Source organism: Bombina bombina, chromosome 5 (genome assembly GCF_027579735.1).
Source record: "Bombina bombina isolate aBomBom1 chromosome 5, aBomBom1.pri, whole genome shotgun sequence".
NCBI lineage: Eukaryota > Metazoa > Chordata > Amphibia > Anura > Bombinatoridae > Bombina > Bombina bombina.
This window is the reverse complement of record NC_069503.1, coordinates 1,137,655,607-1,137,727,695: the sequence shown is the minus strand read 5'-3', so window position 1 is coordinate 1,137,727,695 and position 72,089 is coordinate 1,137,655,607.

The following is a 72,089-nucleotide window of genomic DNA, read 5'->3' as shown; positions in this document are numbered from 1 at the left end:
AAACTTGCCTGTTGCAGATTTTATGTTTTTAATTATATAAACAATAAATTTCATTTTTACTTTATCATTGTGTGTATATATATTTTCGAAAAGGAGTATACAGATACTGGTGTGTGTAATTGACCTGCACATCCAAACTATTAGTATTATTTATATTTAAACTTTGGGAATAGCAAGCTAAGTTGCGCCACCTTATATTACGTTTAGTCTTTAGACCGCTGCTTCATAACTGCTGTTTCTGGCGAGTCTGAAAAGTCGCCAAAAACACGGGCCCTCAAGCTCCATAAGGAGTTTGATAAATGGGCCTCATGATGTTGTTTGCAGGCATTTTTTTGCAGCAGTTCAAAAAATATGTTGTGCTTTTGAAAATGGATGTGCGTCAATACCTTTTTGTTTGTGTAATTACTGGGTCATATTGGCAGCACTCAAAGGCGTAACTAGAAACCACAGGGCCCAGGTGCAAGAATCTAAGAAGGGCCCCCCCACCAAAAAAATTTTGAATTTTATACATATCTTTTTTTTTTCTTTTTTCAACATTTAACACAGAAACAAAAAATTGTGAATCAGATTACATGTCTGCCAAACGGGGTACCCTGTGCCCACAGTCTGTGAGATGGTCTGACCCCTTATTACTGTATATAGTGACTGTTTAGCCCACCAGTACTGTGTATAGTGACTTAGTGACACAGTCTGTAATCTGCCAGTGAGATGGCTGGCCTGACCCTACCCGTCCAGTACTTTATAGAGTGACCACAGTAGTGTGTGACATGGTCTAACCCCCCCGTACTGTATATAGTGACTGTTTAGCCCACCAGTACTGTGTATAGTGACTTAGTGACACAGTCTGTAATCTGCCGGTGAGATGGCTGGACTGACCCTACCCGCCCAGTACTTTATAGAGTGACCACAGTAGTGTGTGACATGGTCTAACCCCCCCGTACTGTATATAGTGACTGTTTAGCCCACCAGTACTGTATATAGTGACTTAGTGACACAGTCTGTAATCTGCCGGTGAGATGGCTGGCCTGACCCTACCCGCCCAGTACTTTATAGAGTGACCACAGTAGTGTGTGACATGGTCTAACCCCCCCATACTGTATATAGTGACTGTTTAGCCCACCAGTACTGTATATAGTGACTTAGTGACACAGTCTGTAATCTGCCGGTGAGATTGCTGGCCTGACCCTACCCGCCCAGTACTTTATAGAGTGACCACAGTAGTGTGTGACATGGTCTAACCCCCCCCCCGTACTGTATATAGTGACTGTTTAGCCCACCAGTACTGTATATAGTGACTTAGTGACACAGTCTGTAATCTGCCGGTGAGATGGCTGGCCTGACCCTACCCGCCCAGTACTTTATAGAGTGACCACAGTAGTGTGTGACATGGTCTAACCCCCCCGTACTGTATATAGTGACTGTTTAGCCCACCAGTACTGTATATAGTGACTTAGTGACACAGTCTGTAATCTGCCGGTGAGATGGCTGGACTGACCCTACCCGCCCAGTACTTTATAGAGTGACCACAGTAGTGTGTGACATGGTCTAACCCCCCCGTACTGTATATAGTGACTTAGTGACACAGTCTGTAATCTGCCGGTGAGATGGCTGGACTGACCCTACCCGCCCAGTACTTTATAGAGTGACCACAGTAGTCTGTGACATGGTCCAGCCCCCCTGTACTGTATATAGTGGCACAGTATAGTGATGAAAGCAAATTATACTATTTTGTTTGTTGTTATAAACCTGTGACAGAGATATGAGTAGGTAAGGGAATCGGTTCCACAGATATTCAGAAGCAGCCTTATCTTAGAATACATGTGACCTTGCAATGTACAGTGTGAAGCAAATCTCTACATCAATTGCTGTAATAGTATAACAAAACACACCATAATAAGGTCTGTAGGGATATCTAGATATTTTAATACTGTTTTCACAGCTAATACTTGGTTTTGTTCTGTCAATGTATACTTCTGTGCTGATATCTTTATGAATAAATATTGCAGATCAAAGTTAATATTCATTATATTATTATTTATAAATGGTTCTGTAATGACAGCGTTAAGAATGTCTAGTCCAGTAGTATCCCTGTACTACAGGGAGTGCAGAATTATTAGGCAAGTTGTATTTTTGAGGATTAATTTTATTATTGAACAACAACCATGTTCTCAATGAACCCAAAAAACTCATTAATATCAAAGCTGAATAGTTTTGGAAGTAGTTTTTAGTTTGTTTTTAGTTATAGCTATTTTAAGGGGGATATCTGTGTGTGCAGGTGACTATTACTGTGCATAATTATTAGGCAACTTAACAAAAAACAAATATATACCCATTTCAATTATTTATTTTTACCAGTGAAACCAATATAACATCTCAACATTCACAAATATACATTTCTGACATTCAAAAACAAAACAAAAACAAATCAGTGACCAATATAGCCACCTTTCTTTGCAAGGACACTCAAAAGCCTGCCATCCATGGATTCTGTCAGTGTTTTGATCTGTTCACCATCAACATTGCGTGCAGCAGCAACCACAGCCTCCCAGACACTGTTCAGAGAGGTGTACTGTTTTCCCTCCTTGTAAATCTCACATTTGATGATGGACCACAGGTTCTCAATGGGGTTCAGATCAGGTGAACAAGGAGGCCATGTCATTAGATTTTCTTCTTTTATACCCTTTCTTGCCAGCCACGCTGTGGAGTACTTGGACGCGTGTGATGGAGCATTGTCCTGCATGAAAATCATGTTTTTCTTGAAGGATGCAGACTTCTTCCTGTACCACTGCTTGAAGAAGGTGTCTTCCAGAAACTGGCAGTAGGACTGGGAGTTGAGCTTGACTCCATCCTCAACCCGAAAAGGCCCCACAAGCTCATCTTTGATGATACCAGCCCAAACCAGTACTCCACCTCCACCTTGCTGGCGTCTGAGTCGGACTGGAGCTCTCTGCCCTTTACCAATCCAGCCACGGGCCCAGCCATCTGGCCCATCAAGACTCACTCTCATTTCATCAGTCCATAAAACCTTAGAAAAATCAGTCTTGAGATATTTCTTGGCCCAGTCTTGACGTTTCAGATTGTGTGTCTTGTTCAGTGGTGGTCATCTTTCAGCCTTTCTTACCTTGGCCATGTCTCTGAGTATTGCACACCTTGTGCTTTTGGGCACTCCAGTGATGTTGCAGCTCTGAAATATGGCCAAACTGGTGGCAAGTGGCATCTTGGCAGCTGCACGCTTGACTTTTCTCAGTTCATGGGCAGTTATTTTGCGCCTTGGTTTTTCCACACGCTTCTTGCGACGCTGTTGACTATTTTGAATGAAACGCTTGATTGTTCGATGATCACGCTTCAGAAGCTTTGCAATTTTAAGAGTGCTGCATCCCTCTGCAAGATATCTCACTATTTTTGACTTTTCTGAGCCTGTCAAGTCCTTCTTTTGACCCATTTTGCCAAAGGAAAGGAAGTTGCCTAATAATTATGCACACCTGATATAGGGTGTTGATGTCATTAGACCACACCCCTTCTCATTACAGAGATGCACATCACCTAATATGCTTAATTGGTAGTAGGCTTTCGAGCCTATACAGCTTGGAGTAAGACAACATGCAGAAAGAAGATGATGTGGTCAAAATACTCATTTGCCTAATAATTCTGCACTCCCTGTATTATAAATATTAAAGGACATAATGATAATGGACTATCAATAAACAGTGCTGAGATACCAAGCCCACCTAAATAATACCATTACCCACTGTTTATATCAATTCAGCATAATGTATACATGAATATATTAAATGTGCCACTAATTTTAAACTTACTACATATATCATACTCAGCAATTTTAATACATGGTGGCCTATCTATCAAGCTCCGAAAGGAGCTTGACGGCCAGTGTTTCTGGCGGACCTGTTCCGCACTGTCGGATCAGCTCCGCGAGACATTTCGTAAATAGAGGCCATAGTAATAACATAATACTTTGGTAATGTACTGAATCAGGTACTGAGTCAATGTTAATGTTGGATTATCATACAGTAATCCCCATTAATGTTGTCATATTTAATACCATGTTGACATGCAGGAACATGACAATTAATTTACTAGTGACTAGTGTTACTATTATTGCCCATTGGCAAGTGCTTGCTCTGTACTTTGCATTTGTCAGGATGCCTGTGCTAAGATCATAATGTTTACTGTAGTGTAAGCCCATTGGTTTATAATGTTTACTGTAGTGTAAGCCCATTGGTTTATAATGTTTACTGTAGTGTAAGCCCATTGGTTTATAATGTTTACTGTAGTGTAAGCCCATTGGTTTATACTGTTTACTGTAGTGTAAGCCCATTGGTTTATACTGTTTACTGTAGTGTAAGCCCATTGGTTTATAATGTTTACTGTAGTGTAAGCCCATTGGTTTATAATGTTTACTGCAGTGTAAGCCCATTGGTTTATAATGTTTACTGTAGTGTAAGCCCATTGGTTTATAATGTTTACTGTAGTGTAAGCCCATTGGTTTATAATGTTTACTGCAGTGTAAGCCCATTGGTTTATAATGTTTACTGTAGTGTAAGCCCATTGGTTTATAATGTTTACTGTAGTGTAAGCCCATTGGTTTATAATGTTTACTGCAGTGTAAGCCCATTGGTTTATAATGTTTACTGTAGTGTAAGCCCATTGGTTTATAATGTTTACTGTAGTGTAAGCCCATTGGTTTATAATGTTTACTGCAGTGTAAGCCCATTGGTTTATAATGTTTACTGTAGTGTAAGCCCATTGGTTTATAATGTTTACTGTAGTGTAAGCCCATTGGTTTATAATGTTTACTGTAGTGTAAGCCCATTGGTTTATAATGTTTACTGCAGTGTAAGCCCATTGGTTTATAATGTTTACTGTAGTGTAAGCCCATTGGTTTATAATGTTTACTGTAGTGTAAGCCCATTGGTTTATAATGTTTACTGTAGTGTAAGCCCATTGGTTTATAATGTTTACTGTAGTGTAAGCCCATTGGTTTATACTGTTTACTGTAGTGTAAGCCCATTGGTTTATACTGTTTACTGTAGTGTAAGCCCATTGGTTTATACTGTTTACTGTAGTGTAAGCCCATTGGTTTATAATGTTTACTGTAGTGTAAGCCCATTGGTTTATAATGTTTACTGTAGTGTAAGCCCATTGGTTTATACTGTTTACTGTAGTGTAAGCCCATTGGTTTATACTGTTTACTGTAGTGTAAGCCCATTGGTTTATACTGTTTACTGTAGTGTAAGCCCATTGGTTTATAATGTTTACTGTAGTGTAAGCCCATTGGTTTATAATGTTTATTGTAGTGTAAGCCCATTGGTTTATAATGTTTTGCAAAGCACTGAAACTCTCTGGCACGTACTCCTAAGTCTGTAACGGGACACTCAGTACAGTACCATTACCAAAGTTGTATTGATTAAATCAACAGGGAAAAGAAATCAGTTTTGCACAGTCCATCCATTCACACTATGTTAAAGTTTCTTTATTCAGTCGGTCTCGGTCAGGTCAGGAAACAACATGATAGCCATAAAAATGTTATGTGTGTGACACACATAGGATTTTTTTTTTTTTTTTTTTGAGAATCAGGTATCTTCCCACCCTATCCCTAATGATAGAAGTGACTTTAAAAGGGATATTTTTATTAATCATTATACAGACTCCGTTGTCCTTAGTGGTGTTAGATGCAAAGTATGCTATACCAAATTTATTGAATGAGGACAAAGGGGCCTATCTATCAAGCTTCGAATGGAGCTTGATGCCCCGTGTTTCTGGCGAGCCTGCAGGCTCGCTAGAAACAGCAGTTATGGAGCAGCGATCACAAAGACTGCTGCTACATAACCCTGTCCGCCTGCTCTGAGCAGGCGGACAGTATTCGCAACACTTCAACCCGATCGGGTTGATTGACACCTCCCTGCTGGCGGCCGATTGGCCGCGAGTCTGCAGGGGGCGGCGTTGCACCAGCAGCTCTTGTGAGCTGCTGGTGAAATGCTGAATACGGAGAGCGTATTGCTCTCCGCATTCAGCAAGGTCTTGCGGACCTGATCCGCACTGTCGGATCAGGTCCGCAAGACCTTTGTTAAATAGGGGCCTTAGGCTCATGGCCTTTCTTAAAATGGGTCTCTTGGAGCATCACTATGTCATATTTAAGTCTCTTATAATCCCTGAACGCTAAGGATCTTTTTCTGGGGGATGTTAAACCTCTTAACATTATGAGAGAGGATTTTGATTTTATTCATATTTGTCAACATTGTAGAATATTGGTTTATAGGCTATTATTGTTAGCTTGATACATGTGTAGTCATATTTTTGGGCATACATAGATATTGCTGGAAAAAAGACATAAGACATTATAAATTCAGAAAACTTAACAGTAAAATTATAAACCAAACAAGAACTGAAAACATTTTTAACACAAAGTGTATTACTAAAACTATACACCATGATTGGGGGGTAAACGGTGTCGTATTGTGCTCTAGTTATCTAAGTAAACGATACATAAAGGGCTATGGAGGAGCCTCTTTAAAGATAAGAAAGGTGAGTCTAGGGTTCAGGATTAGTGACAAACTTGGAAGGGGCATCGGTAAACAAGCTTTGGATATATCGGATGTCCCGAGATCATATCCGATCATAAGCAATAACATAGCCCCTTCATTCTCAACCCCGTCATTCTATTGATATAAACATAACAAATATAGAGAGAATCACCCAAAAAAGACAAAACAATACAAACAGGAAAACTGGGCCACATGTCAATCCCTGAATCTCACCCATTATTCAAGTCCATGCCTGTTCTGTGCAAAGTGCAACATAAGGGCCTTCAGTGATAGCCATGGATTGTCCCAGTCCTAGAATAATGATATTCAAACCCAGTTGTGGACAAAAATAGGTATTAATCATGGTGCAATTAAGGACACTTCGGTGGAGAGGGTTCTGTCTTCCTTCTTTTCAATTGTGATTTGATCCATTGTGAGCGTTGCTCTCTAGGGAGATCTTTATTTACCTCTCTTTGGAGGGGAGAAATCTCCAAAACGTTGTCCGCAGGGGGAACTATAGCTATGTTCAGCTTCTTCGACAGAGTGTCTAAGTCCTGAAAACTCTTGTAAATGTGTTGTGAGCCATTGTGAGAGACAATTAGGCTAAATGGGTATCCCCAACGGTACCTGATATTATTTTCTTGCAGCGCCTTGATGATAAATTTAACCTCCCTCCTTTTTTGTATAGTTTGCGGACAAAGGTCCTGATAAATTTGTAAGTTATGATCCTTGAAGGTGATGCTACGCCTTGACCTTGCCGCTTGCCATAACTCTTCTTTAGTAGTATAGCGTAAAAACTTCATAATTACATCTCGTGGGGGGGCCAGAGGTTTACAGGGGGGTCTAAGCGCTCTATGGATCCGCTCAATATTTTCCGGTTGTAGTGGTGGTGATCTGGGAAGCAGGAAACTGAACAAATCTTTGACATATAGTGTCAATTGGTCTTGCTGAACTTCTTCTGGAATTCATCTAATCCTGAGGTTATTACGCCTTCCACGATTGTCCAGATCTTCAATTTTCTCTTGTAGGGATTGCACAATTGAGTCCTGTATTGATATCTGGGTGGTATTTGAACTGACTAAATTATTAAGAGCCTCCTGACCTTCCTCAAGATATTCGAGTCTAGAGCCCATCTCATTCAAGTCTTTTTTAAGGTCCCGCATTTCTTCCTTTATAAAGGACTTTAAAGACTCAAGGTCAGATTTGGAGGGGAGATCTGCAATCTGTGATTGTAGTGCCTGCAGAGAATTATGTTGCAAATGTGCGGACTCCATCTGTGTCTCTGATGTAAGCTTGTCCTGGTGTTGAAAAAGCTCTGTGGGTGTTGGATCTGATGAGTGAAAAAAGGCAGAAACTGAGGGTGTAGCTGTTACACTTTTGTTGTTCTTATCTGCCTTAGGGCCCTTACGCTGAGACATATTAGCAGTCCCCAATATGTATGTGGAGGAGCGTTCAGGCTTCTGATGACCTTAATTTGGGAAGTGTCTGTGTGCTTTTCAAAGCCAAAACCAGCTCATAGGAATCCTCTTCGGTTGGGGAGTAGAAATTAGCAGAATTAATCTCCTTATATGTTTTATCTGTCCCTTGCTTCAGAATCCCCTCCTGCTTTCAACAAGAGTCCAGCCTAAATATTGGACAGTGTTTCTAATAGTAACGTTATGTTTACCTTTTAGCCTCTAGGCCCGCATCTCACAGTAGGAAGGTGAAAGCTTAGGTTGCCACTCAGGCTATTATACTTAAAGCAGTAACCGGTTTTGAGGAAAGTATGTAATTCTGTGCCTAACGATGTTGGGTATTTAATTTTAGTACCCCTCTCATTCATCCACCCTTCTGCCTAACAACAACTCCCCTCACAGTTATATTATAGGCCCCAGGCTCCGGTTATCATGTGTGGTCTTAGCTGGTATTTCTGGTCGTCTGAGATCGGCACCTCTAATCTTCTCTCTACTCCAGTGTGAGATAGCCGAAGGCTACCCTCCAGGATAAGCAGTTCTCCCGTTTTCCTCAGACTCTGTAGTTACACCGCTGTGTCACACAAAGTAAGAAAGTGGCTTCATCCAGCCTCTTGTGATCCTACTATCCTCCGGTCAACCCGGTATGTTATAAAGCAGGGTGCTGACCACTGTAAAACAGCTATCGAGTCCGACTGGCACAGAGGAAGGAATTGATTGTATTATGGGAGCTTCCTCCGATGAGCTAATATGGCGGCCAGAGCTCCGGGTGAGTCTAAGAGGTAGGCAATTTACTAGTCCTCCAACTGTGTGTTATCACTTTTGCCGTGTTCCTAGACTTGCACCGAATGTTAGGGATCCAAGACAGGTATTTTAAGGCTTCCCCCTGCCCATTAAATTATAGATGAGCTACGACAGCTACGGAGCATTACTGAAACACTGCCATGTCCCAGCACGGCTTGGCTCTGCCCTGACACACATTAAACTTTTATGGTTTTTATGTTGTTTCTTGACCTGACCGACTGAGTAAATAAACTAACATAAGCATAAGGGAGGGGCCCCCCCTCGGCAACAGCCAACATTTCTTTAAGCAATTGTCTGTGCCGTGCGTGTGATGACTACCTAGTATACAGAGTGGCAGGCGCAGCTGAGACAGACTGAAACTTAAGCAAACTCACTACTCAGTCTCAAAGACATGAATGACCTGATCATCTGCCTTGGCCCGTGCCGACTCGTGTCACTGTCTGTCTGACTGACATAACATTCTTTTATCTAGCCTCTCTGCCGGCCCCCCTAAGCTTTATGATAATCGTCAGTCACAAAGTGAGACTGAGTCTGAATGTGTGTGAGACTGAGTCTGACTGTGTGCTCACCGTCACTCCGACACTTGTTGTTTCTAGCCGCAGTTGTTCATCCCGGGTCCTTGTTCAACTCAGCTGCTGCCTCTGTCTGCGCCCGCACGCACCGCTCACCAACTGACTACATGTGCAGATTCAGCAGACTACACGTGCATTCAGTCAGTCAGGAGCGGAGGAGGAGGCGCAAGAGTCAGACTATATGGTGTAGGGCCGCCCATAGTCAGGAAATTAATGAGAGAAAAAAAAAGTTGACATTTTTTATTTTGGAAACTGGCCCCATCAGGCCCCATCAGGCCCCCTTAAGGGGGATCTCCCGCCGGGGCCGGTCGCAAATCGTGACCGCTACACCTACGGAAGTTACGCCCCTGGCAGCACTCCCAAATATGTGTATAGATACTTTTTTGTAAGGTGTGCTAAAAAAACTAATTTTGTATTTGTATTTAAACATAATTAGGGAGACTGACCATCTCCAATTGGTTAAAGCACCCCACCCAAGATCAGGTGTGCTCATGACAGTGTAATAGAGTTGTGAATATTAAGCCAGGGAGTCTCATTCTATTATGGAGAGTAAAAGCAGGAATGATTCAGCCCTCTGTGGCAAAAGGACGGTAGTGTTAGGACCAGTCTATATTGGGGCACTTTGTAAGTGGTGACTGGCTAAGCAAAATATGGCCACATTGTGTGACTAATATCCCAATTTTTTTTTTTTTTTTCAAAAGTGTTTTTATTAAGGCAAACAAACAATTATAACAATCAAGGAATGAAGGGTAACATCTCCATAACAATAATACAGATCAATAGTCTCATACAGTAATACATCATTAAGCAAGACGTTAATTGAGACAAAGTATCAACCTTCATCTATGCCTCTTTTTGTAATGATTAAACACTCTGGCGTCTTCAATATAATAGAGATCCGCTCATGGGATCTGGTGACTGGGGCCAATCTGAAGACATCTTCCGAGAATTCGAAAAGCCCGAATATAATAAACAAAGGAAAATTTCCTGTATTAGGGCCCTAAATTACATACAATTACCTAAATTTAAAAAAAAAAAAACACTAAATTACACAAAATAAAAAAATAAATTATCAGATATTTAAACTAATTACACCTACTCCAATAGCCCTATCAAAATAAAAAAGCCCCCCCCCCAAAATAAAAAAAAAACCCTAGCCTAAACTAAACTTCCAATAGCCTTAAAAGGGCCTTTTGCGGGGTATTGCCCCAAAGAAATCAGCTCTTTTACCTGTTAATTTTTTTTACAAACAACCCCACAACAGTAAAACCCACCACCCGCACAACCAACCCCCCAAATAAAATCCTAATTAAAAAAACCTAAGCTCCCCATTGCCCTGAAAAGGGCATTTGGATGGGCATTGCCCTTAAAAGGGCATTTAGCTCTTTTTCAACTGCCCAAACCCTAATCTAAAAATAAAACCCACCCAATAAACCCTTAAAAAAACCTAACACTACTGTTCCAATCAGCCAATAGAATGCAAGCTCAATCCTATTGGCTGATTGGATCAGCCAATAGGATTGGAGCTCAATCCTATTGGCTGATTGCATCAGCTAATAAGTTTTTTTCACCTCTAATTCCGATTGGCTGATAGAATTCTTTCAGCCAATCGGAATTCAAGGAACGCCATCTTGGATGACGACATTTAAAGGAACCTTCATTCGTCGTTAGCCGTCAACAGAAGAGGATGCTCCGCGCCAGATGTCTTGAAGATGGAGTCGCTCCGCGTCGGAAGGATGAAGATAGAATATGCCGTCTGGATGAAGACTTCTGCCCGGCTTCATTGAGGACTTCTTGCCGCTTGGATGAAGACTTCTCCCGGCTTCGTTGAGGATGGATGTCCGGTCTGTAAGTGGATCTTCGGGGGTTAGTGTTAGCTTTTTTTAAGGGTTTATTGGGTGGCTTTTATATTTATATTAGGGTTTGGGCAGTTGAAAAGAGCTAAATGCCCTTTTAAGGGCAATGCCCATTCAAATGCCATTTTCAGGGCAATGGGGAGCTTAGGTTTTTTTAGTTAGGATTTTATTTGGGGGGTTGGTTGTGTGGGTGGTGGGTTTTACTGTTGTGGGGTTGTTTGTAAAAAATTTGAACAGGTAAAAGAGCTGATTTCTTTAGGGCAATGCCCCGCAAAAGGCCCTTTTAAGGGCTATTGGCAGTTTAGTGTAGGCTAGGGTTTTTTTTTTATTTTGGGGGGGCTTTTTTTATTTTGATAGGGCTATTAGATTAGGTGTAATTAGTTTAAATATCTGATAATTTCTTTTTTTATTTTGTGCAATTTAGTGTTTGTTTTTTTGTAATTTAATTAATTGTACTTAATTTAGGTAATTTATTTAATTGTAGTGTAAGGTTAGGTGTTAGTGTAAGACAGGTTAGGTTTTATTTTACAGGTAAATTTGTATTTATTTTAGCTAGGTAGTTAGTAAATAGTTAATAACTATTTACTAACTAGTCTACCTAGTTAAAATAAATACAAAGTTGCCTGTAAAATAAAAATAAACCCTAAGCTAGCTACAATGTAACTATTAGTTATATTGTAGCAAGCTTAGGGTTTATTTTATAGGTATTTAGTTTTAAATAGGAATAATTTAGGCAATGATAGTAGGTTTTATTTATTTTAATTATATTTAAGTTAGGGGGTGTTAGGATTAGGGTTAGACATAGGTTTAGGGGTTAATAAATGTAGTATAGTGGCGGCGACGTTGGGGGCAGCAGATTAGGGGTTAATAAATGTAGGTAGGTGGCGGCGATGTTAGGGGTGGCAGATTAGGGGTTAATAATATTTAACTAGTGTTTGTGATGCGGGAGTGTGGCGTTTAGGGGTTAATATGTTTATTATAGTGGTGGCGATGTCGGGAGCGGCAGATTGGGGTTAATTAATTTATTATAGTGTTTGCGATGCTGGAGTGCAGCGGTTTAGGGGTTAATAGGTAGTTTATGGGTGTTAGTGTACTTTTTAACACTTTAGTTATGAGTTTTATGTTACAGCTTTGTAGCGTAAAACTCATAACTACTGACTTTAGATTGCGTTACGAATCTTGTGGGATAGGCTGTACCGCTCACTTTTTGGCCTCCCGGAAAAAGCTTGTAATATCGGCGCTATGGAAGTCCCATTGAGAAAAGACTTTACGCAAATTGCGTAAAGTAATTTGCGGTACGGCCAAAAAAGTGTGTGGTGCCCCTAAACCTGCAAGACTCGTAATACCAGCGGTAGTGAAAAAGCAACGTTATGAGCCTTAATGCTGCTTTTTCACCGTACCGCAGTTTACTTCTTAAACTGATTTTACATTTTTACAACAAAAATATTGCACTTCTCCAAATGAAACTATAACGTGGCTCAAAATTTGAAGTCCTAAGCTACTAGCCAGGCCAAAATGTTACTCACCACTGATCCCACCCATCACCTGCCCACACCCACACCTGCCCACACCACACCCACACCTGCCCACACCTTCCCACAACTATACCTGCCAACACCACACCACCTGCCCACACCACACCCACACCTGCCAACACCACACAAACACCTGCCCACACCTTCCCACAACTATACCTGCCAACACCACACTCACACCTGCCCACACCACACCCACACCTGCCCACACCACACCCCCACCTGCCCACACCACACCCACATCTGCCCACATCACACCCACACCTGACCACACCACACCTGCCCACACCTGCCAACACCACACACACACCTGCCCACACCACACCTGCCCACACCACACCCACACCTGCCAACACCACACCCACACCTGCCCACATCACACCCACACCTGCCCACACCACACCCACATCTGCCAACACCACACCCACACCTGCCCACATCACACCCACACCTGCCCACATCACACCCACACCTGCCCACACCACACCCACACCTGCCCACACCACACCCACACCTGCCCACATCACACCCACACCTGCCCACATCACACCCACACCTGCCCACACCACATGCACACCTGCCAACACCACACCCACACCTGCCCACATCACATCCACACCTGCCCACATCACATCCACACCTGCCCACATCACACCCACACCCTCTTTCCATATGTTTAGCCATTGTGAAACACCTTATTGTGCAGTCACTTTTATTTTTCATTTTAAACCATAACAATATATGTCCTTTTAATACAGTTATTAAGCTGGCTATTTGGCACACTGTATAGACAGCATTTATTTACCTCTCACATGATGCAAGTTGTGTAAGCCAGGGCAGGTTCAATCTACTGCAACAGGGACATGAAAAAATGGGTTTGGTGTCCAGTTTGCTTTTTTTAATTTTGCATGGTTTGTCACCTGGACAACTAAACATTGGTGGCCTTTAGCTTGATAAAGGGGACAATCAATTTTAATAGCTGACTTTGCCTGGGAAATTGCCACCTATACTGATCTTGTCAATACTACAGTATTTGCAGTGGGGGTAGAGGAAAAAGTGTCCCTGCAGTTACTTTGAATACAAAAAAATCATCAGCTGCTTGCCTGAAAACATTATCCCTTTAATGAAGTTATCTGCTAAAAATACATTGTTCTATGGGTAAATGGCATTTCTTATTTCTCCCCAAATATTCATTTAAATGAATGTTTTAAGCACATTCCCCTACTTTGTAACCTGAGTAGGATATCTGCTCGCCATAGTTCATTTTCTACTTGCCAATGGCTAGTGGGCGAGTGAAAGTTTTGAGCCCTGCTATAGACAACTCTATATTATACAAATCTGTATCCCAGGAAATAAAAAGCTTTAGTCTGACAAGTTATCTCCCTGTGAGCACAAAAGCTAAACACGGTAACAATAAGCAGATTAACTTACCTCCTGCTTTAGGTGCACAACACTGAGCCAAAGTCAGGAGCCCAAACACGGCCACGAGCACAAGGAGATTCATTCTGATCAAGGAGGCAAAACATAATAAATATTAATAATGATAGTATGATACAGTCTGCCAGTTTATACCAACAGAGAGTTTAAAACATAATAAAGAGCTGACTTAAAGGGATATGAAACCCAAATTTTTTCTGGCATGATTCAGACAGAGCAGCAATTTTAAGCAAATTTCTAATTTATTCCTATTATCAATTTTTCTTTGTTCTCTTGGTATCTTTTTGGGAAAAGTAGGAATGTAAGCTTAGGAGTCGACTCATTTTTGGTTCGGCACTCTGGGTAGCGCTTTCGGATTGGTGGCTACATTTAGCCGGAAATGCAAGCAGTGGTGATTTTTTTTTTAAAATAATGTTAGAGCATTGTATTATTGCACTATTGCTTGTATATAATTATACATTAATTGGGGTTTTTCCGTAGAAAAACATTAGATATATTTTTTTCTAAAGGTTTGTAAAAGACTCCTATGTGTTTAACCCTAGCAACAGTTACAACCAGCTCCAGAGCAGCAATGCACTACTGGTAGCTACCTGAGCACATTGGGTGAGCCAATGACAAGAGGCATATGTGTGTAGCCTTCAATCACCAGCTAGGTCCTGGCAGTGCATTACTACTCCCGATCCTTCCTAGGTATCCTCTTAAACAAAATCAATTTGATAAAATAACTTAATTGAAGAGTTATTTTAAACTGAAGGCTCTGTCTGAATGATCAAAGCTTAATTCTGACTTTAATATTCCTTTAAAGGGACAGTATACACCCATTTTCATTTAACTGCATGTAATAGACACTACTATAAAGAATTATATGCACAGATACTCTTTATACCACACGTTACCTTCCGCAAGTAACTTGCCAAATACTGCAGCACCCTTCCCCATATTGGGCTAGATTACAAGTGGAGCACTAATTTAAAGGGACAGTCCAGTCAAAATTAAACTTTTATGATTCGGATAGAGCAGCAATTTTAAGTAACTTTCTAATTTACTTCTATTATCATTTTTTCTTCGTTATCTTGCTATCTTTATTTGAAAAAGCTGGAATGTAAGCTTAGGAGCCAGCCCATTTTTGGTTCAGCACCCTGGATAGCGCTTGCTGATTAGTGGCTACATTTAGACACCAATCAGCGAGCGCTACCCAGGAGCTGAATCCAAAACGGGCTGGCTTCTAAATTTACATGCTTCCTTTTTCAAATAAAGATACAAAAAGAACGAAGAAAAATTGATAATAGGAGAAAATTAGAAAGTTGCTTAAAATTGCTGCTGTATCTGAATCATAAAAGTTTAATTTTGACCAGACTATCGCTTTAACGTATGAAGTTACGCTGTGCATATTTAATACGATTTATTCCAGAGTAATTTACATACAAATTTTACATTTTTGATAAAATACAATTTTCGGTGAAGAATTTTGTTACTATTTTTTTCTGCATCTTTTTGTGTGAATGATTCAGTTGTTCATTTTGTGTAATAAAGCTGTAGTGTGTGTTAAAGGGACAGTGTATGTAACATTTTCTCCCCTTTAATGTGTTTCCAATGATCCATTTTACCTACCTATCGGCTAGATTACGAGTTTTTCGTTTTGAGCTGTGCGGTGCTAACAAGCAGTTTTCTTTCACCGCTCACTTACAGACAGCGTTGGTATTACGAGTTTTTACAAACCCGTCGTTAAAAGACAAGAAGTGAGCGTTAAGAGCAAAATTTTGCTCATTACCGCACTCCAATACGCTCATGCATGATTTCCCCATAGGAATCAACGGGGAGAGCCGGCTGAAAAAAAGCAGCGTTTAGCTCCTAACGCAGCCCCATTGATTACTATGGGGAAATAAAATTTATGTCTACACCTAACACCCTAACATGAACCCGAGTCTAAACACCCCTAATCTTACACTTATTAACCCCTAATCTGCCGCCCCCGACATCGCCGACACCTGCTTTTTTTATTAACCCCTAATCTGCCATTCCGGCCGCCGCCACCTACATTATACTTATGAACCCCTAATCTGCTGCCCCCAACATCACCGACACCTACATTATATTTATTAACCCCTAATCTGCCGCCCCAAATGTCGACGCAACCTACCTACACTTAGTAACCCCTAATCTGCTGCCCCCAACGTCGCCGCCACTATAATAAACATATTAACCCCTAAACCTGTCTAACCCTAACCCCCCTAACTTAAATATAATTTAAATAAATCTAAATAAAATTACTATAATTAACTAAATATATTCCTATTTAAAACTAAATACCTATAAAATAAACCCTAAGCTAGCTACAATATAACTAATATTTACATTGTAAGTAGCTTAGGGTTTATTTTACAGGCAAGTTTGTATTTATTTTAACTAGGTACAATAGTTACTAAATAGTTATTAACTATTTAATAAACTACCTAGCTAAAATAAATACAAAGTTACCTGTAAAATAAAACCTAACCTAAGTTACAATAACACCTAACACTACACTATAATTAAATTAATTCCCTAAATTAAATACAATTAAATACAATTAAATAAAATTAGCTAAAGTACAAAAAAACCCCACTAAATTACAGAAAATAATAAAAAATCAGCTCTTTTACCTGTAAAAACAATTACAAATCCCCCCAACATTAAAACCCACCACCCACACAACCAACCCTACTCTAAAATCCACCCAATACCCCCTTAAAAAAACTAACACTAACCCCTTGAAGATCACCTTACCGGGAGAAGTCTTCATCCAACCATGCCAAAGTCCTCAACGAATCCGGCAGAAGTGGTCCTCCAGACGGGCAGAAGTCTTCATCCAGACGGCATCTTCTATCTTCATCCATCCGGCGCGGGTCCATCTTCAAGACATCCGATGCGGAGCATCCTCTTCATTCAACGGCGACTGAAGAATGAAGGTACCTTTAAGTGACGTCATCCAAGATGGCGTCCCTTCAATTCAGATTGGCTGATAGAATTCTATCAGTCAATCGGAATTAAGATAGAAAAAATACTATTGGCTGATGCAATCAGCCAATAGGATTGAGCTGACATTCTATTGGCTGATTGGAACAGCCAATAGAATGCCAGCTCAATCCTATTGGCTAATTGGATCAGCCAATAGGATTGAAGTTCAATCCTATTGGCTGATTGCAGCAGCCAATAGGATTTTTCCTACCTTAATTCCGATTGGCTGATAGAATTCTATCAGCCAATCGGAATCTAAGGGATGCCATCTTGGATGACGTCACTTAAAGGAACCTTCATTCTTCAGTCGCCGTGGAAAGAAGAGGATGCTCCGCGTCGGATGTCTTGAAGATGGACCCGCTCCGCACCGTCTGGATGAAGACTTCTGTCCGTCTGGAGGACCACTTGTGCCGGGTCCATTGAGGACTTCGGCCCGGTTGGATGAAGACTTCTCCCGGTAAGGTGATCTTCAAGGGGTTAGTGTTAGGTTTTTTTAAGGGGGTATTGGGTGGGTTTTAGTGTAGGGTTGGTTGTGTGGGTGGTGGGTTTTAATGTTGGGGGGGATTTGTAATTTTTTTTACAGGTAAAAGAACCAGTTGTGAGGGGAGAGATGTTTTTATCTGAAATAGCTGGTTTTGCTAATCAATAGCAGCTGATAATGTTTGCTGTATGACTAGGAACAGTCTGGATAGGACATATGAAGAATTCATTACCTGAGTCCCTCATTAAAGGGATATGAAAGCCTACATTTCTCTTTCATGATTCAGATAGGGCAGCAATTTTAAACAGCGTTCTAATTTACAGGGATGTACGCTTAGGAGCGTGCATGTGTCTTGAGCACTATAAGGCAGCAGTTTTACAATAACATTATCCATTTGTAAGATCACTAGATGGCAGCAGTTTTTCCTGCCATTTCATTCTCCAGATGCTACCTAGGTATCTCTTCAACAAAGAATATTATGTGAACAAGGCAAATGTGATAATAGAAGTAAATTGTAAACTTTTTAAAAATGATCTGCTCGGTCTGAATCACAAAAGAACATTTTTGGGTTTCATATCCCTTTAATTCTGAGCTCTCTGTGCACTCCTGTACCACTGCCCATAAAGCACTCTTGGAATAATCAATGCTGAACAGGCCAGAGAACCTCATTGGTTACACACTGTCACATGGCTATTTAAGATAAGACATGATTGGATACTAGTTGTGTTGCTCTACAGGTCCTATTCCACACTATAATGAAGGATAAGCAATAAGAAATTGTCTGTATTAGCTCAGCATGTGAAATAGCAACAAAATATATGCAAACACGTTCTTAATAAATTATTCTCTAAGAAAAAGCAGCTTTATTTATTTAAAGGGACACTGAACACAAAATTTTTCTTTCGGGATTCAGATAAAGCATGAAATTTTAAGCAACTTTCTAAATTACTCCTATTATCAAATTTACTTTATTCTCTTGTTATCTTTATTTGAAATGCAAGATTGTAAGTTTAGATGCCGGCCCATTTTTGTGAACAACCTGGGTTGCCCTTGCTGATTGGTGGATAAATTAATCCACCAATAAAAAAGTGCTGTCCAGAGTTCTGAACCAAAAAATAGCTTAGATGCCATATTTTTCAAATAAAGATAGCTAGAGAATGAAGAAAAATTGATAATAGGAGTAAATTAGAAAGTTGCTTAAAAATGCATGCTCTATCTGAATCACAAAAGAAAAAATGTGGGTTCAGTGTCCCTTTAAATAAATCATATGTATCCACTGCATGAAACTTTAATAATTAACATAGAGCATGCAATAATAACAAAAATCTTCCTGGCTCCACCGCATGATTGAGACTCATTTGACTACACAGTGCAGTGTGCACTACACCGTGACCACTGTGAAACAGCATATGCCTTTCTCCCTTCAATATATCTTAATTAGGCATTAAAATACTTAAACGGATTAGTCACTAAATACTTGTACATTTACTGTTTGTCTATCTGTCATACATGCAAAGAATAAATATTTATTGCTGAATCTATACAACTATGTGACTTAAAGCACAACTAAAAATATGTTGTATGCATTTAATACATTCAGAAACAATACAAGTATATACTTTATTATGATTGTATCATGTGACTTTATCCCCTAGGATACAATTCCTAAACCTATCATAACTACTGTTGTATTTTTTAAGTACTTTTAAAGGCCAGTTTGTATATTCATTACATATTTATCCAAGCAGATATTTTGCTTAAATAACTGTCAATCACCAAAGAAGATGTTTAAGGTTAAACAACCTACTGACAAACTATCATACAGTGAAGGATATTTTTTTATGATATAAACACTTTAATCATCTGACTTGCAAAATAATGTTTTAATATATATATATATATATATGTGTGTGTGTGTGTGTGACCAGAGTGAATGCAAGCCATGATGAACATCTACTTAAAAAGACATTATTTTTTTTTGTTTTTTAACCCTGCCCCAAAAATATTATGGCCTTAAACCTGGGGGAGGGGGGGGCAGCAGAATTTTGAGTGCCTAGGGCAGCACAAAACCTAAATACGCCCCTGCTGCTGACCCTCTGAGCATGGTGTGTGAACCCTGGTGCACATGCCTTCACAGTATATGTGCGTATGCCGCTGAAAAACACTAATCATTTTTGCTAATGAAATATATTGCAAAACTTATTCTATTTAAAATTGCAGTGCACCCATGCACATTTCAATATATCCACTGGCATTTAAAATTCTAACTAGACAGAAAAACTGCCAATATTACAAAAAACGTGTATACTAGCATTTAAAGGGACCCATCACCAATAATAGCAAATAACAAAATGTATTACTTTGCTCCATTCTTGCAGAGTGTTTATACTGTACACACATATTATAGTTATGAAACACTGGTCCCATCATTCAGCACTAAAAAAACCTTGTACCTATAACTATAAATACATAAAAATGAAAACTCTTTATAGAATTAAATAATTTGCGTGCAGTCCATCTACCAATGTGTCAACTCAGATATGGACCAACATGAAGGTGATATTTGGTATCATGGCAGGTAAATAAAGCCTTTTGTTATTCTGTGGGGTCTAATAAAAGTTACAAAACCCTAAGTGAACACAAATTAAGCACTTACTTGTGGGTGATCTGATGATGCTGTAAGTTCTGCAGTCTAACCTGTATTTATATCTCCGCTTATTGTTAGACCAGCTCTATTGATTTATGCTTTCTAACAGGACTAATAAGATTTTAATCAAGACAGGAATCTACCCTGACCAGTTCCAAGAAATTTCATGAATACAAAATCCTTGAATACAAATGTATATTTATTTTAAAAAAACATACGCAATGATTAATTGTGACAAGAATGACTAAAATATAACTAAAATAAATAACACTAGAAATAACAAAGTGACATGAAACCCATTTTAAACTTTCCTATTTACTTTAATAATCAAATTTACTTAAATGTTTTGGTATCCTTTGTTGAATAAGCAGAAATGCACTGACTGGGAGGTAGCTGAACACGTTTAGTGAGACAATGACAAAGGCGTATGTGCAGGGCCGGACTGAGAATACAAAGCAGCCCTGGAAATATATGAAGACCAGCCCAATTTTCCGTTGAGTCGGTAGATTGCATATGCCCCATTTTTCTCAAAGGGGATTACTGGGATACTCCTTCCCCAATATTTTTTTCAGAATTAAATTATATTACTTTGTATTAAATAAAAAGTACCAGCTTTATGTTATTTAGGCACACTACAACCCAAATGCCTCCATTAATCACCCCTTTCCAGCCCCAGCTGCTGCAGCCCACCGGGAAACCTCCTGGTATCCTGGTAGGCCAATCCGGCCCTACGTATGTGTGCAGCTACCAATCAGCAGATAGCTTCCATTAATGCATTCTCCTGAGGATACCTAGATATACTATTAAACAAGCTAAATGGAAACATTAAAATTACGTTTTTTCTGTATCGTGAAAGTTTAATTTTGACTCTATTGTTCTTTTAAAATGGGAAATTTACAGTACAATACAACAAGTTTAATTAATTCATTGAGAAAAGTGCTTCCGAGATCTATGGAATCTACTACTATTTATTGTTTTATGAATTTGGATGAATGCAATAAAATGACAAATGTTGCGTATTCTAAAGGCAACGGCCACTTAGCAAATAAGCTAAGGAACAAATGATGGTGCAAAAAAATATATATATTTATTTATTATGTGGTTAAAATTGTTCCTCTTAAGGCAGTGAAGGGGTTACTGCAGGCAGGAAAGGTTTCATATTTACACAAGTCAATAACTATATCCAGCTATGTCATTGTCAGCTGATTGATTCCTTTTCATTCACCTCATTTTCTACATAAAGATGGTGAAAAAAAGGGACAAGAAATTACCGGCTAGATTTAGAGGCTCCTAACGCTGTTTTTTACCGCCCTCTGGTATTTGGAGTCAGTCAGGAAAGGGTCTAACGCTCACTTTACAGCCGTGACTTTTCCATACCGCAGATCCCCCTACGCCATTTGCGTATCCTATCTTTTCAATGGGATCTTTCTAACGCCGGTATTTAGAGTCTTGGCTGAAGTGAGCGTTAGAAATCTAACGACAAAACTCCAGCCGCAGAAAAAAACCAGGAGTTAAGAGCTTTCTGGGCTAACGCCGGTTTATAAAGCTCTTAACTACTGTGCTCTAAAGTACACTAACACCCATAAACTACCTATTTACCCCTAAACCGAGGTCCCCCCACATCGCCGCCACTCTATTAAATTTTTTAACCCCTAATCTGCCGCTCCGTACACCGCCACCAGCTAAATTATCCCTATGTACCCCTAATCTGCTGCCCCTAATACCGCCGACACCTATATTATATTTATTAACCCCTAATCTGCCCCCCCCCAACGTCGCCGCCACCTACCTACACTTATTAACCCCTAATCTGCCGAGCGGACCGCACCGCTACTATAATAAAGTTATTAACCCCTAATCCGCCTCACTCCCACCTCAATGACCCTATAATAAATAGTATTAACCCCTAATCTGCCCTCCCTAACATCGCCGACACCTAACTTCAAGCATTAACCCCTAATCTGCCGACCGGAGCTCACCGCTACTATAATAATTTTTTTAACCCCTAAAGCTAATTCTAACCCTAACCCTAACACCCCCCTAAATTAAATATAATTTAAATCTAACGAAATAAATTAACTCTTATTAAATAAATTATTCCTATTTAAAGCTAAATACTTACCTGTAAAATAAATCCTAATATAGCAGCTTTTGATATAATATAGATTTTGTATGCACCTTAACAAGACTATTTTTTTACTGCATCTTTTTGTGTGAATGATTCAGTTGTTCATTTTGTGTAATAATGCTGTAGTGTGTGTTAAAGGGACAGTGTACTGTAACATTTTCTCCCCTTTAATGTGTTTCCAATGATCCATTTTACCTACCTGAGTGTATTAAATTGTTTGCACATTGCGCCTTTACTTTTATTTTGTGATTTAGAACCTGTTGCTTTTGCCCAGTAATACCATCACCTATGCTGAGCATATGAATACTGCTGTATAAGCTCTACAAACAGGAGAGAGAAGCAGGCTGTGCATTTACCTCCCAGTTGTGAGGGGAGATTAGCTGGTTTTGCTAATCAATAGCAGCTGATAATGTTTGCTGTATAACTAGGAACAGTCTGGATAGGACATATGAAGAAGTCATTACCTGAGTCCCTCATTAAAGGGATATGAAAGCCTACGTTTCTCTTTCATGATTCAGATAGGGCAGCAGTTTTAAACAGCTTTCTAATTTACAGGGATGTACGCTTAGGAGCGTGCATGTGTCTTGAGCACTATAAGGCAGCAGTTTTGCAATAACATTATCCATTTGTAAGACCACTAGATGGCAGCACTTTGTCCTGTCATTTCATTATCCAGATGCTACCTAGGTATCTCTTCAACAAAGAATATTATGTGAACAAGGCAAATGGGATAATAGAAGTAAATTGCAAACTTTTTAAAAATGATCTGCTCGGTCTGAATCACAAAAGAACATTTTTGGGTTTCATATCCCTTTAATTTTGAGCTCTCTGTGCACTCCTGTACCACTGCCCATAAAGCACACTTGGAATAACCAATGCTGAACAGGCCAGAGAACCTCATTGGTTACACACTGTCACATGGCTATTTAAGATAAGACATGATTGGATACTAGCTGTGTTACTCTACAGGTCCTATCCCACACTATAATGAAGGATAAGCAATAAGAAATTGTCTGTATTGCGCACGTTTTCCATTGTAGTAGCTCAGCATGTGAAATAGCAAAAATATATGCAAACACGTTCTTAGTAAATTATTCTCTAAGAAAAAGCAGCTTTATTTATTTAAAGGGTCACTGAATCCAAATTTTTTCTTTTGTGATTCAGATAAAGCATGAAATTTTAAGCAACTTTCTAAATTACTCCTATTATCAAATTTACTTTATTCTCTTGTTATCTTTATTTGAAATGTAAGAATGTAAGTTTAGATGCCAGCCCATTTTTGTGAACAACCTGGGTTGTCCTTGCTGATTGGTGGATAAATTAATCCACCAATAAAAAAATGATGACCAGAGTCCTGAACCAAAAAAATAGCTTAGATGCCATATTTTTCAAATAAAGATAGCAAGAGAACGAAGAAAAATTGATAATAGGAGTAATAGTAAATTAGAAAGTTGCTTAAAAATGCATGCTCTATCTGAACCACGAAAGACAAAATGTGGGTACAGTGTCCCTTTAAATAAATCATATGTATCAACTGCATGAAACTTTAATAATTAACATAGAGCATGCAATAATAACAAAAATCCAATTTAATTCCATTGCCAGATTTATTTTGTTCTCTTGAAATACTTTTATGAAAAGCAAAGATTCCACAGCTCATATTCATATTCAAGTCTGTTAATGGCTAAGGGCTATCACATGATACAGGGGACAGGGAGCGGAACCGTTGATATTAGGTTAGCATTATTTTTTTGTTGTGCATTTGTTGATTATAAATGTACAATGAGATCTGAGGACAGGTTTAAAAACCAGTGGTTTAGATTAATATATTTATATAGTACATAATGCACAATGGATTAAAGAGGCTTAATGTTTATATTGGTACCTATGTAATTATTTTTGTTTTATATTTGCTGTTTTTTCCACTTTTGTTATTATTTGTATTGTCTTAAAAATTCATAAAAAAATAAAAATAAAAAACAAAGGACATTAAAGGTATTTAAAGGTTAAAATTGAAATGTGCATGAATGCATTTTAATATTAAATAGAAGGATTTTTGTATTCTTCTTCCATTACTAGTTACTGTTTCAGCGGCATACACACGTATGCTACATGTTACTAGAGCATAAGGATACAAACACCATGCCTGCTGAGACAAAGCACTGCTGACCCTCTGAGCATGGTGTGTGAACCCTGGTGCACATGCCTTCCCAGCATATGTGCGTATGCCGCTGAAAAACACTAATCATTTTTGCTAATGAAATATATTGCAAAATTTATTCTATTTAAAATTGCAGTGCACCCATGCACCTTTCAATATATCCACTGGCATTTAAAATTCTAACTAGACAGAAAAACTGCCCATATTACAAAAAACGTGTATACTAGCATTTAAAGGGACCCATCACCAATAATAGCAAATAACAAAATGTATTACTTTGCTCCATTCTTGCAGAGTGTTTATACTGTACACACATATTATAGTTATGAAACACTGGTCCCATCATTCAGCACTAAAAAAACCTTGTACCTATAACTATAAATACATAAAAATGAAAAATCTTTATAGAATAAAATAATTTGCGTGCAGCAGTGACGTGCAGTGAGGTCAGAGGCAGGTGAGGCACTGGCTAGGATATGCCTTCATTCTTTAGATATCCTTTGTTGAAAAAATAGCAATGTACATGGGTGAGCCAATCACATGAGGTATCTATTGTGCAGCCACCTATCAGCAGCTACTGAGCATATTTAGATATGATTTTCAACAAAGGATATCAAGAGAATGAAGGAAATTAGATATTAGATGTAAATTGGACAGAAGGGGTGGGAGAGACAGGGAGAGAGAAATAGATAGAGAGACAGAGGGGGAGAGAGAGACAAAGAGACAGAGGGGAGAGAGAGAGAGACAAAGAGAGACAGAGGGTAGAGAGACAGACAAAGAGACCATGGGGGAGAATGAGACACATAAGGATAGAGACAGAGGGGGTGGGAGAGACAGGGAGAGAGAGATGGATAGAGAGAGAGAGAGAGAGAGAGAGAGACAGAAAAAGAGAGAGAGAAGAGAGAGAGACACAGAGGGGGAGAGAGAAAGAGAGACACAGAGGAGAGAGAGACAGAGGGGGAGGGAGAAAGGGAGAGACAGAGGGGGAGGGAGAGAGACAGAGGGGGAGGGAGAGAGAGTCAGAGGAGAGAGAGAGAGACAGAGGGGAGAGAGAGAGACAGAGGGGAGAGAGAGAGAGACAGAGGGGGGAGAGAGAGAGACAGAGGGGGGAGAGAGAGAGACAGAGGAGAGAGAGAGAGACAGAGGGGAGAGAGAGACAGAGGGGGGAGAGAGAGAGACAGAGAGGAGAGAGAGGGGAGAGAGGGAGAGAGAGAGAGAGGGGGAGGGATAGGGATAGAGAGACAGAGGGGAGAGAGATAGACAGGGGGAGAGATAGAGAGAGAGGGAAAGACAGAGGGGGAGAGATAGAGAGACAGGGGGAGAGAGAGAGAGAGACAGGGGGGAGAGAGAGAGAGAGAGAGAGAGAGAGAGAGAGAGAGAGAGAGGGGAGAGAGAGAGGAGAGAGAGAGAGAGAGAGACAGAGGGGAGAGAGGGGGAGAGGGAGAAAGAGAGAGACAGAGGGGAGAGAGAGAGACAGGGGGGAGAGATAGAGAGAGAGAAAGACAGAGGGGGAGAGATAGAGAGACGGGGGGGAGAGAGAAAGAGAGAGAGACAGGGGGGAGAGAGAGAGAGAGAGGGGAGAGAGAGAGGAGAGAGAGAGGGGAGAGAGAGAGAGAGAGAGAGAGAGAGAGACAGAGGGGAGAGAGGGGGAGAGGGAGAAAGAGAGACACAGAGGGGAGAGAGAGAGACAGAGGGGAGAAATAGAGAGAGAAGAGAGAGACAGAGGGGAGAGAGAGACAGAGGGGGAGAGAGAGAAAAAGAGACACAGAGGGGAGAGAGAGAGACAGACAGATGGGAGAGAGAGAGAAAGAGGGGGAGGGAGAAAGGGAGAGGAGGAGGGGGAGGGAGAAAGGGAGAGACAGGGGAGGGAGAAAGAGAGAGACAGAGGGGAGAGAGAGAGACAGAGGGGAGAGAAAGAGAGACAGAGGAGAGAGAGAGAGGGGAGAGAGAGAGAGACAGATGGGAGAAAGAGACAGAGGGGATGGAGAAAGGGAGAGACAGAAGGGAGAGAGACAGAGGGGAGAGAGAGAGAGACAGATGGGGCTGCTCATTAAAATATATTTCTTATTTTAATATATTTATTAATAGTAAAAGTTACACTACTGAGTCAGTAGTGTAACTTTTACTATTAATAAATATATTAAAATAAGAAATATATTTTAATGAGCAGCCATTTTGTGATTTTGTGCTTATTTGCTTAATAAATGTAACTTACAACACTGACCAGGTCATACACAAAATACATTTATTAAGCAAATAAGCACAAAATCACAAAATGGCTGCTCATTAAAATATATTTCTTATTTTAATATATTTATTAATAGTAAAAGTTACACTACTGACTCAGTAGTGTAACTTTTACTATTAATAAATATATTAAAATAAGAAATATATTTTAATGAGCAGCCATTTTGTGATTTTGTGCTTATTTGCTTAATAAATGTAACTTACAACACTGACCAGGTCATAAACAAAATACATTTATTAAGCAAATAAGCACAGCACTAAATCACAAGATGGCTGCTCATTAAAATATATTTATTAAGCTGCCAAAGTTGGGAAGTGAAACAACATAGATAGCATAGCCAGCAACTTGAAAGTTTTGCTTAATAAATGTATTTTGTGTATGACCTGATCAGTGTTGTAAGTACTTACAACACTGACCGGGTCATACACAAAATACATTTACTAATTAAGCAAATAAGAGGATCAGACTGCGTCACAACACAAGTGTTCCTAGTTGAAAACACACACAGGCACTTCAAATTTTAGCAGAGGGGGGGCAGGCACCCACCACTACCCGGTCCAGTATATTTTTAACTTACAGTACTCTGTACAACTTACAAGTTATACAACGTTAACCCCAAGCCTCACAATAAAAAATATACATAATTACAGGCTGTACTACTGATCATCACACTATCACACACGGCATGGCTGTCATTCTTGATGACTTACTTGTGTGAGTGTGACAGTGTGACCCGGACTGTGTGCACTTCGGCTCCTTCCTTCAGGTGAGTGCGGTGACAGGCTGAGCTGAGCCGACAGGTCCTCACGGTCAGGCAGGGGCAGCAGCTGCGATATGCGGTGTCTGTGCGAGTCTCACTCAGACTCTGTAGAGATCGGGCAGCCTCCTCCTCCACTAGTCGCTACTTGGCTCAGAGGTGTCAAGCAGGAATAAGTGGCACTGTGACTGGCTGTTGTTCCCGCCGCCGCCGCGCTGCTCTTTCCTTGCGCATGCGCAGAAACTCAGTCTCAGTGCACTACTTGTAAGGCTAAGCAGGGCCAGGGAGGGAGTCAATCAACACCGGTGTTGATTGGATGAGCCGGTCTCCCAGGGAACAGTCGAGGCCTCATGAGAGATGCCTCATATAGTAATTTTCTCTGCCGCGCTGCTCCTGCAAATCACCACCGGGTGATGCTGCAGAGCAGCTAGATATAAAAACACACTACAAATATTGCGCAATAGAGAAACACCAGAACCCAGTGCCTCTCTATTGCGCAATATTAGTTTGACATGTCAAAAAAAAAAATGTTTACTTTTTTTTTTTTTTAATAAAACTCTCTATTTGTTTTTATTTTGGCCCAAATGGCAGGTGCGGCACTGCCTCACCTGCCTCCAATGAGTGCACGTCACTGGCGTGCAGTCCATCCACCAATGTGTCAACTCAGATATGGACCAACATGAAGGTGATATTTGGTATCATGGCAGGTAAATAAAGCCCTTTGTTATTCTGTGGGGTCTAATAAAAGTTTCAAAACCCTAAGCCCTAGATTTGGAGTTTTGTCGGTAACGACCCGAAAAACTAACGCCGGCTTTTTTCTGGCCGCACTATAAAAATAACTCTGGTATCGAGAGTCCACATAAAGGCTGCGTTAGGCTCCAAAAAAGGAGCGTAGAGCATTTTTAACGCAGCTTCAACTCTCGATACCAGAGTTGCTTACGGACGCGGCCAGCCTCAAAAACATGCTCGTGCACGATTCCCCCATAGGAAACAATGGGGCTGTTTGAGCTGAAAAAAAACCTAACACCTGCAAAAAAGCCGCGTTCAGCTCCTAACGCAGCCCCATTGTTTGCTATGCGGTAACCCTTCCTACGTCTGCACTTAACACTCTAACATGTACCCTGAGTCTAAACACCCCTAACCTTACACTTATTAACCCCTAATCTGCCGCCCCCGCTATCGCTGACCCCTGCATATTATTATTAGCCCCTAATCTGCCGCTCCGTAAACCGCCGCTACTTACATTATCCCTATGTACCCCTAATCTGCTGCCCCTAACACCGCCGACCCCTATATTATATTTATTAACCCCTAATCTGCCCCCCACAACGTCGCCTCCACCTGCCTACACTTATTAACCCCTAATCTGCCGACCGGACCTGAGCGCTACTATAATAAAGTTATTAACCCCTAATCCGCCTCACTAACCCTATCATAAATAGTATTAACCCCTAATCTGCCCTCCCTAACATCGCCGACACCTAACTTCAATTATTAACCCCTAATCTGCCGACCGGACCTCACCACTACTCTAATAAATGTATTAACCCCTAAAGCTAAGTCTAACCCTAACACTAACACCCCCCTAAGTTAAATATAATTTAAATCTAACGAAATTAATTAACTCTTATTAAATAAATTATTCCAATTTAAAGCTATATACTTACCTGTAAAATAAATCCTAATATAGCTACAATATAAATTATAATTATATTATAGCTATTTTAGGATTTATATTTATTTTACAGGTAACTTTGTATTTATTTTAACCAGGTACAATAGCTATTAAATAGTTAAGAACTATTTAATAGCTAAAATAGTTAAAATAATTACAAATTTACCTGTAAAAGAAATCCTAACCTAAGTTACAAATAAACCTAACACTAGACTATCAATAAAATAATTAAATAAACTACCTACAATTACCTACAATTAACCTAACACTACACTATCAATAAATTAATTAAATACAATTGCTACAAATAAATACAATTAAATAAACTAGCTAAAGTACAAAAAATAAAAAAGAACTAAGTTACAAAAAATAAAAAAATATTTACAAACATAAGAAAAATATTACAACAATTTTAAACTAATTACACCTACTCTAAGCCCCCTAATAAAATAACAAAGCCCCCCAAAATAAAAAAATGCCCTACCCTATTCTAAATTACTAAAGTTCAAAGCTCTTTTACCTTACCAGCCCTGAACAGGGCCCTTTGCGGGGCATGCCCCAAGAAATTCAGCTCTTTTGTCTGTAAAAAAAAACATACAATACCCCCCCAACATTACAACCCACCACCCACATACCCCTAATCTAACCCAAACCCCCCTTAAATAAACCTAACACTAAGCCCCTGAAGATCATCCTACCTTGTCTTCACCATACCAGGTTCACCGATCGGTCCAGAAGAGCTCCTCCGATGTCCTGATCCAAGCCCAAGCGGGGGGCTGAAGAGGTCCATGATCCGGCTGAAGTCTTCATCCAAGCGGGCCAGAAGAGGTCTTCCATCCGATTGAAGTCTTCATCCAAGCGGCATCCATCCGGAGCGAAGCGGCAGCATCCTGAAGACCTCCACCGCGGAACATCCATCCTGGCCGACGACTGAACGACGAATGACAGTTCCTTTAAATGACGTCATCCAAGATGGCGTCCCTCGAATTCCGATTGGCTGATAGGATTCTATCAGCCAATCGGAATTAAGGTAGGAATATTCTGATTGGCTGATGGAATCAGCCAATCAGAATCAAGTTCAATCAGATTGGCTGATCCAATCAGCCAATCAGATTGAGCTTGCATTCTATTGGCTGATCGGAACAGTCAATAGAATGCGAGCTCAATCTGATTGGCTGATCGGATCAGCCAATCGGATTGAACTTGATTCTGATTGGCTGATTCCATCAGCCAATCAGAATATTCCTACCTTAATTCCGATTGGCTGATAGAATCCTATCAGCCAATCGGAATTTGAGGGACGCCATCTTGGATGACGTCATTTAAAGGAACCGTCATTCGTCGTTCAGTCGTCAGCCAGGATGGATGTTCCGCGGTGGAGGTCTTCAGGATGCTGCCGCTTCGCTCCGGATGGATGCCGCTTGGATGAAGACTTCAATCGGATGGAAGACCTCTTCTGGCCCGCTTGGATGAAGACTTCAGCCGGATCATGGACCTCTTCAGCCCCCCGCTTGGGCTTGGATCAGGAGCTCTTCTGGACCGATCGGTGAACCTGGTATGGTGAAGACAAGGTAGGATGATCTTCAGGGGCTTAGTGTTAGGTTTATTTAAGGGGGGTTTGGGTTAGATTAGGGGTATGTGGGTGGTGGGTTGTAATGTTGGGGGGGTATTGTATGTTTTTTTTTACAGGCAAAAGAGCTGAATTTCTTGGGGCATGCCCCGCAAAGGGCCCTGTTCAGGGCTGGTAAGGTAAAAGAGCTTTGAACTTTAGTAATTTAGAATAGGGTAGGGCATTTTTTTATTTTGGGGGGCTTTGTTATTTTATTAGGGGGCTTAGAGTAGGTGTAATTAGTTTAAAATTGTTGTAATATTTTTCTTATGTTTGTAAATATTTTTTTATTTTTTGTAACTTAGTTCTTTTTTATTTTTTGTACTTTAGCTAGTTTATTTAATTGTATTTATTTGTAGCAATTGTATTTAATTAATTTATTGATAGTGTAGTGTTAGGTTAATTGTAGGTAATTGTAGGTAGTTTATTTAATTAATTTATTGATAGTCTAGTGTTAGGTTTATTTGTAACTTAGGTTAGGATTTCTTTTACAGGTAAATTTGTAATTATTTTAACTATTTTAGCTATTAAATAGTTCTTAACTATTTAATAGCTATTGTACCTGGTTAAAATAAATACAAAGTTACCTGTAAAATAAATATAAATCCTAAAATAGCTATAATATAATTATAATTTATATTGTAGCTATATTAGGATTTATTTTACAGGTAAGTATTTAGCTTTAAATTGGAATAATTTATTTAATAATAGTTAATTAATTTCGTTAGATTTAAATTATATTTAATTTAGGGGGGTGTTAGTATTAGGGTTAGACTTAGCTTTAGGGGTTAATACATTTATTAGAATAGCGGCGAGATTCGGTCCGCAGATTAGGGGTTAATAATTGAAGTTAGGTGTCGGCGATGTTAGGGAGGGCAGATTAGGGGTTAATACTATTTATGATAGGGTTAGTGAGGCGGATTAGGGGTTAATAACTTTATTATAGTAGCGGTGCGGTCCGCTCGGCAGATTAGGGGTTAATAAGTGTAGGCAGGTGGAGGCGACGTTGTGGGGGGCAGATTAGGGGTTAATAAATATAATATAGGGGTCAGCGGTGTTAGGGGCAGCAGATTAGGGGTACAAAAGGATAACGTAGGTGGCGGTCGGCAGATTAGGGGTTAAAAAAAAAATTGAGTGTCGGCGATGTGGGGGGACCTCGGTTTAGGGGTACATAGGTAGTTTATGGGTGTTAGTGTACTTTAGAGTACAGTAGTTAAGAGCTTTAGAAACCGGCGTTAGCCCAGAAAGCTCTTAACTACTGACTTTTTTCCTGCGGCTGGAGTTTTGTCGTTAGATGTCTAACGCTCACTTCAGAAACGACTCTAAATACCGGAGTTAGAAAAATCCCATTGAAAAGATAGGATACGCAATTTACGTAAGGGGATCTACGGTATGGAAAAGTTGCGGCTGGAAAGTGAGCATTAGACCCTATTTTGAGTGACTCCAAATACCGGTGGTAGCCTAAAACCAGCGTTAGGAGCCTCTAACGCTGGTTTTCACGGCTAACGCCAAACTCTAAATCTAGGCCTAAGTTAACACAAATTAAGCACTTACTTGTGGGTGATCTGATGATGCTGTAAGTGCTGCAGTCTAACCTGTATTTATATCTCCGCTTATTGTTAGACCAGCTCTATTGATTTATGCTTTCTAACAGGACTAATAAGATTTTAATCAAGACAGGAATCTACCCTGACCAGTTCCAAGAAATTTCTTGAATACAAAATCCAAATATATATTTATTTTAAAAAAAACATACGCAATGATTAATTGTGACAAGAATTACTGAAATATAACTAAAATAAATAACACTAGAAATAACAAAGTGACATGAAACCCATTTTAAACTTTCCTATTTACTTTAATAATCAAATTTACTTAAATGTTTTGGTATCCTTTGTTGAAGGAGCAGAAATGCACTGACTGGGCGGTAGCTAAATACGTTTAGTGAGACAATGACAAAAGCGTATGTGTGCAGCTACCATTCAGCAGATAGCTTCCATTAAGGCATTCGCCTGAGCATAACTAGATATACTATTAAACTAGCTAAATGGAAACGTTAAAATTACGTTTTTTCTGTATCGTGAAAGTTTAATTTTGACTCTATTGTTCTTTTAAAATGGGAAATTTACAGTACAATACAACAAGTTTAATTAATTCATTGAGAAAAGTGCTTCCGAGATCTATGGAATCTACTACTATTTATTGTTTTATGAATTTGGATGAATGCAATAAAATGACAAATGTTGCCATTCTAAAGGCAACGGCCACTTAGCAAATAAGCTAAGGAACAAATGATGGTGCAAAAAAATATATTTTTTTTTATTATGTGGTTAAAACTGTTCCTCTTAAGGCAGTGAAGGGGTTACTGCAGGCAGGAAAGGTTTCATATTTACACAAGTCAATAACTATATCCAGCTATGTCATTGTCAGCTGATTGATTCCTTTTCATTCACCTCATTTTCTACATAAAGATGGTGAAAAAAAGGGACAAGAAATTATGTTTCCTCTAGTATTCAATCACTCATTTTGAATAGGCAAACAGATATAGAATCAGTATTTTCAGACCTTAAAGTGATAGTAAAGTTACGCTAATCGTTATCAACTAGTGTAGTTATCAACTAGTGTAGTTATCAACTAGTGTAGGATTACTAGTGTAGCGGGGTAGTTCGCCATGTGGGGTGTTTTAGGGGTTAATCGTGTAGTGGAGTAGATTGCAATGTGGGGGTGTTGCAGTTTAGGGGTTAATAGGGTAGCATATTAGTTTGCAATGTGGGGGTATTGCATTTTAGGGGTTAACAGTGTAGAGAAGTAGTTTGTAATGTGGGGGTGTTGCAGTTTAGGGGTTAATAGTGTAGAGGAGTAATTTGCAATGTGGGATGTTGTGGTTTAGGGGTTAATAGTGTAGTGGAGTAGTTTGCAATGTGGGGGTGTTGTGGTTTAGGGGTTAATAGTGTAGTGGAGTGGTTTGCAATGGGGGGTGTTGTAGTTTAGGGGTTAATCGTGTTGCAGAGATGTTTGCAATGTGGGTGTTGTGGTATGGGGTTAATATTCTAGTGGAGTAGTTTGCAATGTGGGGGTGTTGTGGTATGAGGTTAATATTCTAGTGGAGTAGTTTGCAATGTGGGTGTTGTGGTATGGGGTTAATATTCTAGTGGAGTAGTTTGCAATGTGGGTGTTGTGGTATGGGGTTAATATTCTAGTGGAGTAGTTTGCAATGTGGGGGTGTTGTGGTTTAGGGGCTAATAGTGTTGAAGAAGTAGCTTGCTATGTGGGGGTGTTGCCATTTAGGGGCTACTAGTTTGCAATGTGGGGTGTTTTACGCATTAATAGTGTAATATGGAGATACTTCTTCAGCAGAAATATGTAATCAAACAGTAATCATGCAGCTGTACACAAATACGGACCACTATTTGGTATAATCTGCTAAATTGAGAAATAGTTTTTATTTTTAAGGAAGCTGTGTAACCCAACAATACTATGCTAATATTTTGTTATTAGTCCTTAAAGAACCATTTGCAAAATAATGATGTGCCTTTATCTTATGATAAAAATAATGATGTGCCTTTATCTTATGATAAAAATAACACGTAAACATGATCACATTACAGGGTGTTAATTAATTCCTAGTTGTTTTATGTAGTTACTTTCTAATGAGTTAAGATTTCTATTAAACAGGTTGCAACTCTAACCACTTAAAGGGACAGCCCACTCCCAATTTGTTATTGTTTAAAAATATAGTTGATCCCTTTATTACCCATTCCCCAGTTTTGCATAACCAACACTGTTATATTAATATTTTTTTTACCTCTGTGATTACCTTGTATCTAAGCATCTTCTGACTGCCCCTTATCTCTGTGCTATTTACAGATTAGCATTTTAGCCAATAAGTGCTGACTCCACAATGTTATCTATATGGCACACATGAACTAGCAGTGTCTTGCTGTGGAAAGCTATAAAAATGCACTGACATAAGAGGCTGCCTATAATGGCTTAGAGACAGGAAGACATTTACGGCTAGATTACGAGTTGTGCGTTAGGGTAAAAAAGCAGCGTTAAGAGGTTCTAACGCTGCTTTTTTATGCCCGCTGCTATTACGAGTCTTACAGGTTTAGGGTCAACGCACACTTCTTTGGCCTTACCGCAAACCGACTTACGTAAACTTCGTAAAGTCTTTTTTCTATGGGACTTCAATAGCGCCAGTATTACGAGTCTGTCCTGGGAGGCCAAAAAGTAAGCGGTACACCCTACCGTGTCAAGAGTCCTAACGCATTTAAAAATCAGTAGTTAAGAGTTTTATGGTACAACGGCGTAACATAAAACTCATAACTAAAGTGCTAAAAAGTACACTAACACCCATAAACTACCTATTAACCCCTAAACCGAGGCCCTCCCGCATCGCAAACACTATAATAAAATGTTTAACCCCTAATCTGCCGCTCCGGACACCGCCTCCACCTAAATTATATTTATGAACCCCTAATCTGCTGGCCCCAACACCACCGCCACCTAGATTATATTTATTAACCCCTAATCTGCCGCCCCCAATGTCGCCGCAACCTACTTACACTTTTTAATCCCTAATCTGCTGTCCCCAACGTCGCCGCCACTATAATAAACATATTAACCCCTAAACCGCCTCGCAAACATTAGTTAAATATTATTAACCCCTAATCTGCTGGCCCTAACATCGCCGCCACCTACCTACATTTGTTAACCCCTAATCTGCCGCCCCCAACGTCGCCACCACTATATTAAAGTTATTAACCCCTAAACCTAACCCTAAACCTAACGCCCACTAACTTAAATATAATTTAAATAAATCTAAATAAATATTCCTATCATTAAATTATTCCTATTTAAAACTAAATACTTACCTTAACTAATAGTTACATTGTAGCTATCTTGGGGTTTATTTTTATTTTACATGCAAGTTTGTATTTATTTTAACTAGGTAGAATAGTTACTAAATAGTTATTAACTATTTAATAACTTCCTAGTTGAAATAAAGAAACATTTACCTGTAAAATAAAACCTAACCTAAGTTACACTAACACCTAACACTACAATATAATTAAATAAATTAACTAAATTAAATACAATTACCTAAATTAAAATAAATTAGCTAAAGTACAAAAAACAAACAAACACAGAAAAAAATGACAGAAAATAATAAACAAATTACAGATATTTAAACTAATTACACCTAATCTAATAGCCCTATCAAAATAAAAAAGGCCCCCCAAAATAAAAAAAAACCCTAGCCTAAACTAAACTAGCAATAGCCCTTAAAAGCGCCTTTTGCGGGGCATTGCCCCAAAGTAATCAGCTCTTTGTAAAAAAACAACCCCCTCAACAGTAAAACCCACCACCCACACAACCAACCCCCCAAATAAAATACTATCTAAAAAAAACCTAAGCTCCCCATTGCCCTGAAAAGGGCATTTGGATGGGCATTGCCCTTAAAAGGGCAGTTAGCTCTTTTGGCAATTCCGATTGGCTGATAGAATTCTATCAGCCAATCAGAATTAAGATAGAAAAAATCCTATTGGTTGATGCAATGAGTCAATAGGATTGAGCTCAATCCTATTGGCTGATTGCATCAGCCAATAGTATTTTTTCTACCTTAATTCCGATTGGCTAATAGAATTCTATCAGCCAATCGGAATCTAAGGGACACCATCTTGGATGACGTCACTTAAAGGTACCTTCATTCAGTAAGAAGATTTCGGATGAAGAGGATGCTCCGCGTCGGATGTCTTGAAGATGGACCCGCTCCGCGCCAGATGGATGAAGATAGAAGATGCTGTCTGGATAAAGACTTCTACCCGTCTGGAGGACCACGTCGCCTGGCTTGGATGAAGACTTCTCCCGGCTTCGTTGAGGACTTTGGCCCGGCTTGGGTGAAGACGTCTCCCGGTAAGTCGATCTTCAGGGGGTTAGTGTTAGGTTTTTTTAAGTGTGTATTGGGTGGGTTTTATTTTTAGGTTAGGGACTTTGGGCGGCAAAAAAGCTAACTGCCCTTTTAAGGGCAATGCCCATCCAAATGCCCTTTTCAGGGCAATGGGGAGCTTAGGTTTTTTTAGATAGTATTTTATTTGGGGGGTTGGTTGTGTGGGTGGTGGGTTTTACTTTTGAGGGGGTTGTTTATATTTTTTTTTACAGGTAAAAGAGCTGATTACTTTGGGGCAATGCCCCGCAAAAGGCCCTTTTAAGGGCTATTGGTAGTTTAGTTTAGGCTACGGGTTTATTTTATTTTGGGGTTTTTTTTTATTTTGATTGGGCTATTAGATTAGGTGTAATTAGTTTAAATATTTGTAATTTGCTTATTATTTTCTGTAATTTAGTGTTTGTTTTTTTGTACTTTAGCTAATTTAATTTAATTTAGGTAATTTATTTAATTATATTATAATGTTAGGTGTTATTGTAACTTAGGTTAGGTTTTATTTTACATGTAAATTTGTCTTTATTTTAGCTAGGTAGTTATTAAATAGTTAATGACTATTTAATAACTATTCTACCAAGTTAAAATAAATACAAACTTGCCTGTAAAATAAAAATAAATCCTAAACTAGCTACAATGTAACTATTAGCTATACTGTAGCTAGCTTAGGGTTTATTTTATAGGTAAGTATTTAGTTTTAAATAGGAATAATTTAGTTAATGATAGGAATTTTATTAAGATTTATTTAAATTATATTTAAGTTAGTGGGTGTTAGGTTTAGGGTTAGACTTAGGTTTAGGGGTTAATAACTTTAATATAGTGGCGGCGACGTTGGGGATGGCAGATTAGGGGTTAATAACTGTAGGTAGGTGGCGGCGATGTTAGGGCCAGCAGATTAGGGGTTAATAATATTTAACTAATGTTTGCAAGGCGGGAGTGCGGCAGTTTAGGGGTTAATATGTTTATTATAGTCGCGGCGAAGTTGGGGGCGGCAGATTAGGGGTAAAAAAGTGTAGGTAGGTGGCGGTGACATTGGGGGCAGCTTAAGTTGTACATTAAACTCACTACACTCAGCCTGAAATTGTTAAGCTTTTGTCATATATAAAATATATTATACCCTGTTTGAAATCTCATTTAGCAGCTATGCGCTTCATACATAGAAACTAGAATCCCTCTGTTAAATAATGATCATAGCGAATGATTATTTATGAGGGAAGCAAGGACGTAAGAAATTCGGTTTGTTTGTTTTGTCAAGGCTTTTACAGCTTGTCTATAGTGCTAAGGAAGCACATTAAACACAGACAAGCAATCAGATTGCAGGAATTTAACACACCCCTAAATCAGCCAATAGCATATACATTCTGGCTTAAGCCCTCAAATTAGAACCAATGAGTGCTGGGTATTACAGCATGGCCAATAGATACATAAATAATTAGACAAGAATACAATATATGCAGTAGTAAATAATAACCTAATATGCATCAGAAAGTTTCATCATTTATTAAGTATAAATATAGAAACAGATGTTTTAAATGGATACTTTACAAGTGTTTTAAACGGACAAAAAAAAATTTTGGCATTTCACAAAGTGTTTTAAACGGTCATTTTTTTTTTATAAACAAATCTACATAATTGGACTTTTATTTTTGACAAAGCTCATATTATTTTAGCTGAGTCTGAAAAAACAAGCAGATTGCCTGGGTAACTAAAAGCTTTGCTTTGTTCTCTCTAACCCAGGAGAAAAAGAAGATTGTTGTTTTCACGTCCTGTTCTACTACACAGGGGTTAATGTCACCAATCAGCAAGGTATATAACAGTCCAGGTCCTTACCCCAAACCAGTCTTGAGAAAGGTCAGTGGAGACCGAAACCGGTTGACTGGTAAGGAGTATTTTATTTGTGATCACATTAAGAAGCCATCTGCACTATTGTTTGAGAAAGGTCAGTGGAGACCGAAACCGGTTGACTGGTAAGGAGTATTTTAATTGTGATCACATTAAGAAGCCATCTGCACTATTGTTTGCCTTTCCTTTATTGGCAGGTAAGGGACAACATTGCAAGTTGGAATTATTTGTTAACTACCACCCAAGAAGATTTCTACGTAATCAGCAGTTGGGATCCATATTGAGATAGACTATAGATTCTTATTATCCAATTTGAATATTTATTTGGACTTTTAAGCATTTTATGTTATATCATCCGTTTTTTAAACCACTGTTGTTATATGGTCTCTTTTAATTAACATCTCGAGGCTCTTTGAGCAAGTCCCTTATATCTAGCTCAGCAACTCTGAGCCCTTTAGATTTGTATTTTAGGGTATCAATTTAGAGCCTGTGTTCAATTTTAATCCAATCACAAAGTTTTGCCACTATTCAGTGTTTATAATAGATATTTGTTCACATTATTATTATTATTATTATTAATTTATAAAGCGCCAACAGATTCCGCAGCGCTGTCCATGGGTACAAAGATAAAAGTACAGTACAATACAATATAGAAGACACCAAAGTTTAACAAAACAAATACAGGGGGAATTGAGGGCCCTGTTCCCGTGGGAATTTACAATCTAGATGCTAGGAGGGTGAGAAACAGGAGGTGGGGACTGCAAAGGTGAGAATGATGATAGTGTGGAGTTAGATGGGGCAGCAGTTAGGCAGGTAGAATTCATTTTTTACTGATTTAGAGATAGGCTTCCATGAACAGAAAGGTCTTTAGGGAGCATTTAAAGGCGGAAAGGTTAGGGGAAAGTCTAACAGCTCTGGGAAGTGCATTCCAGATGGTTGGTGCCACACGAGAGAAGTCCTGTAGCCTGGCATGGGAGGAGGTGATATTAGAAGATGCAAGGAGCAGGTCATTGTTGGATCTTAGGGGGCGGGCTGGAGTATATTTCTTGATGAGTGAGGACAGGTAGGGGGGGGGCTACGTTGGTAAGGGCTTTGTAGGTCAGGATGAGAATTTTGAATTTAATTCTGCTGTGGATGGGTAGCGAGTGAAGGGACTCGCAGAGAGGTGCAGCAGATACAGAGCGTCGGGAGAGGTGGATTAGCCTAGCAGAGGCATTTAGGATGGATTGAAGAGGGGAGAGGCGGGAGAGAGGGAGGCCAGTTAGTAGGTTATTACAGTAGTCAAGTCGGGAGATTACCAGGGAGTGGATTAGCTGTTTAGTAGTTTCAGCCCTCAGAAATGGACGGATTTTGGAGATATTGCGTAGATGGTTGCGACAGGAGGAAGAGAGCAATTGGATGTGGGGAATGAAGGACAGATTGGAGTCAAGTCTAACTCCTAGGACACGGACTTGGGGTGATGGGGAGATAGTGGTATCACCAACAGTGATTGAAAAGTTAGGAACCGGGGTAGAATTAGAGGGGGGGATTAGAAGGAGCTCAGTCTTGGACATATTGATTTTTAGGTGGTGAGAGGCCATCCAAGAAGAAATGCCAGATAAGCAGACACCGATGTGAGCAAGGACAGAAGGAGAGAGTGAAGGGGCGGATAGGTAGATCTGGGTATCATCAGCATAGAGGTGGTAGTTGAAGCCATAGCTACTGATAAGTTTTCCCAGTGAGGATGTATAAATAGAGAAGAGTAGGGGACCCAGAACAGAGCCTTGAGGTACTCCAACAGACAGAGGCAATGGAGAGGAGTCGCCACCAGCAAAGGAGACAGAAAAGGACCTATTAGAGAGATAAGAGTGGATCCAGGAAAGGGCAGTGTCAGAGAGGCCAAAGGAGCTGAGAGTCCGTAGGAGAAGGGGATGGTCAACTGTGTCAAAGGCAGTAGACAGATCAAGTAAGAAAAGTATTGAGTAGTGGCCATTTTTTTTAGCAGAAAGAAGATCATTAGTAAATTTGGTGAGGGCAGTCTCAGTTGAGTGTTGGGAACGGAAGCCAGATTGTAAGGGGTCAAGCAGTGAGTTGGAGGACAAGAAGTGGGTTAAGCGATCGAAGACTAGTTTTTCCAGGACTTTTGAAGCTAGCGGAAGCAGTGATATGGGGCGGTAGTTTGCAGGAGAATTGGGGTCGAGGGAGGGTTTTTTGAGGATGGGGGTGACCTTTGCATGTTTGAAGGAAGATGGGAATGAACCGGTAGTAAGGGATAGGTTAAATATGTGAGTAAGAGCTGGAGTGAGGGTATAAGACAGAGATGGTATTAGATGTGAAGGGATAGGGTCAAGTGGGCAGGTAGTGAGGTGTGAGGAAGACAATAGGGAACTCACTTCATTCTCAGAGGTAGGGGGGAAGGTGCTGAGAGTGGTGGAGGGGGTTGCCGGGGGTGGAGATGGAAGGTTGCAGACTTGTGTTGGGATATTACTTCGGATGGTAATTGTTTTGTTGAAAAAGTAGTCTGCCAGGTCTTGAGCACTAAAGGCAGATGAAGGGGGTGGTGAAGGTGGGTAAAGGAGAGAGTTGAAAATGGAGAAGAGACGTTTAGGGTTTGTGGAGTGAGTAGATATAAGAGAAGAGAAGTAGGTTTGCTTGGCTAAGTGAAGGGCAGAGGAGTAAGAATAAAGAATGAACTTATAGTGAAGGAAATCTAATTCAGAGCGGGATTTCCTCCAGGCACGTTCAGCAGCACGGGAGCATTTTTGCAGGTAGCGTGTTTGGTTAGAGTGCCAGGGTTGGAGCTGGCGACGTGGGGTTTTGCGTATTTGGGGAGGAGCGAAAGTGTCCAGTGCCGAGGAGAGAGTATTGTTATAGTGGGTTGTAGCAAGGTCAGGGCAGGATATTGTGGAAGTGTGGGGGAGGTGTTTTTGAATAAGGTTGGAGAGTTGTAGAGGATCCACAGTGTGCAGATTTCTACAGGTGCTGGGGTGAGGGGGAGAAGTAGGTTTAGCCTGTATATTAAGCTTAAAGGTGAGCAGATGGTGGTCTGAGATGGGAAATGGGAGACAGGTGGCGTCACAGTTTGCAAGCAGAAACACATTTGAACACATGTTAAAGTTGTGCTGTTGTTTTTATTTGGTTCTATTTATGCTTTATGTATGCATTAGTTGATTTGTCAAAAATTCACTTGTATATCGTTTTATTTTGAATTCATTGTTTATTTTGAAAATAAGGTTCACACACCCCTGCAATATTTTTCTCAAATCTTTTCACTTGTTAGGATTTACACTCTTTTTGGATAAACACATAGGCACAACCTCAGGTCTTATATTGAATTCAGGTTCTAGACATTCCTGTAACATTTTTTGTCCACCTGTTAGGATTTACAAAATTTTGGATAAACACATAGGCAAAACCCCAATTCGGAGCCACTTACATTTCACACCCACCGGTTTCAAGCAACCTGGAATCTATCCACCTGTGCATTGTAACCCATTGTTTTTATAAATAGAGTGTGCATAAGCGCTCCTAACATTCACATATTAGAATTTAAGTTTTATGCGATAGACATTATTTGTTAGATTTTTTTTTTTTATTAATTGTTCTACAAGCATTTTTAAATTGTTCCAAGTGTTTCAATATATACAGTATTTTAAAGTGTAACATGGATCCATGACTAATTGTTGTATAATTTGAAATGTACCAACTTTTTTATCTTATGTATTAAATCATATTATTTCAACCAATTGTTACCTTTGGTATTTGACTATCTGCCCATAGACCCTGCCTACGTTGTTTGGCGCTCTGATATCCTATCTTTAAATGTGATTTATGTTTTGTATGTATTTATCTACGCACAGATATACAATTAGTATATGTATTTTTTATATGTATTTTTATTTGAAGTTTTTTAATATGAATTATGTAAAACTTTGTATTTAATAAGGACTCCTAACTGTATATCCTATTGTATGTTTAAGGATGTATTGTAATATCATATTGTAGTATGTAACACAATATGTACAATTTTCTTTGTTAAATAGTAGACACTGTTATGTAGAAAGTGAGCAACACACAGTGTTATTGTAAAGCTGGGTATTGACACACTACGCAAAAAATAAGGGGTGTTACGGCACAGATAGGAAGCAGATTGAATATGAGGCACTCCCACTTTATACACACCCACCAACATGATCCTATGATGACTCTAAAAGGGAGGAATATAGAGATAGGGCATAACTTATTGAAGGAGAAGTGAGTGTAAACACTGCAGGGATTGAACGGCAGCCGGCAAAAAACTAATTGTTCACCCTATACAGTGTAATCATACGATCTCCATTTCTGGTATCATCGGTGATAGCCATGTACTGATTAGTTCCCCCTATATGTAAGATCTGGACAGAGACAAGACTTTTCTGCAGGTACAGGATAGAAACAAAAGCGGAACTGTACAGCTGGAGTGGGATTGTTACCTTTCTTAAAGGCAGACACATACCTCATAAGTTTGAGGGCACCTTTGTGAGTGTAACATCGTTTTATGTATTACAAATAAAGTGTTGTTTTTAATATAATGCACTTAGATTGTGGATGCGCTCCATTCTTCTCTTTTATAGAGTCATTCGTTACATATCTACTAAAGCATGAGAGTGGACTCCGGTGGGCAAGAAAGGAGCAGCAACCCCAATACATTTTGGATAAAGTAAAATCTTTTTTGTTAATCCGGACTTTATTTTATATATTGAACGTAAGATACATATTACTTAAGAACCTGTTTTTTTGATAACCCCTACACACCCACGATATTTGTGGTAGTGTTTTCTGGTGTGAGAGCACTATGAGGCAGTCTTAGCCTTCTATTAATTAAGGAGTGTGTTATAAACAAATATTTATTTACTTTTAATGTGGTGCTGTCTGTAAAATTGTATGTGTCTTTATTTTGAGTATTTGTATAAATCCTTTTTAGTTACAAACATCTAATTCCACTGCATATTGATGTTTTATATTTAATTGTGGAAACTTTGGTAATTAAAAACCTAAAATGGGTATATTCCACCTTAAAATACTTGACCATGGTAGGAGTGTGTTTTTTTTAAACACACCCACTTCCAATTACCCAATAGGGATGCAGTCAACTACCTTAAATATACGCATCCGATGGAGCAGAAGAGGACATCCGGACCGGCAGAAGGCTTCATCCAAGCAGCATCTTCTATCTTCTTCCATCCGACGATGAGCGACTACATCTTGAAGACATCCGGCGCGGAGCATCCTTCCAGCACGACGGACTAACGACGAATGACGGTTCCTTTAAATGACGTCATCCAAGATGGCGTCCCTCGAATTCTGATTGGCTTATAGTATTCTATCAGCCAATCGGAATTAAGGTAGGAAAAATCCGATTGGTTGATTTAATCAGCCAATCGGATTGAAGTTCAATCCGATTGGCTGATTGGATCAGCCAATAGAATTGACCACCCTCAAGGTAGGGTGATCTTCAATGGGGTAGTGTTAGGTTTTTTTAAGGGGAGATTGGGTGGGTTTTAGAGTAGGGGTGTGTGGGTGGTGGGTTGTAATGTTGGGGGGGTATTGTAAAAATTTTTTACAGGTAAAAGAGCTGATTACTTTGGGGCAATGCCCCGCAAAAAGCCCTTTTAAGGGCTATTTGTAATTTAGTATAGGGTAGGGCATTTTATTATTTTGGGGGGCTTTTTTATTTTATTAGGGGGATTAGATTATGTGTAATTAGTTTAAACCTTGTAATTTTTTTCTGTAATTTAGTGGGGGGGTTTTTGTAATTTAGTTTATTGAATTTAATTGTAATTAATTGTAGGTAGTTTTAGGTAATTAGTTTAATGATAGTGTAGTGTTAGGTTTAATTGTAATTTAGGTTTATTTTACAGGTCATTTGTACTTATTTTAGCTAGGCAGTTATTAAATAGTTAATAACTATTTAATAACTATTGTACCTAGTTAAAATAAATACAAAGTTGCCTGTAAAATAAATATAAATCCTAAGATAGCTACACATGTAACTATTAGTTATATTGTAGCTATCTTATGGTTTATTTTATCGGTAAGCATTTAGTTTTAAATAGGATTAATTTATTTAATTATCTTAAATTAATTTCCTTTAATTTAAATTTTATTTAAGTTAGGGGGGGTTAGGGTTAGAGTTAGACTATGGTTTAGGGGTTAATAAATGTATTATAGTAGCGGCGACATTGGGGTCGGAAGATTAGGGGTTAATAAATGTAGGTAGGTGGTGGCGACGTTGGGGGGGGGCAGATTAGGGGTTAATAAAATTTAAATAGTGTTTGCGAGGCGGGAGTGTGGCGGTTTAGGGGTTAATACATTTATTAAAGTGGCGGCAATGTCCAGTCGGCAGATTAGGGGTAAATAATTGTAGGTAGGTGGCGGCGATGTTGGGGGTGGCAGATTAGGGGTTAATAAATATAATGTAGGTGTGGGCGATGTTAGGGGCAGCACGTTAGGGGTTCATAGGGATAATGTAGGTGGCAGTTATGTCCGGTCGGCAGATTAGGGGTTAAAACATTTTAGTTTAGTGTTTGCGATGTGGGGGGCCTCGGTTTAGGGGTTAATTGGTAGTTTATGGGCGTTAGTGTACTTGTTAGCACTTTAGTTAAGCGCTTTATGTTCTGGCGTTAGCCCATAAAACTCTTAACTACTGACTTTTAAATGCGGTAGGAGTCTTGACAGGAGAGGGTCTACTGCTCACTTCTTCCAAGACTCGTTATACCGGCGTTGAAATCCCATTGAAAAGATAGGATACGCAATTGATGTAAGGGGATTTACGGTAGCCTCGAGTCACAGAAGAAAAGTGAGCGGTACACCTGTACCTGTCAGACTCGTAATACCAGCGGGCGTTAAAAAGCAGCGTTGGGACCTCTCAACGGTGCTTTTTAAGGCTAACGCCAAACTCGTAATCTAGGCGTGTGTTAGCTGGAGCCACATTAAAGATCCTGTACGAAGCAACGGACTACGAGTGACGTCACTACCATACGTCACACCCGGAAGTGGATACAAAGGGCCTAGGAGTAAAGCAGAGCTCCTTCCATGCCAAAACACCATGCTAACGATCAAAAGGAAGTTCCCTCGCGGAGAATAAAGCTTCTACCAGCTGTTTAACACAAGCGATTTCATCCACCTACATTAACGCATCCATACTCTTTTGAAGTGCAGTATCATACCATCGAGAGCTACTTATTGCCCCTTCTAATGAGAGCGGATCCATTACCGAGTTTTATACTCACTATCTGACCCCCACTCTAGACGTAGAGTGAAAGGTCTCTTCAGGTACTTTACGAACTTTATAAAGATTTTACTCCATTATGAAACCACTTTGTTAAGAGCATTTTGCCAGTATTTTAACAGTATAACTCCAAGTAATTTTACTAATTGTTCTTTTAGCAATTGTGTTTTAGCTATTGTCTCTGGACGTCCAGTATACCCTTTTTATATTTTATATCTGCTTAATAAACAGCATTTATCTGTACTTATATTTATAGCTCTTTGTTAATTACACAGCACTTTCTGTTACCAGTGTCTGTATCTGTCAGCTTATCAGGCCGCCATCAGGGGGTGACAGGGGTGACTCCTGTCAGGGGCCCAATGAGCCAGGGGGGCCCCATGAGGCAAAAAAATTTTAAATTTTGGCAGCCACCAGTGGGTACTACAGCAGAGTGCTAATTGAGCATGGGAAATGTTATTACAAGGAGTAAAGTATTAGCATTTGAGAGGATTTCTTAGTGTGCACTAAACCACTATGCTCAGTGTGAGACAGACTTGGCACTTTGTACAGTGTGTGCCACAGTGTGTCTGAGTCAGACGGCAGATCACTTTCATTTGAAGAGGAGGTAGGACTTACTTAGCAAATGTTTTTTATTTCTTTGTGCAATTTTGGATTGTAACTTCAGTGTGGTAGTAGTTGTATGGTGGGGCTAGGGGCCCATAAAAACACATTTTATTATTTGACAATGCTGTAGAAATTCTATATTTAAAACCATGCAGAAATGTTTCCTCCTCAATACACAAATGGTAGATGCCCTTTTGGCAGATATGCATTTTATATATATATATATATATATATTACATTCCAGTTTACTGCTCCTTTATGCAAGGACTTTCCAGATGCAAGGAGGCATTTTATCTAAGATTTTTACATCTGCATAAAATTTTATACTCTCAGACTAAGATTGCTCAGTGTTTGAAATGAGACAGGTTAACTTAAAACTGTTCAGTTTACACTACAGCTGACTTAGTTTTGAAATACATACCAACAAGCCTAAATTCTGCATTTCACCAGATCTAATGGTATGAGTACCACAGCTTATGGTCCCACCAAGACCATATAGAGTACAGCATTTTCAAAATCCATAAGTACAGCTGACAGATGGGAAAATTTGTACACTATATTTGAAGTGGTGCTCTTGGTTGGGGAAAATGGGAAAAAAAAAACAAACATATGTCAACCTTTTAAAAGTACTTTTCTTCATCTAGCCATCTACCCAGCTCATTAATGTACAATTTTGAATTCACAGAATTATTTTTGTTTGCACATTTACAAATATGATTCTTTAAAAAGTGATCTCTTAATTTCTGCATTTTTTTTATCATGCATGTCACACACTGTTGATTTAGGGGATGCAAGGTGCATAAATGTTTCCTCCTGTGAGTGTTTCTGTGGGTGTATGTGTTTATGTCTTTGTGCTTTGGTTTGTGTCTCTAAGTGTATGTATTTTTTATCTGTGGGTCTCTCTGTGAGGGTGGGTGTGTATGTCTTTGTGCATTTTCTGTGGATGTCTGTGAGGGTGTGTGCATATGTCTTTGAGCTTTTTCTATGGGTGTTTCTGTGACGGTGTTTGTGTGTATGTATGTATGTCTGTGTTTTCTGTGGGTGTCTCTGTGAGGGTGTGTGTATGTCTTTGTGTGTTTTCTGTGGATGTCTCAGTGAGGGTGTGTGTATGTACGTCTTTTTGTGTTTTTCATGTGGTTGTCTCTCTGTGTGTGTATGTCTTTGTGTGTTTTCTGTGGGTGTCTCTGTGTGTGTATGTGTGTATATGTCTTTGTGTGTTTTATGAGGCTGTCTCTGTCTGTGTTTCCTTGGGTGTATGTGCAAGTTTGAGTTTGTGTGTCCATTGTCTGTTCCTTTTTATGACATTTTCACCTTACTACAAATTATTCACATCTTTCTACAGACTTTGAGACTAACAAGACCTTTCCGGAAGTAACCACTCCACCATTTAACCTTTAAATTATTGTTTAGACAGTTCAGGGCCCTTCCTTTCAGCCACTGCATGCTGTTGTCATAATTTAGTTGTCATCTTCCTTTACAAAAAGATAATCAGAACTCCATATTTTATTTTCTAAATCTCCTTTTTTTGCAAAACTGTAGTTTACCTCATTACTTGTCAGGTCAATGTAAACAAGTGCTAAGTGTCTGTTTGGGTTTCTGTGTCTGAGTGTGTTTCTTTGCGTGTCTGCTAGAGTGTCTATATGTGAATCCTTATGTGGGAGTGTGTTTGTGTGTTTCAGTGTATGAGTGTGTCTGTGTGTGTGTATGTTACTACCTTTACAACATTTCCAAGTTTAAATAGACAATTAAGAATAAAGTGCATATATGTTTTAGTCACTTGGTCAAAAATTGCACATGTCAAAGGAGGGGGTGGGAGGGCCCTGATCAATGGTTGAGTCAGGGGCCCCAAAATTTCTAGTGGCGGCCCTGCTAATCTATATAAGTAACCCATTACACACAAATTGCTGGACACTATTGTAATCTGCTTTACACAAGCTAATCCTTAGTGTTCCACTTACTAGTTAATCTGCATATTCGCTTGCACCATTATATATCATTATATTATATATTGTCTATATAAATAGCCTCTAGAAATTACCTATATACTTAACTACAATTTTATTATCTCTAATAACCACCCCACATAAATTGGTTTTTTTATTACTTAACTACGGACAAATGTCCCAGTGATAGACTCCCCCTTGCTTACTAGCCCCAGTGCATTCTCCCACCTGTCCACTTTATCCTTTTCAGGGGTTTCTGATTGGGGGACCCGTCTGTACTTGGCATTTAGGGTTCCTTAGCGCCAACTCAATTTCCTTTTTTTGTACTGTAATTTACAGCCCTGGTCTAATGTTATCACAACAAGAGCTTTACCGTAATATACAGCTCCCATCTAATGACATCACAGCAAGAAGTTTACTGTAATATACAGCTCTGGTCTGATGACATCACAACAAGAGGTTTACTATAACATACAGCTCCGCTCTGATGACATCACAGCAAGGTTTACTGTAATATACAGCTCCGGTCTGATGACATCACAACGAGAGATTTACTGTAATGTAAAGCTCCTGTCTGATGACATCACAGCAAGATGTTTACTGTAATATACAGCTCCTGACTGATGACATCACAGCAAGAGATTTACTGTAATATACAGTTCCTGTCTGATGACATCACAGCAAGGGGTTTACTGTAATATACAGATCATGTCTGACTCTGATGACATCACAGCAAGATGTTTACTGTAATATACAGCTCTGGTCTGATGACATCACAACAAGAGGTTTACTGTAATATACAGGTCCTGTCTGATGACATCACAGCAAGATGTTTACTGTAATATACAGCTCTGGTCTGATGACATCACAACAAGAGGTTTACTGTAATATACAGCTCCTGTCTGATGACATCACAGCAAGAGGTTTACTGTAATATACAGGTCCTGTCTGATGACATCACAGCAAGAGATTTATTGTAATATACAGCATTGTTCTGATGACATCACAGCAAGAGGTTTACTGTAATATACATCTACGGTCTGATGACATCACAGCAAGAGGTTTACTTTAACATATAGCTCCGCGCTGATGACATCACAGCAAAAGGTTTACTGTAAATATACAGCTCCGGTCTGATGACATCACAACATGAGGTTTACTCTAATATACAGCTCCTGCCTGATGACATTACACCAAGAGGTTTACTGTAATATACAGCTCCTGTCTGATGACATCAACGCAAGAGGTTTACTGCAATTTACAGCTCCTGTCTGATGACATCTCAGCAAGAGGTTTACTGTAATATACAGCTCCTGTCTGATGACAACACAGCAAGAGGTTTACTGTAATATACAGCTCTGGTCTGATGACATCACAGCAAGAGGTTTACTTTAACATATGGCTCCGCACTGATAACATCACAGCAAGAGGTTTACTGTAAATATACAGCTCCGGTCTGGTGACATCACAACATGAGGTTTACTCTAATATACAGCTCCTGTCTGATGACATCACACCAAGAGGTTTACTGTAATATACAGCTTCTGTCTGATGACATCACAGCAAGAGGTTTACTGCAATTTACAGCTCCTGTCTGATGACATCACAGCAAGAGGTTTACTGTAATATACAGCTCCTGTCTGATGACAACACAGCAAGAGGTTTACTGTAATATACAGCTCTGGTCTGATGACATCACAGCAAGAGGTTTACTGTAATATACAGCTCTGGTCTGATGACATCCCAGCAAGAGGTTTACTGTAATATAAAGTTTTGATCTGATGACATTGTAGCAAGAGATTTACTGTAATATACAGCTCCTGTCTGATGACATCACAGAAAGAGTGTGATTAAAAATAAAAATTCCAATTTACTTTCACTTTGTAACTGACCTATTTCACGTGTATTGAGCACTGTGTATAACAATTTTACAAGTATTGCTGCTATAAAGTGCTATAAAATGATCGCTTATATACAATGTTTGTGTCCTGTCTTTGAGTCCATTTCCCAAGATATATGACAAGAGGCAGAAAAATAGATTAATAGATAGATAGGACGGCCCGACAGATGGACAGATAGGGGGATATCTATCAAACCGTCAACCGCAAATACACTGGAATTCTGCAGCGTAATTGTGGCAAGCTTGATTCGACCTAGTTATCAAAGCCTACAGACCGGCAAAAGTTGAAATTTGTGACGTAACATACGATCCACCGGTCTCAATCCGACAAAGATCGATGCTTACGTCATTACAGATGACACATTCGGCACTATCTGACACTTTTTAAAAGTTATCAAAAAGTTAACCAGTACGCCTGCAGCTATTCCGGCCCAGCATACCTGGTTTTCAATCCGCCACCCTGGAGGCCGCGGATGCCATAGGAATCAATGGGAGTCTGAAAGCAGTGAAAGCTTATGTTCGATGCTGCCAGATATCCCATTGATTTCTATAGTAGAAAACCAGTAACGTACACACCTAACACCCTAACATAAGCCCCGAGTCTAAACACCCATAATCTGCTGCCCGTACCCCGCCGCAACCTAAATAAAGTTATTAACCCCTATCACACCGCTCCCGGACCCCGCCGCAACTAAATAAATGTATTAACCCCTATCCAACCGCTCCCAGACCCCGCCGCAAATAAATAAATGTATTAACCCCTATTATGTTGCTCCCGGACCGCGCCGCAACCTAAATAAAGTTATTAACCCCTATCACACCGCTCCCGGACCCCGCCGCAACTAAATAAATGTATTAACCCCTATCCCACCGCTCCCAGACCCCGCCGCAAATAAATAAATGTATTAACCCCTATTCCGTTGCTCCCGGACCCCGCCGCAACCTAAATAAACTTATTAACCCCTATCCTGCTGCACCCCACCGCAACTATATAAATGTATTAACCCCTGGCCTCCCACATCACTACCACTAACTAAACCTATTAACCCATAAATATTTAAGTTTATGCTCCATTTACTACCTGTGCCCTCTTTACCTGTCTATTTAGCTTTGCGCTGCACCTACTACCTGTGCCCTCTTTACCTGTATATTTAGCTTTGTGCTGCACCTACTATCTATGCCCTTTTTACCTGTATATTTAGCTTTGTGCTGTACCTACTACCTGTGCCCTTTTTACCTGTATATTTAGCGTTGTGCTGTACCTACTACCTGTGCCCTTTTTACCTGTATATTTAGCTTTGCGCTGCACCTACTACCTGTGCCCTCTTTACCTGTATATTTAGCTTTGTGCTGCACCTACTATCTATGCCCTTTTTACCTGTATATTTAGCTTTGTGCTGTACCTACTACCTGTGCCCTTTTTACCTGTATATTTAGCTTTGTGGTGCACTTACTACCTGTGCCCTTTTTACCTGTAGATTTAGCTTTGTGCTGTACCTACTACCTGTGCCCTCTTTACCTGTATATTTAGCATTGTGCTGCACCTACTACCTGTGCCCTCTTTACCTGTATATTTAGCTTTGTGCTGCACCTACTACCTGTGCCCTTTTTACCTGTATATTTAGCTTTGTGGTGCACTTACTACCTGTGCCCTTTTTACCTGTATATTTAGCATTGTGCTGTACCTACTACCTGTGCCCTTTTTACCTGTATATTTAGCTTTGTGCTGCACCTACTATCTATGCCCTTTTTACCTGTATATTTAGCTTTGTGCTGTACCTACTACCTGTGCCCTTTTTACCTGTATATTTAGCTTTGTGGTGCACTTACTACCTGTGCCCTTTTTACCTGTATATTTAGCTTTGTGCTGTACCTACTACCTGTGCCCTTTTTACCTGTATATTTAGCTTTGTGGTGCACTTACTACCTGTGCCCTTTTTACCTGTATATTTAGCGTTGTGCTGTACCTACTACCTGTGCCCTTTTTACCTGTATATTTAGCATTGTGCTGCACCTATTACCTGTGCCCTCTTTACCTGCATATTTAGCTTTGTGCTGTATCTACTACCTGTGCCCACTTTACCTGTATATTTAGCTTTATGCTGCACCTACTACCTGTGCCCTCTTTACTTGTATATTTAGCATTGTGCTGCACCTACTACCTGTGCCCTCTTTACCTGTATATTTAGCTTTGTGCTGCACTTACTAACAGTGCCCTCTTTATCTGTATATTTAGCTTTGTGCTGCACCTACTACCTGTGCCCTCTTTATCTGTATATTTAGCTTTGTGCTGCACCTACTACCTGTGTCCTCTTTACCTGTTTATTTAGTTATGTGCTGCACCTACTACCTGTGGCCTCTTTACCCTGTATATTTACCTTTGTGCTGTACCTACTACCTGTGACCTCTTTACCTGTATATTTAGCTTTATGCTGCACCTACTACCTGTGCCCTCTTTACCTGTATATTTAGCTATGTGCTGCACCTACTACTTGTGCCCTCTTTACCTGTATATTTAGCTTTGTGCTGCACCTACTACCTGTGCCCTCTTTACCTGTATATTTAGCATTGTGCTGCACCTACTACCTGTGACCTCTTTACCTGTATATTTAGCTTTGTGCTGCACCTACTACCTGTGACCTCTTTACCTGTATATTTAGCTTTGTGCTGCACCTACTACCTGTGCCCTCTTTATCAGTATATTTAGCTTTGTGCTGCACCTACTACCTGTGCCCTCTTTATCTGTATATTTAGCTTTGTGCTGCACCTACTACCTGTGTCCTCTTTACCTGTTTATTTAGTTATGTGCTGCACCTACTACCTGTGGCCTCTTTACCCTGTATATTTAGCTTTATGCTGCACCTACTACCTGTGCCCTCTTTACCTGTATATTTAGCTTTGTGCTGCACCTACTACCTGTGCCCTCTTTACCTGTATATTTATCTTTGTGCTGCACTTACTACCTGTGCCCTCTTTATCTTTATATTTAGCTTTGTGCTGTACCTACTACCTGTGCCCTCTTTATCTGTATATTTAGCATTGTGCTGCACCTACTACCTATGCCCTCTTTACCTGTATATTTAGCTTTGTGCTGTACCTACTACCTGTGCCCTCTTTACCTGTATATTTAGCTTTGTGCTGCACCTACTACCTGTGCCCTCTTTATCTGTATATTTAGCTATGTGGTGCAACTACTACCTGTGCCCTCTTTACCGGTATATTTAGCTATGTGCTGAACCTACTACCTGTGCCCTCTTTACCTGTATATTTAGCTTTGTGCTGCGGTCAGCAAGCGGACACACATTGCCGAAAATCAACCCGATCGAGCACAATCGGGTTGATTGACACAAGAGCTGCTGGTGCAATGCTGAATACGGAGAGCGTATTGCTCTCCGCATTCAGCGAGGTCTAGCGGACCTGATCCGCACTGTCGGATCAGGTCCGCCAGACCTTTGATAAATATCCCCCAATATATCAAGGACTGTATTCCTCTTGTTATTAATATATAAGATTTGGAACTTGGAGGCTGCAGTATTTCCACAGACAAGTAGTTTAAATGCAGTAATTTCTCTTTGTTTCTCTATTTTTACATTTCCATAAATAAGTGTCCTGTAGGGTAAGTTACCTACCTGATGTGTGATCCGCAAAGCAACTGTCCCAGTGAGCTCCTGTGTCAGCAGCATGGGGTGCACTATTTATATGCTTGTGCTATATTCACATGTGCTTCTCCTTTTGTAAATATTTTACCAGCATCAGACAATAATATGATTTAATTTTCTTGCAAATAACCTGTTACATGCAACACTTACATTCACCTTTCTCTTAATCCATGTGGTAAATGTTTGTTTTCTGTGGTTTAACTTTCACTAAAATCATGAAGAGCACAGGGCAATATAATCAGTATTAATGTTATGCCAACCAGGCATTCAGCAAACCCCCCCACTGATCAGTATACCAGACAAGCAGGCCCCGATACCCTAATTACAGCATGCCATTTTGCATTGCTTATCTTAGCAAATTATTTGTTTAACCCCAGCAAATAGTGTTAAACACATAGGCAAAGTCTAGCAAGTATTCAAAGCCAGATTGGCCTACCAGGAAACCAGGAGATTTGTGGGCCTCAGAAGCTGGGGCTGTCTTGCTACTATTTAAAGGGTGGTTGCTGCTGATGAGACTATGCAGCTATATCATCTCTCTTGTCCTCTGAGCTATAAGTATTAATATTTCCTTATAAGGTTTATTTCCTAGACCATGTACCATTTAGTAGCCCTCCTTTGAATGGTGTCTAGTGTCAAATAACACAGTGAGATTAAGTGACACACTGTTTTGAGTGTCTTCTCCAGATTTACAGTATAATCATTTTCATACTGTGAAAGGGAGTCATGGATGAAATTGGGTTTAGGTGCCTATATAACAAACATCTGGCATTTTTTTTTATTATAAACTAATATAATTTAATTATGAATAAATATCAGGGGAAGCAGTATCCCAATAATCCCCTTGAGAAAATAAGTTGTGTGCGCATTCTGCTGATTCAACAGGAAATAGGGCTGATCAAGGACGGCTTTTAATTCCCAGTCCGGCCTGAAGGTACTGCAGCTCCTGAGCAGGAACGCCCTATCAAGCACTGCATGCTTGTCCATATACCTTCACAGGGATAAATACAAAGGGCCACATTACAAGTGGTGCGCTAATGATATCGAGCATTCAATAACCAGTTTCGCTTGACCGCGCTGCCACATGTTAAAAGTTATAGGGGCCAATTTATAAAAGCTTCAACTGATAATGCGCTGGAAGCCTGCATCAAATTTGACGCAAAATTGATCCGCCGTAGTTAACAAAGCATCAAGATCATCAAATGTTAAAATATATGACGTAATATACGCTCCAGCAAAATCAATCCGACGCAGATCGATGCTTCTGTTATTCTAATGCAATATTGATCATCCGCCGTCACATTCGACTCCATTTGACCCTCTTGCCAATTTATCAAACATTCAACAGGTGCGCTCGCGTCAATTCGGACGCAGCGTACCTATCGTTCAAACCGCCACCCTTGAGGCCGCAAATTCCATAGAAATCAATGGGAGTCTAAAAACACAGAAAGTTTATGTTGAATGCTGCAAGAGAATTGCTCCAAATTTGGTTCAAAGTATTGCTTCAAATTTCAAATATAGGGATAAAAATGTAATAAATTCTTAACATAATATAGCTAACTTCCTTTTTTTTTTTTTTTGGATAAATCTATTTGCACCATGTTTAAGGCATGTAATACAAGTCCCACTCCACTTCGCATCAAATTTGACGTAACACTTTTCGCACAAAATTTTACGCAATATTTAAAAACAACCTACAAACTAGTGAAATTTTCCACCACTCTTGATTGGGAAATGCATAATCACATGATTTATGACATCAGCCAATCCGATTTAAATATACATTTTATACTATCACTAACTAATAAAATTGCTCGATACTTGTGTCATTGATCACTCATCAGAAATTGTAAGTGCCATTTGTTACATTGTGTATTATACTTTGAAAGTATGTATATGTGAAATTAGTATTACAAATTAACATTAATGCTGACATTAGGACACACAGTGTAATATTTTAGACAATGATTTTAAAATTTGAATGATGTTTGATTCAATATAATCTTAAACTGATAGCTCAAAGGGATTGTCTATCTAATATTAAACTGTCATGAATCAGATACATAAGAAATTAAAATCACCTCTTTACTGGCATGCTATTTTCAGTGTTTTTCTTCCTTCTCTTGAATTTAATTTTCATTATGAAATGTCATGTTATATGCCAGCCCATTTTTTAACACTTGTGTAGGGGTGGTGTTTCAAACTAGATTGCAATCAGGAGGGGTTACACAGGTGCAGAGAGAAAACTGGCCCAGCTCTTAAAATATCCATTGATTGCAAATAAATACATATGATACCCTGATTACGTTATATTCGCAACTATTCCTGTTTAGAATAATAATAAATTTACACTATATACATATAGTGGTATAACTAAATTCAGAGATATGAAAGATAACATTGATTAGAACAAAAAAAGGAATTTAGGGAAATGTAAATATGTTTGCAAAAGATTTCTGACATAACACACACACACATATATATAATCATTTTAAAAAAACAAAAAAACGAGATAGGCATATCATAATTTCAAGAAATACAAATACAAATTAATTTATGTGAAAATATCATATATCAGTTTTTGTATAACAAATACATAGAAAATAACTTTCTATGAGATATTATTGTTTGTTGAGGTATAAATCTAGCTATTTCTTGGACATTAACAGATGAAAAATAAAAGATTAGCCTTAGATAAATGTGCTTGTTCATGGACAGGAAAGAAATGGTATAAATAAATATCCGCAACAACGATGACTCTTATTTATCAACAGTCCGATGCTCATTGCTCCGTACTTAACACGCATGTTTTTGGACAGACTTTTTAATAAATAGGGTGGTCGTATGTAGATTTGCGGCAGCGATGTCTCGCGAGCGTATTGACTCCAGCGTATGCGTCAAGATTTACGCAATAATAAATAAGCCCCATAGGCTGCACTCGAGTTCAAGCCGAAACTGAGCTAGAATATTTAGCGCGACTTTAGACCTGAGGTAAACTGTAAGAGTTAAAGAAAAAGTTGCACAAAATGCACGTAAAACATATTAAAATAAAGTATTATACACATATGAACACTTTTAAATAAAATATCACTTTAATATTAATAAAAAGGATTAAAAGGAATATGGTATATGGCAAAGTGTTTGACTGGAAAGGGCTCCAATGTATATGGATATGTCTAAATATGTGTATGTATGTATACATATATATGTGCGTATATGTGTGTGTATACATGTGTGTATAACTGTATACATGTGTATATGTGTGTGTATACATGTGTATATAAGTGTATACGTGTGTATATGTGTGTGTATAAGTGAATGCATGTGTATATGTGTATATAAGTGTATACATGTGTATATGTGTGTATAAGTGTATACATGTGTATATGTGTGTATAAAAGTATATATGTGTGTGTGTATAAGTGTATACATGTGTATCTGTTTATATAAGTGTATACATGTGTATACAGGGAGTGCAGAATTATTAGGCAAGTTGTATTTTTGAGGATTAATTTTATTATTGAACAACAACCATGTTCTCAATGAACCCAAAAAACTCATTAATATCAAAGCTGAATAGTTTTGGGAGTAGTTTTTAGTTTGTTTTTAGTTATAGCTATTTTAGGGGGATATCTGTGTGTGCAGGTGACTATTACTGTGCATAATTATTAGGCAACTTAACAAAAAACAAATATATACCCATTTCAATTATTTATTTTTACCAGTGAAACCAATATAACATCTCAACATTCACAAATATACATTGCTGACATTCAAAAACAAAACAAAAACAAATCAGTGACAATATAGCCACCTTTCTTTGCAAGGACACTCAAAAGCCTGCCATCCATGGATTCTGTCAGTGTTTTGATCTGTTCACCATCAACATTGCGTGCAGCAGCAACCACAGCCTCCCAGACACTGTTCAGAGAGGTGTACTGTTTTCCCTCCTTGTAAATCTCACATTTGATGATGGACCACAGGTTCTCAATGGGGTTCAGATCAGGTGAACAAGGAGGCCATGTCATTAGATTTTCTTCTTTTATACCCTTTCTTGCCAGCCACGCTGTGGAGTACTTGGACGCGTGTGATGGAGCATGGTCCTGCATGAAAATCATGTTTTTCTTGAAGGATGCAGACTTCTTCCTGTACCACTGCTTGAAGAAGGTGTCTTCCAGAAACTGGCAGTAGGACTGGGAGTTGAGCTTGACTCCATCCTCAACCCGAAAAGGCCCCACAAGCTCATCTTTGATGATACCAGCCCAAACCAGTACTCCACCTCCACCTTGCTGGCGTCTGAGTCGGACTGGAGCTCTCTGCCCTTTACCAATCCAGCGATGGGCCCATCCATCTGGCCCATCAAGACTCACTCTCATTTCATCAGTCCATAAAACCTTAGAAAAATCAGTCTTGAGATATTTCTTGGCCCAGTCTTGATGTTTCAGCTTGTGTGTCTTGTTCAGTGGTGGTCGTCTTTCAGCCTTTCTTACCTTGGCCATGTCTCTGAGTATTGCACACCTTGTGCTTTTGGGCACTCCAGTGATGTTGCAGCTCTGAAATATGGCCAAACTGGTGGCAAGTGGCATCTTGGCAGCTGCACGCTTGACTTTTCTCAGTTCATGGGCAGTTATTTTGCGCCTTGGTTTTTCCACACGCTTCTTGCGACCCTGTTGACTATTTTGAATGAAACGCTTGATTGTTCGATGATCACGCTTCAGAAGCTTTGCAATTTTAAGAGTGCTGCATCCCTCTGCAAGATATCTCACTATTTTTGACTTTTCTGAGCCTGTCAAGTCCTTCTTTTGACCCATTTTGCCAAAGGAAAGGAAGTTGCCTAATAATTATGCACACCTGATATACGGTGTTGATGTCATTAGACCACACCCCTTCTCATTACAGAGATGCACATCACCTAATATGCTTAATTGGTAGCAGGCTTTCGAGCCTATACAGCTTGGAGTAAGACAACATGCATAAAGAGGATGATGTGGTCAAAATACTCATTTGCCTAATAATTCTGCACACAGTGTATGTGTGTATACATGTGTATATGAGTATATAAGTGTATACATGTGTATAAGTGTATACATGTGTATATGTGTATACATGTGTATACATGTGTATACATGTATATAAGTGTATATATGTGTATAAGTGTATACATGTGTATGTGTGTATATAAGTGTATATGTTTGTGTATAAGTGTATACATGTGTATATGTGTATACATGTGTATACATGTGTACATAAGTGTATTCATGTGTATATAAGTGTATACATGTGTATATGTGTATCTAAGTGTATACATGTGTATCTAAGTGTATACATGTGTATATGTGTATATAAGTGTATACATGTGTATATGTGTATATAAGTGTATACATGTGTATACATGTGTACATAAGTGTATTCATGTGTATATAAGTGTATACATGTGTATATGTGTATATAAGTGTATACATGTTGTGTATATAAGTGTATACATGTGTATATGTGTGTGTATAAGTGTATACATGTGTATATGTGTGTGTATACGTGTGTATATGTGTATATAAGTGTATACATGTGTATATGTGTGTGTATACGTGTGTATATGTGTATATAAGTGTATACATGTGTATATGTGTGTGTATAAGTGTATACGTGTTAATTTATGTGTATTTATATATATATATATATATACATATATATAGGGTCAGTAGTGTAATGTAAACATGTATTATCATGTCTTTTACATCAGAATGTCCCTTTAACTGTAATGTTCCCAATAAACCAGAGCTGTCAAAGTCACCATCACAGTATCATACAGTGCAGCCAACAGTAATATTGTTTGAAACCACAGTGCCTGAGAGCAGATTGTATCAATAAATATTGGATTAGTTTACATAAAAAGACTGATTTATATATAAATATTTTCTCTCTTAGTATAAAGATTACATTAACTATAGAACAACTGATAGAACTTGCTATTAGATTTTAAAGGGACACAAAAAAAATAATTTCATGTTTCGGATGGAGCAAACAAGTTTAAATAACTTTGGGTATTACTCCGATTATCAAATGTGTTTTATTCTCTTATGCTTTGTCAGGCTCAGGAGAAGCAATGCACTACCCTGAGCTAGCTCAATACATCTGGTAAGCCAGTGACAAGAGGCATATATGTGCACCCACCAATCAGCATCTAAATCCCAGTAATGCATTACTCATCATGAGTCTTCTTTATCATTTTCAACAAAGAATACCAAGAGTACAAAACAAATTCGATAATAGAACAAAATTTGAAAGGTACTTAAAACTGCATGCTCAATCAGAATCATGAAAGGTAAATGCTTGTGCAATGCCGCCCCCTGCAGGGAGTGTCGATCATCCTGATCGCATCTGATCGCAATGATTGCTGTCCGCCACCTCAGAGACGGCTTCTTAACTTTTTTTACCGGCAATCCTGAAGGTTTACGCAGAAACAGCTGTATCCGCAGCATGATAAATGTACCCCTACGTGCTATTGCGTTGTCTTTTTTTCATGCATTTGTTGATTATGTAAATTTACTGGTCCTTTAAATGCAATTGGTCACCCCACATTAAATATCACACACATACACCTTCACTGTGTTCCACCCGCACACTCACACTCTGTCACACACACATACACCTTCACTGTGTTCCACCCGCACACTCACACTCTCAGTCAGTCACACACACACACACACATTCACTGTGTTCCACCCGCAGTCACACACACTCAGTCACACACACATACACCTTCACTGTGTACCACCCGCAGTCACATACTCCCAGTCACACACACACACCTTCACTTTGTACCACCCGCAGTCACACACTCTCAGTCACACACACACACCTTCACTGTGTACCATCCGCAGTCACACACTCTGTCACACACACACACCTTCACTGTATACCACCCGCATTCACTCACTCTCAGTCAAACACGCACACACCTTCACTGTGTACCACCTGCAGTTACACACTCTCAGTCACACACACACCTTCACTGTGTACCACCCGCAGTCACACACACACACCTTCATTGTGTTCCACCCGCAGGCACACACTCTCAGTCACACACACACACCTTCATTGTGTTCCACCCGCAGTCACACACTCTCAGTCACACACACACCTTCACTGTATTCCACCCGCAGTCACACACTCTCAGTCACACACACACACCTTCACTGTGTTCCACCCGCAGTCACACACTCTCAGTCACACACACACCTTCACTGTGTTCCACCCGCAGTCACACACTCTCGGTCACACACACCTTCACTGTGTTCCACCCGCAGTCGCACACACTCAGTCACACACACACACACACCTTCACTGTGTTCCACCCGCAGTCACACACACGCAGTCAAACACACACCTTCACTGTGTTCCACCCGCAGTCACACACTCTCAGTCACACACACATACACCTTTACTGTGTTCCACCCGCAGTCACACACACACACTCAGTCACACACATCTTCACTTTGTACCACCCGCAGTCACACACTCTCAGTCACACACACACACACCTTCACTGTGTTCCACCCGCAGTCACACACTCTCAGTCACACACACACACACACCTTCACTGTGTTCCACCCGCAGTCACACACTCAGTCACACACGCACACACCTACACTGTGTACCACACACACACACACCTTCACTGTGTACCACCCGCAGTCACACACTCTCAGTCACACATGCATACACCTTCACTGTGTACCACCTGAAGTTACACACTCTCAGTCACACACACACACCTTCACTGTGTTCCACCCGCAGTGACACACTCTCAGTCACACACACACACACCTTCACTTTGTACCACCCGCAGTCACACACTCTCAGTCACACACACACCTTCACTGTGTTCCACCCGCAGTCACACACTCTCAGTCACACACACACACCTTCACTGTGTACCACCCGCAGTCACACACGAACACACCTTCACTGTGTACCACCTGCAGTTACACACTCTCAGTCACACACACACACCTTCACTGTGTACCACCTGCAATCACACACTCTCAGTCACACACACACACACATCTTCACTGTGTTCCACCCACAGTCACACACTCTCAGTCACACACAAACACCTTCACTGTGTACCATCCGCAGTCACACACTCTGTCACACACACACACACCTTCACTGTGTACCAACCGCATTCACTCACTCTCAGTCAAACACGCACACACCTTCACTGTGTACCACCTGCAGTTACACACTCTCAGTCACACACACACCTTCACTGTGTACCACCCGCAGTCACACACTCTCAGTCACACACACACACACCTTCACTGTGTACCACTCGCAGTCACACACTTTCAGTCTCATACACACACACCTTCACTTTGTACCACTCGCAGTCACACACACTCAGTCACACACACCTTCACTTTCTACCACCTGCAGCCACACACTCTCAGTCACACACACACCTTCACTGTGTTCCACCCGCATTCACACACTCTGTCACACACACCTTCACTGTGTTCCACCCGCAGTCACACACTCAGTCACACACGCACACACCTTCACTGTGTATCACCTGCAGTTACACACTCTCAGTCACACACGCACACACCTTCACTGTGTACCACCTGCAGTTACACACTCTCAGTCACACACACACACACACACACCTTCACTGTGTTCCACCCGCAGTCACACACGCTCAGTCACACACACACACCGCTTCACTGTGTTCCACCCGCAGTCACAAACTCTCAATCACACACACACAACTTCACTGTGTACCACCTGCAGTCACACACACACCTTCACTGTGTTCCACCCGCAGTCACACACTCTGAGTCACACACACACACCTCCACTTTGTACCACCCACAGTCAAACACTCTCAGTCACACACACACACACCTTCACTGTGTTCCACCCGCAGTCACACACTCTCAGTCACACACACACACACCTTCACTGTGTACCACCCGCAGTCACACACACAACTTTACTGTGTTCCACCCGCAGTCACACACTCTAAGTCACACACACCTCCACTTTGTACCACCGTCACACACTCTCAGTCACACACGCACACACCTTCACTGTGTACCACCTGCAGTTACACACTCTCAGTCACACACACACCTTCACTGTGTACCACCTGCAATCACACATTCTCAGTCACACACACACACCTTCACTGTTTTCCACCCGCAGTCACACACTCTCAGTCACACACACACACCTTCACTGTGTACCACCCGCAGTCACACACTCTCAGTCACACACACACCTTCACTGTGTTCCACCCGCAGTCACACACTCTCAGTCACACACGCACACACCTTCACTGTGTTCCACCCGCAGTCACACACTCTCAGTCACACACACACACACACCTTCACTGTGTACCACCCGCAGTCACACACTCTCAGTCACACACGCACACACATTCACTGTGTAACACCTGCAGTTAAACACTCTCAGTCACACACACACCTTCACTGTGTACCACCTGCAATCACACACTCTCAGTCACACACACATCTTCACTGTGTTCCACCCGCTGTCACACACTCTCAGTAACAAACACACACCTTCACTGTGTCCCACCCGCAGTCACACACTCTCAGTCACACACACACACACACACCTTCACTGTGTACCACCCGCAGTCACACACTCTCAGTCACACACACACATACCTTCACTGTGTTCCACCCGCAGTCACACACTCTGTCACATACACACATACACACTGTGTACCACCCGCAGTCACACACTCTCAGTCACACACGCACACACCTTCACTGTGTACCACCTGCAGTTACACACTCTCAGTCACACACACACCTTCACTGTGTACCACCTGCAATCACACACTCTCAGTCACACACACACACACCTTCACTGTGTTCCACCTGCAGTCACACACTCTCAGTCACACACACACACACACACACACACACACCTTCACTGTGTACCACCAGCAATCACACACTCTTAGTCACACACACACACGCCTTCACTGTGTTCCACCCGCAGTCACACACTCTCAGTCACACACACACCTTCACTGTGTACCACCTGCAATCACACACTCTCAGTCACACACACACACACCTTCACTGTGTTCCACCCGCAGTCACACACTCTCAGTCACACACACACACACACACACCTTCACTGTGTTCCACCCGCAGTCACACACTCTCAGTCACACACACCTTCACTGTGTACCACCCACAGTGGCAGTCACATACTCTCAGTCACACACACACCTTCACTGTGTACCATCTGCAGTTACACACTCTCAGTCACACACACACACACACCTTCACTGTGTACCACCTGCAATCACACACTCTCAGTCACACACACACACCTTCACTGTGTTCCACCGGCTGTCACACACTCTCAGTCACACACACACACCTTCACTGTGTTCCATTCGCAGTCACACACTCTCAGTCACACACACACACCTTCACTGTGTACCACCTGCAATCACACACTCTCAGTCACACACACACTCACACACACACACACACACCTTCATTGTGTTCCACCCGCTGTCACACACTTTCAGTCACACACACACACCTTCACTGTGTTCCACCCGCAATCACACACTCTCAGTCACACACACACACACCTTCACTGTGTACCACCCGCAGTCACACACTCTCAGTCACACACACACACACACACACACACCTTCACTGTGTACCACCCGCAGTCACACACTCTCAGTCACACACACACACACCTTCACTGTGTACCACCTGCAGTCACACACTCTCAGTCACACACGCACACACCTTCACTGTGTACCACCTGCAGTTACACACTCTCAGTCACACACACACCTTCACTGTGTTCCACCCGCAGTCACACACTCTCAGTCACACACGCACACACCTTCACTGTGTACGACCTGCAATCACACACTCTCAGTCACACACATACCTTCACTGTGTTCCACCCGCAGTCACACACTCTCAGTCACACACACACACACACCTTCACTGTGTACCACCCGCAGTCACACACTCTCAGTCACACACGCACACACCTTCACTTTGTACCACCCGCAGTCACACACTCTCAGTCACACACACACACCTTCACTGTGTTCCACCCGCAGTCACACACTCTCAGTCACACACACACACCATCACTGTGTTCCACCCGCAGTCACACACTCTCAGTCACACACACACACCTTCACTGTGTACCACCCGCAGTCACACACGAACACACCTTCACTGTGTACCACCTGCAGTTACACACTCTCAGTCACACACACACACCTTCACTGTGTACCACCTGCAATCACACACTCTCAGTCACACACACACACACCTTCACTGTGTTCCACACACAGTCACACACTCTAAGTCACACACAAACACCTTCACTGTGTACCAACCGCATTCATTCACTCTCAGTCAAACACGCACACACCTTCACTGTGTACCACCTGCAGTTACACACTCTCAGTCACACACACACCTTCACTGTGTACCACCCGCAGTCACACACTCTCAGTCACACACACACTTACCTTCACTGTGTACCACTCGCAGTCACACACTTTCAGTCTCATACACACACACCTTCACTTTGTACCACTCGCAGTCACACACACTCAGTCACACACACCTTCACTTTCTACCACCCGCAGCCACACACTCTCAGTCACACACACACCTTCACTGTGTTCCACCCGCATTCACACACTCTGTCACACACACCTTCACTGTGTTCCACCCGCAGTCACACACTCAGTCACACACGCACACACCTTCACTGTGTATCACCTGCAGTTACACACTCTCAGTCACACACGCACACACCTTCACTGTGTACCACCTGCAGTTACACACTCTCAGTCACACACACACACACCTTCACTGTGTTCCACCCGCAGTCACACACGCTCAGTCACACACACACACCGCTTCACTGTGTTCCACCCGCAGTCACAAACTCTCAATTACACACACACAACTTCACTGTGTACCACCTGCAGTCACACACACACCTTCACTGTGTTCCACCCGCAGTCACACACTCTGAGTCACACACACACACCTCCACTTTGTACCACCCACAGTCAAACACTCTCAGTCACACACACACACACCTTCACTGTGTTCCACCCGCAGTCACACACTCTCAGTCACACACACACACACCTTCACTGTGTACCACCCGCAGTCACACACACACCTTTACTGTGTTCCACCCGCAGTCACACACTCTCAGTCACACACACCTCCACTTTGTACCACCGTCACACACTCTCAGTCACACACGCACACACCTTCACTGTGTACCACCTGCAGTTACACACTCTCAGTCACACACACACCTTCACTGTGTACCACCTGCAATCACACATTCTCAGTCACACACACACACCTTCACTGTTTTCCACCCGCAGTCACACACTCTCAGTCACACACACACACCTTCACTGTGTACCACCCGCAGTCACACACTCTCAGTCACACACACACCTTCACTGTGTTCCACCCGCAGTCACACACTCTCAGTCACACACACACACACCTTCACTGTGTTCCACCCGCAGTCACACACTCTCAGTCACACACACACACACACCTTCACTGTGTACCACCCGCAGTCACACACTCTCAGTCACACACGCACACAGCTTCACTGTGTAACACCTGCAGTTAAACACTCTCAGTCACACACACACCTTCACTGTGTACCACCTGCAATCACACACTCTCAGTCACACACACATCTTCACTGTGTTCCACCCGCTGTCACACACTCTCAGAAACAAACACACACCTTCACTGTGTCCCACCCGCAGTCACACACTCTCAGTCACACACACACACACACACACACCTTCACTGTGTACCACCCGCAGTCACACACTCTCAGTCACACACACACATACCTTCACTGTGTTCCACCCGCAGTCACACACTCTGTCACATACACACACACACACACTGTGTACCACCCGCAGTCACACACTCTCAGTCACACACGCACACACCTTCACTGTGTACCACCTGCAGTTACACACTCTCAGTCACACACACACCTTCACTGTGTACCACCTGCAATCACACACTCTCAGTCACACACACACACACCTTCACTGTGTTCCACCTGCAGTCACACACTCTCAGTCACACACACACACACACACACACCTTCACTGTGTACCACCAGCAATCACACACTCTTAGTCACACACACACACGCCTTCACTGTGTTCCACCCGCAGTCACACACTCTCAGTCACACACACACCTTCACTGTGTACCACCTGCAATCACACACTCTCAGTCACACACACACACACCTTCACTGTGTTCCACCCGCAGTCACACACACACACACACACACACCTTCACTGTGTTCCACCCGCAGTCACACACTCTCAGTCACACACACCTTCACTGTGTACCACCCACAGTGGCAGTCACATACTCTCAGTCACACACATACCTTCACTGTGTACCATCTGCAGTTACACACTCTCAGTCACACACACACACACACACACACACACACCTTCACTGTGTACCACCTGCAATCACACACTCTCAGTCACACACACACACCTTCACTGTGTTCCACCGGCTGTCACACACTCTCAGTCACACACACACACCTTCACTGTGTTCCATTCGCAGTCACACACTCTCAGTCACACACACACACCTTCACTGTGTACCACCTGCAATCACACACTCTGAGTCACACACACACTCACACACACACACACACACCTTCATTGTGTTCCACCCGCTGTCACACACTTTCAGTCACACACACACACCTTCACTGTGTTCCACCTGCAATCACACACTCTCAGTCACACACACACACACCTTCACTGAGTACCACCCGCAGACAAACACTCTCAGTCACACACACACACACACACCTTCACTGTGTACCACCCGCATTCACACACTCTCAGTCACACACACACACACCTTCACTGTGTACCACCTGCAGTCACACACTCTCAGTCACACACGCACACACCTTCACTGTGTACCACCTGCAGTTACACACTCTCAGTCACACACACACCTTCACTCTGTACGACCTGCAATCACACACTCTCAGTCACACACATACCTTCACTGTGTTCCACCCGCAGTCACACACTCTCAGTCACACACACACACACACCTTCACTGTGTACCACCCGCAGTCACACACTCTCAGTCACACACGCACACACCTTCACTTTGTACCACCCGCAGTCACACACTCTCAGTCACACACACACCTTCACTGTGTTCCACCCGCAGTCACACACTCTCAGTCACACACACACACCATCACTGTGTTCCACCCGCAGTCACACACTCTCAGTCACACACACACCTTCACTGTGTACCACTCGCAGTCACACACTCTCAGTCACACACGCACACACCTTCACTGTGTACCACCTGCAGTTACACAATCTCAGTCACACAAACACACACACACACCTTCACTGTGTACCACCAGCAATCACACACTCTTAGTCACACACACACACGCCTTCACTGTGTTCCACCCGCAGTCACACACTCTCAGTCACACACACACACACCTTCACTGTGTTCCACCCGCAGTCACACACTCTCAGTAACACACACACACACCTTCACTGTGTACCACCCTCAGTCACATACTCTCAGTCACACACACACACCTTCATTGTGTACCACCTGCAATCACACACTCTCAGTCACACACACACCTTCACAGTGTTCCACCCGCAGTCACACACTCTCAGTCACACACACACACCTTCACTGTGTACCACCCGCAGTGGCAGTCACACACTCTCAATCACACACACACCTTCACTGTGTACCACCTGCAGTTAAACACTCTCAGTCACACACACACACACCTTCACTGTGTACCACCTGCAATCACACACTCTCAGTCACACACACACCTTCACTGTGTTCCACCCGCTGTCACACACTCTCAGTAACAAACACACACCTTCACTGTGTCCCACCCGCAGTCACACACTCTCAGTCACACACACACACACACACACACACACCTTCACTGTGTACCACCCGCAGTCACACACTCTCAGTCACACACACACATACCTTCACTGTGTTCCACCCGCAGTCACAGAGTCTTGATAAAGGCCTCTCTTGAGGGCCGAAACGCGTTGACAGAGCTATGGTGAGCTATTTATTCCTTGATTGTTGAATTATAATACAGTATTACACTATTGTTATTATCTTTTATTTTCAGGGTTTGAAGATTCCCTAGGATTATTTTTATTTATATTTTTGTATTTTTGCTTATTTTTATTTTTTATTTTATTTTTTATTTTTATACAGCAAATAATTTTTCTACATGGAAACATAACCCCTCCACATAAGCCCCCTTTTTGGGATCACTCTCACTAGTTTGTGCACATACTAATCATTTATTTTTTGTTTTTTATCCTTTGGATATTTTACATATTTTTTGGACTTATTTTTATCACTATTTTGGATTGACTTCACGGATTATTCTTTGTCACCATATTTTGATAGACCTTTTTTTCTACCTTCATTTTGATGTTTTTTAAATGTTTCTTTGAAATGTTTTTTGCAAAGCTTTTTTAATAGAACTTTTGAATCTGCTGGATTTGCACTATTCATTTATACCACGTTTTTGGACAACACTTAAATTTGGACAGTTTATTTTTTGGATACACATGTGAAAATCTATTTATATCTCTTAACTTTGAGAAGGGATTTTTGGACACTACTTAACCTTTTTTTATATATCTCTTAACTTTGAGAAGGGATTATTGGACATTATTTACTTTTCATTGTTTTTTATTATTTTTTATTGTTTATTATTTTCAGATTTATGCCAACACAACTATATATGAGACGAATTTTATGAGACATTATACATACAGCTAAAAAGCAAAACACGCGTGTTTTTATAGATATTTATGTGTTTATGTGTTTTTACACATTATTTCTGGCCGTTCTGTTAAAATATATTTTAAACGACACCCTTGTTTTATATGTTTAATATGTATTAAATGCTTTTATGTATCAACTGTGCCACTCTTAGATCTTATATCTAGATATCAAAACCTACACATCTATACAGCACAACTACCATAATTGTAGCTGAGCTATAGCGCTATACAAATTTCTCAGACAGAATACCATATTTTCACACCTATACCGCACCAGACCTCGCCAAGATTTGGCGCTCCTTTCTAAACCACGTTTTGACACATATTTTCTAAAAGTGGGCACCTGGGGACCCACTATAGACAGGAGCTATAGGTCCACACTTTCAGCGCTGTAAGAAAACATTGAATCTAACACCTTCACTGTGTACCACCCTCAGTCACATACTCTCAGTCACACACACATACCTTCACTGTGTACCACCTGCAATCACACACTCTCAGTCACACACACCTTCACTGTGTTCCACCCGCAGTCACACACTCTCAGTCACACACACACCTTCACTGTATACCACCCGCAGTCACAAACTCTCAGTCACACACACACCTTCATTGTGTACCAACTGCAATCACACACTCTCAGTCACACACACACACACACACCTTCACTGTGTTCCACCCGCAGTCACACACTCTCAGTCACACACACACACCTTCACTGTGTACCACCCACAGTGGCAGTCACACACTCTCAGTCACACACACACCTTCACTGTGTACCATCTGCAGTTACACACTCTCAGTCACACACACACACACACACACACCTTCACTGTGTACCACCTGCAATCACACACTCTCAGTCACACACACACACACCTTCACTGTGTTCCACCGGCTGTCACACACTCTCAGTCACACACACACACCTTCACTGTGTTCCATTCGCAGTCACACACTCTCAGTCACACACACACACCTTCACTGTGTACCACCCTCAGTCACATACTCTCAGTCACACACACACACCTTCATTGTGTACCACCTGCAATCACACACTCTCAGTCACACACACACCTTCACAGTGTTCCACCCGCAGTCACACACTCTCAGTCACACACACACACCTTCACTGTGTACCACCCGCAGTGGCAGTCACACACTCTCAATCACACACACACCTTCACTGTGTACCACCTGCAGTTAAACACTCTCAGTCACACACACACACACCTTCACTGTGTACCACCTGCAATCACACACTCTCAGTCACACACACACCTTCACTGTGTTCCACCCGCTGTCACACACTCTCAGTAACAAACACACACCTTCACTGTGTCCCACCCGCAGTCACACACTCTCAGTCACACACACACACACACACACCTTCACTGTGTACCACCCGCAGTCACACACTCTCAGTCACACACACACATACCTTCACTGTGTTCCACCCGCAGTCACACACTCTGTCACACACACACACACACACTGTGTACCACCCGCAGTCACACACTCTCAGTCACACACGCACACGCCTTCACTGTGTTCCACCCGCAGTCACACACTCTCAGTCACACACACACCTTCACTGTGTTCCACCCGCAGTCACACACTCTCAGTAACACACACACACACCTTCACTGTGTTCCACCCCCAGTCACACACTCTCAGTAACACACATACACACCTTCACTGTGTACCACCCTCAGTCACATACTCTCAGTCACACACACATACCTTCACTGTGTACCACCTGCAATCACACACTCTCAGTCACACACACCTTCACTGTGTTCCACCCGCAGTCACACACTCTCAGTCACACACACACCTTCACTGTATACCACCCGCAGTCACAAACTCTCAGTCACACACACACCTTCATTGTGTACCAACTGCAATCACACACTCTCAGTCACACACACACACACACACACCTTCACTGTGTTCCACCCGCAGTCACACACTCTCAGTCACACACACACACCTTCATTGTGTACCACCCACAGTGGCAGTCACACACTCTCAGTCACACACACACCTTCACTGTGTACCATCTGCAGTTACACACTCTCAGTCACACACACACACACACACACCTTCACTGTG